This window comes from Frieseomelitta varia, unplaced genomic scaffold (genome assembly GCF_011392965.1).
Source record: "Frieseomelitta varia isolate USP_RPSP 00005682 unplaced genomic scaffold, Fvar_1.2 scaffold_367, whole genome shotgun sequence".
NCBI lineage: Eukaryota > Metazoa > Arthropoda > Insecta > Hymenoptera > Apidae > Frieseomelitta > Frieseomelitta varia.
In genome coordinates, this window is record NW_025110109.1 from 214,736 (window position 1) to 286,824 (window position 72,089).

At 42.0% G+C, this 72,089-nt stretch overlaps 1 long non-coding RNA gene across 1 annotated transcript; it reads left to right on the forward strand.

Annotated features, from left to right (window-relative positions):
* The first annotated feature begins 8,778 nt into the window (after nt 1-8,778).
* Nucleotides 8,779-54,618, forward strand: LOC122530961. The gene is made up of 3 exons (XR_006307153.1): nt 8,779-9,075; nt 47,405-47,544; nt 54,531-54,618. It is a non-coding gene; the product is annotated as an uncharacterized LOC122530961 (long non-coding RNA).
* The last annotated feature ends 17,471 nt before the right edge of the window (nt 54,619-72,089 follow it).

Here is a 72,089-nt window from a genome sequence, read left to right on the forward strand (position 1 = left end):
ATGGGACTCTGTCGCAACGTGTAGGTGACAGGTGGCGAACGATTATTTTTCATCTGTGCGGTTTCTTGACTCGAGACGTTGGACATTTGTCGTTGTTAAAATGGTTAAGTTACGTCGTCTTTGGCGGTGGATCGCGAAGAATATTCGTGGTTTCATTGGTAGAATAATTTTTTCACGTTAAACGTAGTTGGGTCCATGCTCCACAAAGTAGCAATTTGATTTTGGTAGTGGGAGAGGGGGCAATTCGATGAAAATTCAACTTTCTAATCTTTTTCTTTCACGGATGTCGTATTCAAGTCCAGTCAAAAAATTCCCTTTTTGAGTAATAAGAGTTACGTGTCATAGGGATGGGACATCAGGATTTTAGAGATTCTTAGGTGTTGCCAAAAAGAAAAGTTGCGAACTACCAGACTAGACAAATTTATGGAGAACTCGCAATGTACTATCAACGATCGATCGAAAAGAGAAAAAAAGAACCTTCTCTCACACGAGAAAGAGAGAGAGAGAGAGCAAATTCTGAATCCCCTGATTCGCGAAATAGGTTAAACACGCGCGCACGTGTGCGAGCGAGTGAAATTTTTTTTCCCCGCGTGTAACATTCCGCATCGAAAATTCCAACCCCTGAATCGCGCACAATTAAATCTTCTCACTTCAAAACCAATCTCGCGAACGCTTCGATTGATAAAACGATACCCGTCGATGATACAGCGTTTGCTAACGTTGCGGGAACACGCGCGCGCCCGATACACACAAGGAATTAAATACGCGTTACGAGGACTAGAAAGGCTGACGGGAGCGAGGCTTGGCGAGCGATGTGTGGCGATGGTGTATTGGATTTGGCTCGTAGGGGCTTGGTTCTCCGCGGCGACGAGAGAGAGAGAGAAAGAGAGAGAGGAAATCTGACTTCGCGTGGAATTTTTTAATTAGCAAAAGCAAAATCCGATGCCACGACGGCCCTGTTGCCGCTCTCCTGCCTCCTGGATAAAGTCATCGTGCAGCGAGCCGTTGCGCGTTGATCTAATAGGAAACTGGCGCGGATACCATCGTGCTCGGTAATTGTTCCAACCATCGATTTAACGATGCGCACCGCATTTATTATTGATATACTTAGCTCGATCCAAAGCTGATTTGCCCAGGGACCGCGTACGCGCGCTTCAGAGTAGTCTGCTCGCATGTTGCGACAATTTTTGCATCTCGTCTAATGGTTGGATTGGGTGACATAGACTTGGGCAGAAGGGATGTTTCTGACATATAAAAAAGAAAATAAGTTGAGACGAAAGATAATGATTTTTGTCGCTTGAAGTTTGGTTTTTGAAAGAAATCAGTCCGAAGATTTTGATGATTTTGAATTAGGCAGGACAATCGAGAGGAGATTGTTCTAACAAACGTGCAAAAGTAACTGAAAAGTGTGGAATAGAATTTAGGGTATTCTATTTTATTAGACATTATATGAAAAATTCTATTTTGTATTTTGTATTTTACATCCTCATGTATGATTGAGATAGTGACACATGGTTGGGATTGGAATTCAATTTGAACTGTGAAGCTGAAATTTCAGAAATAAGTTTAATTTAAAATCCTATTCTGTTGTAGTATGATTCCACCTGTGAAAATTTATCGAATATACGTTCTTCGTTAAACACTTAAAATTTGATTTTCACGGGACCGAGGGAAGAAATTTTATTCTCACTTATTTATGTTCAAACGAAATAAAGATTCGAAAGATTTATGTATTGAAATTTGGGAAATATTGTTGCGTCTCTTCGACGTACTTTTACACGAGTAATCGCAAAAATACTGTGTACAAGGAATACACGCTGGTGTACGATAGAGGGAGAATGCGAGCAGTATGTAAGTACACACTCCTTTGAAACTTTTCTGAAATAGATGGTTATTATCGTCGTTCGGTTAAGGGAAACGTCTGGACTAAAATTTATATATTAGATATAAAATATAGATCGGCTTTATAGTCCCACCGATTTAGAACCGCGCGCGCCTTTAAAGGAACATGCATCTGTCGTGAAATATATCTTTATTTAAAATGACCAATATTTTGGTACACGCTTTCTGTTACGAAACTATTTATTTTATACGTCGGCCGCGTAAATATCGGATTGTGACGTAAATTTGTTTCGGCATTGTATTTATTATCGTAGACAGATAAATGTAGAATTTAATTGTGATAATTAGACTGGCGCGTCCGTGTGTATTTATATGTATCTTTAAATTTCTCATAAATGCATAAAAATCCGTAGCTTAGTGATTATTATTATTTTTTTCTTTTTCTCTGTACTTTTTCCATTATACTTTTGATCGAACCACTAATAAGTGTTTTTTGAGTGATTATTATGGTTTCACAGATGTTTTACTTCGTACTATTGTAATATTAATTCGGAAATAAATAGTACATTTCGCACGAGTTATGAAAACGTTCTTATTTATTTTACTGTCCATAAGTCATGCGACACTTGGTAAAATCTATTCTGAAAATTAAATTATATCGCGATGAAAATTATATTGTACCATGTTCTGAAAATATTATCTTGTTTTGTTGAGGATTGTGTTTAAGTATAATTAAAAAGCTTTTGTCCATGAGAAACCATAATTTAAAATAACGAAAGATGAGATACAGTCTATAAATTAACTGTAATATACAATCTATAATTAAAGCTTAAGCAATTTATATTTATATATTAATTAATATAAATATAATTATGTGGCAATTTATAAATATAACAGATTGTAGACATTTATGCATTTAGAGGAAATTTGAAGGCTCAATTTGCAACCTGCAGAATATCCAAAGTAGAGTAGATTTATTATCTCATTCTTTGTTTCTTTCTTTTTAATTAAATTCCTAGGTTTCATTTTCGAAATTATACACTCAGAAAAATCTGAATTTCCGTAAATATCTGCGGTTTATTTATTACCGTGTAACTCAGGATAGATGTAAATCATTTTGTGAAATAATTAGGTGAATTTTCGGAATAGCGCGGCCGCCGCGGAACTCCGAAATTGCGATAGGATTACATCATCCCATATAGACGCACTAGATTAAATCAACGAGAAATGCTTATGCCAATGTGTGAAGCGTTCAGTGAATCGCGTATTAGCGCTGATAACCTCTCCCTGCCTCCAAAAAGAAAAAAAAAATTCATTATGAAACAATGTACAGTGTGTAGCATTCATGCATGATCAGAAGAATCAAAGCGTGTTCGTGCATCTAACCATCGTAACATAACATTTTTCTCTCGATAAAGGAACACGTAATTACGCGTATACCTATACACGGCCCATTAACCCATTAAACGGCAAACAATATAATTCATCACGGCCATCGTGATTTCGAGCATGATATTCAATAAGTAAATCAACTTTCCATCTGGTTTCCAGTGTTCCACGAAAAAAAAAAAAAACGTAAAACCTGAACGTTTTTAATGGAAATTTCGCAAAATTGTAGATCTCAGATGATAAAAATGATCTCGGTAATAAAAAAAAAAGAAGAAAAAAAAGTGTCAAACGAACCCTTTTCGTCTTTGCAAATTGATGCAAATTAATAGTAAAGAATTGGAAACGAAACGTCAAGCGTCAGCTTAACTGGTTTAACAAGATAGAATCTTGAAGAAAACCTTTTACCGTGATCCATGGCGCTTTAAACGTTTTTCCGTTTTTTTTTCTTTTTTTTTTTTTTTTTTTTTTTTTTTTTTTTTTCTTTTTTGAAACGCAGCATCAATCAAGTTTCCCAAGATACACGTAATGTATCACACGCCACATATATATATATATATATATCGTATCGTGCGATATATCACGTAATGTATCGCGATAGCATAAACTTTGGAATGTCGGATCACGGGATGTTTCAGCTTCTATCTCTATTTTTCTAAAACCCACCCTGTAGCGATGGTTATGGTGCCTGCTACGAGGAGCAGGAGGAGAAGGGGGAGGGTGACGACACGCGTAATGGGGTTACGACAGTGTTAAAAACCTCCTTTAGCCAGGTTTAATGTCATCTGCTATCGCGATAAAGCTCCCCGTTGCTCGCTTAAATGACTACGACTTATCCGGAATTTGTACCGTTCCTTCAGACGCCTTCCTTCTTCTCTTCTTCCCTTCCTTTTTTTTTTCTTCTTCTTCTTCTTCACTGAAAGCTTTCCCACCACTTTGAAAATTTTATTGACGCTGTAATGAGATACAACTGCAGAATTGGCGCGGGTCAATTATTCATAAACGTTAATAGTCTACGACACGTGGCAATTTTTTACTTGAATATATGTAGAGACGAGGTGAGATCTCGAATGTGTAGAAATCATTCGTTAGAAAAGAAAAAAGCCACATTTCAGATAGTATCAAATTTTACTATTGAAACTTAATACATCGTGAAATTTAATACATCCATTAGAGAAATTTTATACGCCGGATCTGATTAGTTATATCCATACAAATGCACTACACTTTTTTGTAGTCATTGTGTAAAACGGCGCAACTTTCCCCATAATCGGTTACGAGAGTTTCTCTACCATTTAAAAGCTATCGTAACAGAGCAACAATTGTGTTCTTAACTCTGTCCAACGAGACATCCAACGATGCGTCTCGCGATAAATATCAATGAAGGAAAGTATTCGATATCGTTGTTCTGAATCGAAATCTCTCGTCAGTCGAATCTCTCTCGGGTCACAGATAACAAGACAGCGGCGATACGTTGCATTGAGAAACGAAGAACGGTGGTTTCTTAAAGAGGAAAAGAAACAAAAAAAATTATCCGACTCTGAATTACTCCCCCCATTAATTAAATACTAAATCTCGAGTGGACTTTAAAATTGGACCTTAAAATTAACCAAGGTTTGACCCGAGTGATGATCGGCGAGTGACGATCGAAACGGTCGTTTGGTCCGGCGGAAAGATCAACGGAGGAAAACAGTGTGTCGCGGTGTCTGCATACCGGCTGATATAACGGAGCACGGGGGCGCTCTCGCGTCGCGAATCATTCACGCCAGGCGCGCATAAGCACGTAAGTCCATACTTGGACGCGTGCTTTCGTACGAATACGAAGTCCATAATGCGTGTGCGGCTAGGACAGCCGCGCGAGTAAAAGGGGCGAGTGGGGGAGTTTGTATTCACCCCTTCTACATCCGTGGCAACACTGGTGATGGTCCACGGGCGCAGCGATCAATGCCACCGTCGGCCCTCTATGCTTCATCCCCACCGACGTCCGCGTCTCCATGACGACAGCATCCCTACAATCCCCACCGAAACGCTCGCGGGCCGATTGGTGGGGCTCGAAAGCCACGAAAGGGGTGACAAAGCACCCCTATCGTCGCCGCAGCAAGGAATTCCTAGGGTGCGCGGCAGACCGACCAGGGGATTTTGACCCTCTCCCCTCGTCCAATCTCCGCTCCTCTGTCTTTGTCTCTCTCTCTCTCTCTCTTTCTCTCTATTTCACCTCTCCTAACCCCCTTCTCTCGGCAACCGTTGCCGCTCTGTCTTTCGCTAGCCCGTCTCTGTCTCTGCCGCTTTTCTCGACCATGGTCCCACGTCGTTTTCGCATCTCTCTCCGTATGCATCGAGGGTCAGGTAGGTCACTCCAGGTGGCTCGGCCCTGACACGATATCGTCGACACGATTTCTGGATCGTCGATTAGATTATCGCGATCAGCCTGACGAGAATTCGACGTTGGAAGGTCGGCCGCCAGTTTTTTTCCAGTCCGGCTCGCCGTTATCTCTTTCGGTTCAGACCACGGTTGCGCTTTCGCCGCGAGATCTTCTGAATTTGGTTCTAGACAGATGATATCGACTGGCTTGCCATCGCGAATACGATTTACGCTTCTTGCAGCTTGCGCTGGCATGCGTCGTAATGCGAATCCTTGTCGTTTGCGGCCTCGTGCAGTTTCGCAACTCGCCCACCGTCCATGTCTCTATGCCCCGTGCATCATGCAGTTTGGTGGTTCGCCACCGTGAATATTTATGCTCCGTGGTATTTTGGTAACTTGCACCATCGAGTGCATGTTTCAGTGGTCTCGGCAGTTTGCTGAATTTTTATTCTCCTCGGTCTCTTCAGAATTCTCATAATTCTCTTAATTCTCGCCGTGTACCGCGTAAATCGAAAAGAGAAACGTGTGCGGACTGTCCGCGTGTTCCTGCGAATGGAAAATCGGCAAAGGTGGACAGGCAGAGCAACGATAGAGGGGAGGGAAATTCGATCCAGCCTCTAAATCGAGTCACGCGGCCTGTTGGAGATAATGGTATTTATGCGCTTCGAGTGTATGATGTGTGCGGTCCGCCACCCATGGATCACTCGTACACTTTCCGTCTCTTCTCGAGAGAGAAAAAGAGAAGGAAAATTCGCCGCCGTGGGTCTGTCCCGTGAGAACCCACGGGACGAAGATTTCAAAAGTTTCTTACCTGTTATCGGTCGAGATTCTCGGATGATTTAGAAGCAGCTTGTTCCACCTTGGGACATATTTAGATTGATTTGTCGCGCGGCGACAAATCCATCAGTTTGCGAATTAGCATTCGAGGGTTGGTGTGGTGTCTCTTCGTACGGATACGCCGAAAAGGCATCGGGAAGAGATTTCTCCCGAAAGGACATTGAAATTTATGTAGTCGCGCAGGAAGCAGGAGTGAAACAGAGGACACACGGAACGCAAGTCGGGTTATTTTTTTCTGCTATTGTGTTCTTTCGCCTTTATTACGAGACACGCTTTGTGCCTCTCTGGTTTTTGATACGAGTCGTGTACACGACGGTACTACTGTTTTTTCCTTTCTGTGCCCGCGTACCTGCTCGACTGATCTTAACTGAAACGGAGATATTGTTATCCTCCCGCGGTTTTTTAATCGCGTGCGTTTAATCGAAACGAGCTGGTATTAAAGGCTCGTTGAACAAAGAGTGAAGGGTTTTGTTATTTTTAACCTTTACGCGGTTATCTATTCCGCGCTAGTGGAACGCGCGGAATAGAAATTCGGTTTGGTTTGCGTGATTTAAAATACATAGAAATGGCGAAAGAAACACGATGGTAATATCTAGGTAACCTGGCTGTCTATTTTAATTAATATTGCGCAATTTATATATAGGGCGTCGTATTTATCGTTGATCAATTTTTTGAAACTATATAGAGTAATATTAAATGCTCAAAGCAACAAGAAATAGAATTGGACAATTGTTAATTGTTGATTGAAGAGGATTGTAAATGAATGGGTTAATTGAACATCCCGGATGGGAATTTTTAAGCTCCCTAGAATCTGAATTAATCAGCCCCACTTTTCCAACTTGCTCCGCTTGTCCAAATGCAAAATTAACTCTCGCGTAGTATCGTTGGGTTACACGTGATCAGAGCAATTCGCATCACGTTCCCAAAATTTAGCTTTGCATTTTACGTTCTGAGACTCTTACTTTCTTCAGATGAGAACAAAGTGCCGAGCTAAATTAAAAAAAAAAAAAAATACCATTCGTAAGTTTCGTTTTCTTTTCTTTTCTTTTTTTTTTCTTTTTTCTTTTTTTTTTTTTTTTTTNCCATTCGTAAGTTTCGTTTTTTTTTCTTTTCTTTTTTTTTTCTTTTTTTTTTTTTTTTTATTCTGCGCATTCCAATTTGTGCAATTAATCGCTTTTTAACCGTTTTGAATCAACGAAAAATAAAATGTCCAAAAAGTGAGCGGATCATTCTCACGTCTCTATCTGCTTGGCAATTTTCAGGCTATGCCGCTGTTCAGGAGACACGATCGCGCGCACGGAGATTAAACATCCTTGTTTGGAGGAGTGGATTCGCGGGATCGACGAGGATCGTTGCGCTTTTCAATGAACGAACGTGACTCGTGCTGCACCGCGGCCGCGTAAATATTTATCGCGAATAATCCAATCGGTTGCAGCTGGCTGTATCTTGCACCGTGCGTGTAACTTTTCCCTCTCTTTTTCCGCTTTCTCTCTCTCTCTCTCCATCACTCTGACCAGCTCTCTGACCCTGAGGGACATTCTTGGCATGACGCGTCCTATCCTGACGAGGAAACGAGAGGAGAGCCAGACGACGACGGCCAGAGACACGGGTAGAGGAGAGCTTAGGCTGGTGAGCCACGGGGTTTTGAGCACGAAGTTTACACATTGTCATTTGGGACACGGCGCGACAAAGCCGGAGAACAAGGCGCAACAGAGATGGAATACGAGAAGAGAGAGAGAGAGAGAGAGAGAGAGACGCTCGCCGGAGAGATGGGGTGAAGTTAAAACGAGAGGGATTATGGTTCGAATGGAAAGAGCGAAAGCTGCTAAAAGCGTAAGAACAGAAGAAGAGGGACGAAAGCGCAGGAGGGGGCGAAAGGAAAAAGTGAGCGAGAAGGAGTGAAAGAAGAGGGAGAATTTCAGAGGGGGTTGGAGAGAAGAGAGAATGGGAAGAGACAGAGAGGAAAAGAGCGAGAGGGGAGTAAAAGAAGAAGGAAAAGAGGGAGAATTTCAGAGAGGTTTAAATGAAGGGAGAAAAGACGATCGACAGAAAGAGCACGTAAAGAGCAGAGAAGCTCAAGAGAGAGAGAGAGAGAGAGAAAAAGGAGAAGAAGGAAAAGAGGGAGAATTTTAGAGAGGGTTAAACGAAGGGAGAGAGTGCAAGCGGGAAGACAGAAAGAGAGAGAGTGAGAGAAAGAGAGAGAGAGGGTGAAAACGGAGGTCCTTGGTGGACCATACTAGGATCCATCCCCACGTAGCAGCCGTCTTCCGTGCAGGGGTTGCTTCGCTGGAGGGGATACTCAGGGGAAGATTATAGGGGTGGGGGTGCTATATAAGGCCGGCGCAAGGGGGGGAGAGCTCAGTTCGTCCAAGAGAAGCGTATCGGTCACGTCGTTGCGACGATTGTTTCACGAGAATCTCGTGCGAGAGCACGGGACTTGTCTCTCCGCTCTCACACACGCACACGCGCACACACACACACACACATACATACACGGTCGATATACAAGACGACGTGCTTGCCCTGCCACGAGAAAGAGAAGGAGAGAGAGAGAAAGAGAGAGAACAACGAGACAGGACCACGCTAGAGGATTCCAAGGTGTTTTCCGCCGCCAGATTTTCGATGGGAGCGCGCAGTGCGACCAACCGGTAAGTACATGCACACTGCGAAGAACTACGTAGTCTACCGTAACCTTGAAACGTGCTCTCGAACGAACGGAAGCCACACGGCGACGAGGGAATCTCGGAATATATCGGAGTCGAACGTACAGTGAACTGGCCGAGCAGTCCAGTTTTTTTCTTTTTTTTTCACGAGAGATTAACTTCGTTGAATGGGAAATACTCTAGCAATTGTGCGTAGATTGTTGCTGCCTTTGAAAATTCGCACGTCGCGATTCGTAGAAAACAGGACTTTTATTGCAGTAGAGAAGCATTCGGTCGTAAGCGTGATAATTTTATTTTATTTCCTCATTCGCGAGAAATCGATCCGAGTACGAAATTTCATCCATTTCCTGCGAGAGACGAATTATCAAACTTGGACGGGCGTTATAAAAATCGTGCATAGATCGTGCAATAACCTTGGAAATTCTTTACACTCGCGAGCTTCGTCCCGATTCAGTTTGGACGTATAAAATTTCTCTGTTCGCGTAAAGTCGGGAGATCTTGCCACTTCGTTTCAGAAAAAAGAGATAAATCGTCGAATTTCCACTGAGAACTATCGATCGCTCTATCCGATGCAATTTATCCTTCGTACGTTCGTACAATCGCTAAAATTCGCGTATCTATTTCACGTATCCACGTTCGATTCCTCGCGGTGTGATTCGTTCGTTCGAGGCCGAGGTAATCATCGATATCGGGGCACATCGCGATATTTGATCACGAGATTAACGTTATTAGAACTCGTGCGGCAGTTAACCGCGTATCTCTTTTTTTCCTCTTTCTTTTTTTTTTTTTTACTCCAGAAATATCGGTCCTTTTTATTCGAAAAGCGAATTGTATCGTAAACCAGAGCGCGAGAGTCGATGAATATCATTATTACAATTAGCAGCGACGTATCGATTTATAAACGCTAAGCTTGCGGCAATTTGAAACGGCGAACGATAGTCGAACTCGATCGGGACTGATTTTAATTAAATCATTTGTTCGCACGCCGATCCATCTGGTCAGAAATAGTAGGCGTGGGATTAATTTATTAATAGTATCAATAACAGCCGAGCGGACGTGCACGCTCGCTCGGTAGATTCCGACGACATTAAAAGCTACTAATGAGATCCGATATTATATTCGATCGGCGACGAAAATTGGAAAATTCGCATTGAAATTACGCGTTGTCGTCGCTCAACAATTCGCGCGCTCGCGTTCCGTTGAGTCTCGTTGCATTGTTTCGTTTCTGGTTGGAGGAAAAGGTCGGTTAGAATTAGATTATCTCGTTTTAATGTAGCTTTTTCGAACGAAGCCTTGTAAATTACAGGGGCGACACAAGAGTAGACCGTGGATTTTCGCGCAAATTTATATATCCAAGAATTCGATCAACGCTGGAATTTAATTTAATAGAACCGAATGGAATTCGTAATTTTGTAAACTTGAAATTTAAATTTAACATAGATTTCTTAAGTTTTTTTTACAAATCTTGTGGAGATGCAAAATAAAGACATCGTGTCCTCTATGATAGTTTTTCTGATACTGACTCTATGCTTCTAGTTACGTCGTTCCAGTGTCCAAAAGTATATATAAACGCACGAAAGTTCACAGTCTAATTGCCATACAATCATTAAAGAAAGACGAACGCCGTTAACGTGTAATATTTATTGGTCATCGTACGCTACAGTTTATAAAGTACGTGCTTCATAAATTCTATGAATACCAACTGCAACGCTTTGCATCGCTATGATTGCATCGCTAGACTGTGAATTCGCATTTTTTGAGAATGAAGTCAAACAGAACTCCATCCGTGGAAGGGAAGAAATGTATATTTCACGCTCGCTTTCTCCTCCCGTGAAATATTTTGCACTTGAAAATTTCCCGTGAATGTACAGAAATTCGCAGTCCAGTAATTACAGGGAACGAGAGAACGTTCCTTCTTTTTCGTGATCACGGCGTCGTGAACGATTTTAAGGGGGATTTCTTGTCTTGTTGCTCTCGACACGAGCAACCGGACATGTTAAATAACCAACCGATGTTACAACGGTATCAGTCAGAGAGAGGAAAAGTAGGATTAACGGCGCGCGAGTTCCACCCGCGATATAATATTCGCCAGCTGCGACAGGAAGCCGAGTAAATGAATATTTTCACTGAATGAAATTGTCTGGCGGTACGAGCGCCGGTGTCCGTTTTAACGACAGACTTTCGATTCCGTCTCGCTGTTCATATATGTATCTACATATATACATATATATATATATATAGATATTATCCAGAAAACTGGGTCAAACGTCGAAAATACAATAAAACAAATATTTTCTTCGATTCCAGCCGGAAGATCGAACACCATTTCGCGATTACATTTTTTTTTTTTTTTTTTTTTTATATATATATAAAAATAATATCTCATTTATTCTCAAATAATTCGTCCTAATTAAATTAGGACCACTCTGAATTTTCAACATGTTTACATATTTTTAATGAAATTGAGGAGTCTAGACGTAGTTTAATGTATAATGTATATATGGTGTATGTATACAAATTCCATAAGTGTAAAGTACAAATATTATTGCATACGTACATTTTATATAATTTCAACGTGTACTTTTTTTTTTAGTATATTGTTTTTTGTTCTCAATTTTCCGTTTCGTAATAATATGATATCAGTAGGAAATTTATTTTAAAGATCCGCATTTCCTCAATTCGCTCAAAAATTTAAATTTGCTCTAATAGAACACTACTACGTACTAATATTATTAGTATTAACGTGGTATTAACAGTAATGAGATACCACGTGTAATAATACGTAAATTATCAACATGCGTGTGTATAATATTTTAATAGCTAATAGAGCTTTCAATTAAACGTTACGTAATAACGCCTGTAATTATACGTTCCGATTTTATCATTATAAAAACACGTTGAGAATTATGAATTGGCCACTATTAGATCTTTGTACTTCACATACAGAACGTGTCACGAAATTAAATCATCGGACAGTATTTCACAGTATTCCGGAACAAATAATGCACATACATACGACGTTTTGCAACTTTTTCACAAATCGTTAGAAAACAAACGGTTCTCTTCTTTTTTCTTTTTCTTTTTTTTTTTGTTTTTATTTCATGCTCACTCGGAATAGTAATTGGCCATACACTTGAGGAAAATTTTATTTTATTTTAGCCTGTTTGTCAGCCGGCTAACATCATTTACATTTGCATCGAAAATGTCAAACTCGAGCTTTCATTTTTCTTTCGCGCGCCTCTCTCTCTGTCTCTCTCTCTTTCTCTCTCGGACGTCGCTGCTTGCAAATTTCTAGTCGCGTCTCCGCGAGTGTGTAGCTTAACTGAAGTATCCGCTTTGTAGGGTCACGGTGAACCCGCCTTAATCCTGTTAACCTATCAACACATTCAAAGCCTTTTACGCCATACAAAGATATCTTCATTCTCAATCCCATTAAATCCCTCCATCCGGGAGTTTGAGACACGATGCCTTAAATGTCAAAGAGGATCTTTTATGGCGAATATTATACGAGTATTACTCGCGCCGTTCTACGCGCGACTCGCCATAGTTCGTTTTCAATCTATTTACACGACGAATCGTTAACTAACAATTAGAAATAATTCACAGACAGCGGCTGGTCAAACTGGTTTCGATATCATAATTTTTGCTCGTAACGAAGCAACGTTAAGGTCTGGAGTCAGTAGCACAAGTTTTATTTAATAAAATAAATGAAACGATGTCCGTTTGATCGCTCGAGTAATTTATGTTAAATCAAATGTGTGTGAAAATTTTGGACGTTCGATCCCATTTACGGAGATTGGCAATCAAATTGGACGAAATTAAAAATTTCAAGCTCAAGTTAATTCAAATCTCGATTTTTATCGTTGACAATTAACTCGTCTGGTAGATTGAAAAGTTTCCGGTGCTTAATTGTCATTTCGTATTTTCGTATTGTCTGCAGTTGAAATTACGAACGAAATTGAATAAAATTACAAGCTCCTAAATAAAATCACGTCGTTTAAACCGAAATTATCAGTCGATAATTTCCCGTACGGATGATCCGTTATTTAAAAATTAGGTCGCGATGCAAATATTTCGGCTGATTTTGAAAGTAAATCGTAGATACCAGCTTGTAGCTTGTTAATAGATGTTCCACCCTCGCGGTAATTAACTCCCCTGCAGAACTAGACGGCTAATGAAAAAATCGATCTTGGCGTTTTCCGATGCATTGCATAATGTGGTCCCACTGTTTCAATAGCAGCGAGGTTCTTTAGTGTAATAGCGATAAAAAAAAAAGTATTTCCCTCTCTGTGCACCAAAATTAATAAGGAAACGAAACATTGTGTATATTCAACGATCAGAAATTTCTTTTCTCTCTCTTTCTCTCTCTCTCTCTCTCTCTCTCTCTCTCTCACTCTCTTTTTCCGCTCATCTTGGAGGCTCTTTTCATTGAAGTTCTTTTTTCGTACGATGGAAACGGTGAAGAGCGTCCTACCGTTAATTAATACTAATATGACCGTGCCTCATTAACGGTTACATTCATTAAATATTCACACCAGGCAGACAGCTTATATCCAAGCCGCATCGATTCAATCGCATTGTGAAAAGCAGAGGCAGAATGAGAACTTGTCATCTCGTACCTTTCAACGCGCGTTTCCCTTTACCTCCGCCACTGGGATTCAGCCGCATTCACAATAAAACGTGACGCGATCTCAAGGAACGAGCCGCGTTTCGTTTTCCTTCCTGTTGCCCGCGCCGCGGAATGATAAATCTGGACGAGAATTGATCAGGAGAAAGAAAGAGAGAATGGCTTATGTCTCCACTGGGCTGGATATTTATTTTGGAGTATTTTATTTCGCGAGGACGAGAGAAGCGTGAGGTAACGCTTGGTTGGCGCTTGGGATTACGATCGAATTTGAAAATCGAATATTCGGGGATTGAAGAATTTGGGAAAAATTTGAGAATCCAGTAAAATATTTGGGAACTTGAGAATTCGGAAATTTGAGGATTCAAATGTTAGAAATTCGGGAATTAGGAGAGCTCGAACATTCGGAAATTTAGAAATTCGGACATCTGAGAGTTTGCGAAAATTCGATGAGTTGAGAAACTCGAAGGTTTGACAATTTTGAATGTTTGAAAATTTCGATGTCTAGAAAGAAATTTATATACTCGAGAATCGAAAATACTGGAAACTCGAAGCCCGGGGATTTGAAAATTTCAAAATCACTCCTCTTGCTTCTTGCCGCAATTTCGAGGTAACTCTTTAGATTCAAAGCAAGAATAGAAAAGTTGCCATCTGTTCCTGTAGGAAATTTATCTGTTTGCCTGCCGCCAACGCTTTCCAAGAGTTTATACCGCCGTCCATTAATCTCTCTTCTCTCTTTCTCCCTCTTTTTTTTTCTTTTTCCTTTTTCCCCAATAAATATACCGTCCGCTGGCAAAGTTTGACCGAGTCTGATCGAGTCCCCCTCCAGAGAGTATTTCGAAAGGCTGGACAAATTCTTAGGCGGGATTCCGCGAACTCCGGTTGCGAAATTGTTCCGCTCGATGGAGACGAATCCTCGGCGGAGAACTCGAGAACAGTGGCGGCCAACCGATCGATTCCAGTTACCGGTATAAAGTCGAAAGTTTATTTCGAGAGCCACTTCGCGACACCTCTCGCGAGCATTAAATAATATTTCGCGAGCGTGAAGTGGACGTACGGAGCTTGCCCAGCGGATTCAACTCTTGAATTAATATCGTACAGGGAATAATAAATATAAAATCACAAAAGTGTGGTTGGCTCTTTCAAATCTCCTCCCATTAACTTTGCTCCGATTCGTATTCTTTTCAACGTTCAAACTATAATTTCCCTTGACGTGTCCTTTCACCGAATTAATTTCAGCCGCACGGCTCGCGCGTTTCTCTCGATTCGTTTGAAACATTTCACGTGTATCGAGCCACTTCTCGTCCCGTTTCCCGGCGATGCTCCTCTCTTTTGCTCCACTTTTTCCTGGTGAAAAAAAAAAGAAAAAAGACGAAAGTTCCACTCTGACGAAATAAAAATAAAATAAAGCGAGTGGGTATTCTTCGTTTCGAATCATCGAGACTAGATTCGCTCGTACGGTGTACTCTTTGCGTACACATTCCCGCTTACTAGGTATATTTTTATAAAAATTGAGGAAACTAAACGGTTTAATGGATGTTCAATTGAGAAAGTTTGACAAAAAATGAAGTAAATATCAAAAGTGGGAAGCGTTCGAGAATTTTGAAGACTCTTGTGATTAAAATGGGATGAATCGTCGACGAAAAAAAAGGAACAAGTAAATAACAGCATAGAAAGAAAAATACTCGATAGGCGGTAAAAGTTCAGAAAGACGCGCAACGTATAAATTTCCAACGCTGTGAAAAATCATCGGTGCTTAAGAAAGCGAGAACTATATATATATATATCCCAAGACATTTAACGCGGTTTCCATGCAAACGACTCCGCGCCTCGCCGTATTGATTCCGCCGCATCGTCATCGCCGAATGATTTGTTTTATTCCGCCTCCCTGTAATATATACCGAGGCCCTGCGATCGCAGCTAGGAATCGGCGCTTCGTACAGGACGCTTCGCACAATGGCCAGGCCGCTGACAATGGCGTCGTTAGCGATGGCCTCGGGGCTGCTATCCCTCTACCATCACCCTCTCGCGCTATATCTCACCCTCTATACACCTCTCTCTTTCTCCCACCCTTTGTATTTCGTTTTCTCGCTGTTTCTTTCTCTCTGTGTACACGTCACACGGCGTCTTGCTCTCATCCACCCCCCCCCCCTCTCTGTCTCTCTCTCTCACTCACACTCACATTCACTCTCTTTCTCTCCATCAACCTTCATTTTCTTAAACTCCCCACCCCGCTTCTTCCACTCTCTCTCCCCCGCCCCTTTCACTCTACTTACGTATCTACGATTCACCATCCCTTTCTCTCCGCGAAAGCGGGTTTCCCTCCCCCGTTTCTGGCCGCTAGCTTCGTCTCTGTCAGGCCCGCGTGGCAGCGTGAAATGCAAACGTTCAGGTTCAAAGCCGACGAAGAGGAGGCTTAGCGCCGGCGCTAACCGAACACACCCGCCTTCCTTTCGTCTGTACTAGCGAACGGGAGCACCGCTAGCTAGCGAAGATCTGTAATGATCTTTCTACCGGGCCTTGTATCGCTTCGGCAACCACCATTCTCTCACCTGTGTATGTGTGTGTGTGTGTCTCTCTCTCTCTCCTTTCTCTCGCCGTCTTTTTTCTCCAACATTCTTCCTCCCTTTTTTCGGTTTCCCTTCGTTTCTTTTTCTTTTTCTTTTTTTTTTTTTTTGTTTTCGAGGATTTTCAAGGGTTTCGAGAAAACTACTGGGACACACGAGAGGAGACTCTTTCCATCTTTCGTTCGCGGGTTTTATATTCGTGTCAGAGGGCTGGCTCGTGGCTGGTTGGTTCAACATTCGTTAGGGAAGTTTTCATTTAGTCTGTTGGTATTTATGCAAATTCGCGAGAGAATTGGAGGGAAACTTCTTCGACCGAATATTTGCAGCAAATGACGTTTCGTTTATTTTTGCCAGTTTGAGTTTCCAACAATATCCGATCAAATTGGAACGGTGCGAGACTGAGTGAAACTCGATGGAAATCGATCGAATTTTTAAAGAAAAAACTTTTATTATAATATTTACGCGGTACATAAATATAAAACCAACGCTCATAGATAAATGCCGCATCCTCAAATGCGATCTCTTCACGTTTTGGAAGTTGTAAAATTAATCGTAGACAACGTATGGATCTATATACAATTGTAAAACAAGTTGTAGATTCTTCGTTTACTGTATTATTTATAATGAACACCTGTAATATCATCAGCAACAACTCACGACAGATTTGATTCTCAGGAATCAGAAGATTAATTCATTTATCACGTCCGACGTGTGAAATTCGAGACAATACGAAAGTGCAAATGATTTAATTATTAAGATCGCGGATTTACAGTATATTTAAATTGCAGCTCTATGCACCACGGCGAAACGAGCGTAACGAGTCATTCTTAATTTCGAAACCTCTTGCGCTGGATTGACGTGCCACGCACGTCGAGAATCGTTTGTCCCAAATTGCAACATTTTTCTCCGTTTTAAGTATGTTTAAACGTAACCCAGGCAAAACAAATAATAAATTCATTACTTCTTAATAATTTCTATCCAGTGATATCGTGCCGACGAATTATTATAACTCGAAAGAAAAAGACAGCGACGTATTATTGTATACGGTTCGGTCACTCGTTACGGTCCGCGAACCAGTTGCCAGCGCAAAGAGGTTAAGCGCGCGAAGAAGACGGCGGGCAGCTGATTAAAGTCGTTCCTGCGGTTCGGTTCTCGCATTCTTCCCGAGTTCTCGCTAAATTCACACTAATTCGACGAAGAAAAGGCAAACGGCACGAACGCAAATCCTGGCTCGGGTAGCTTAGCGCCGGCGCCATCCGTATCTCTGCGACCGCCAACTACCCTACCGACTGCGAGTATCTTAGCGGTAGGTGATGGGTTCCGAATCAGTATTTTAGTTTCTCGGAGCTCTCTCACAAGCTCACGACTGTACTCTTTCTAGTTCGGTTTCGTAATTTCATTGTTCAACCCTCATCCTTTAATTCTCGTTCCTTGGTGTCAAGATAATGGTTAAAATTTTAATACTTTTAATGAAAGGAGAAGTAGTTAAATTCGCAATAAACAGACTGAACAGGCTGGTCTAGACTTTTATATACATTTTTTAAAGAAATTACATTTTAGTTTTATATACATTTTTTAAAGGAATTACATTTTAGTTTTATATACATTTTTTCAACATTTGATGTTCAATTCTCAAGAAACGTACGTATGTACCTCCAAATGAAAGATCAAAAATTTTCTCGCGTGAAGATTGTTTGATTTCACGGGGGGAACTTAATGAGATACTTCGATCTTTTTTCTTTTTTTTGCATTTAAAGATGTTTCTGCGGTTGATAGAAATAGTTACAGATTCGAAGGGATTCGAGAGAACGGTTCAAGCCCGATTCGCTAATCTTGGCAAGTGACGTCGCGCGATGATCTTATCGCGATTCACGTCGCTCGTGTCCGTGATCGAGCCGAGTAGAACGAGCAAAGAGAAACACAAAAAAGGAAGGAAAGGAATTCCTTCGTCGCGTGGTGGATAGATCGACGTACCTTTTAACGCAGATGACAGGGGAAATCTAGAGAACGACACTGCGGCAGAGAACGGTTTCACACTTAAAAGCCATTACTCGCCGGAACTTTCGCCGGCCTCCCTTTAGTTTTTCTACCCCTCTCTCCCTCTCTCTTTCTCTCCCTTTTTCTTTTTTTTTCTTTTGCTCTCGTTCTTCTTTAACCGTCTCGCTTTCCCGACTTCTCGTTCGCCAACTTCTCGAGCATTAGATGACGAGATGCGATGGACCAATCGACATGGTTTAGTTTCAGTTGCTTTGAGTATGTAGTCTCTCCCTTCTGGGAGGGTTTTCATTCTCCGACGTGAAAAATTGCTGATGGAAAGTAACGTTTTGGAGTTGAAATGGTTAAAAAATTTCGCACATCCGTTGAATGAATTGAATTTTAATGATTGTTCTTTGAGGCATTTGTTGTGTAAAATCGAAAAATAATTGAACGCTTTATGCACGAAATTATTCGAACAATTATCGTAGAAGAACGTTTATAGATGTGTTGTATAAAATATTTTGAAAATTCATTAACACATAAGAGTTACAAAGTATTTAATACAAGCATATATTTTGCAGACATAGGAGAAATGTTCGATAGAATCGTACGTAGGATTTTATACAAGTAATATATTTATAAATATAAACATTTTTAAATTTGTTTCAAATTTGAATGTAATAACAGTCGTGTCTCACTGTATAACAATTTACAAACATATATTATACAATACGTGAATGATACATCCATAAAATGTTTCTATAAATATTCGATAAATGTTCCATAAAATGTTTCTATAAATGTTCTATAAATGTTCGAACACTTTCGTTCCATAAAATGTTTCTATAAATGTTCGAAAAGAATCTTTTCAAATACAAAGGTAAGAGGCCAGTTGTAACTCCCTCATTTAAAATACAGCTCTGAAATTTAAAGTACACGCGCAGGAAAGAATGTCGATTAGTCAAAAATTTCACTTTTGAATTCTCTTCCTACATCAACGCAATTTTACAATGCAATTCCAATCGTCCAGTACTTTGACATAACTGATGTTTCGCTGAACCTCTCTGCTTCTTTGCGCCACTATTTTCTCATAAAAATATGGCACGATAGACGATAAAGAATATTCCTCGTTTTATCCAACCATTTTACTCGATGCCATTAAATTCTCCCTCGTAATTTGGTCAAGACCAGGATAACGGTCAGCGGGTGGCTCTATCCTACTTAGAGGGTTAATTAACCGCAATGGTAACTCGAGAGGTTGGGGGAAAAAAAAAAAAGAAAAGAAGAAGAAAACGGTGGATGAAGGAAAAGGGAAAAAAAGAAAGAAAAGGATTGACCAAATGGAACACCTGTGAAATGATACCATCGCGCTGTATACCGCAGCCTTCACGTTTGACTTGCTTCCTTTTTTCTTTTTTCCTTTTTTTTTTTCTTTTTTTCGTTTCTCTCGCGGTGATTTTTCTCTAAATTCTCGGTCTAGATGAATTTTGACGGTCCTTTAACTCTCACAAGTAACCGCGTTTGATATTATTTGTGCCGGCGATTTTATTTCGACGGCTCGTTGCGTATCATGAAAATTCAACGCTCTCTCTTTCTCTCTCCTCTCTTGCGTTCTTTCGCATGCCGTTTGATATCGATGCAGCCAATTTTTCTTTTCTTTTTTCTTTTTATTTGTCTTCGATGAAATTCTAGAATAAATAGACACGTGAAATCACAAATAAGAAAGATTTTGTAGCGTCGTTGGACGACCAAGTGCATGGAAGTTTGAACATTGCAAAATTTTCTTTTCATCGCTAGATCTATCATTGTCTTGAAGACCGAAGTCTTCTCTTTCTAATGATCCCTTAAATCTTCCTGCACGATTCTTTCCTCGTCGTTTTTATTGAACATCAGGAATAAATTCAAGAAATTCTAACATTTGACTACGATGGTCAAAGTTCGAAAGGAAATTAATATAGCGAGTCATTTCACAGAGAGGAGACTTTAATCTTCAAGATCCGTGGTAGGAATAATCACGAGGAGGAAAGTTTTCGATATTTCCAGAGACGTTTGAATTCTTTACAATTTTCGAGGATAAAAAAGTATCCTTACTTTCCCGCCCGTGCAACGTGATGTGAAAACTTCCTCGAAACAAGAAATGAACTCTAGACCGAGCAGAAAGTAGAAGTTTTAATCTGATAAAATGAGACTAAATGGATTGTTACGTAATTTGCCGACGTGAAGTTACAACAGTTTAGAATATCGACAATTTTTTTCATCGCCGATGAAACTAGTTTCTGCGAACAATTAATAGTAAAAATGAGTTACAAGATTTTCTGCCGCTCCCTCGACTTTACAAGGAATTTCCCCAACGATGTTTAATCGGTTGTTTTGTGAGCAAGAAATGTTCAGTTCCGCAGAAAATAAAAGGGGAGAAAGAAAGAAACGAAGAGAGAGGGAGGTGGAATCGATGGAACATGTAGGAATTGTGCGAGCTCCAGCAAATTATCGCGCAAGGATAACAGAGGGTGTCGTCGTTCGACGCTATCGAGGGGTCGAAGTTTGTCTTTGTAAGAAAAGAATCGAGCCACCAGAAAAGGATCTCTAACAGGATTTTCAGATTACGGTAACACGGTCTTGGTAATTGTTTCCCTGTCTGTGTTCAATTCCAAAGAGGGGGGCCCCTCCTGAAAATGCTATTGGACGGTAGCGGCGGGATCCTTCTTTTCACGTGGGCAAACGTTGAGCAATGGCCACGGTCGTTTCATCGCTCTTTTCCTCTTTGTTCACCCTTTCGGTTAACTGGCTGAAACCCCCGTTCACCCTGTTACGTTTCGTCGTGGGATTTTCAACTGAGATTTTTGTATAATCTACCTGCGTTTGAAGATACAAACGAAGATGAATCAGTTGTACCATCAAATATTATTTACAAACATTATATATCAAAATTTTTCAAGCTGAACGTTGTGTCTTATTCTCTTCGAGATTTTAAAATACCGACGATATGAAAATAATATTCTGGTCTCGGTAATTATACCTTCGGCTTCGATAAAAATCCTTCGGTTTATTTTTGATTTATTTTTAGAAACTTATATATCTCTCGGACCGAACAGCTTCTGAATTGTGTTACGATCTTCGACGATCCAATAACACCAGATTGATTTCTAATTGTTCTGCTGCGATTGCTTTCCACGCTTCGCTACGTACACACGTAGCTCTCAACCGTGCCCAGCCAGAAATATAACATTCGCGTTAACCAGATCTAATCATTTACTCAAACGTCGATTTCATTTCCCTCCGGTGTTACAACCACGCACATTTCACAACGAGGAAGAACAGACACGGCAAATGCCCAAGTTCGAATTGAAAAATCTTGCACGTGACATATACATATATATATATATACACAGGCTGAATTCAGATGGAAAATGTGGAGCATCGAAATCTTAACTATTTCGATAAAACGACGGTATCTGGACAATAATGTTCTCTCCCGGCGGAACGATTTACCGGTGGGGGGAAGCAGAGATTCCACGAGCGATTCGCGGCCAACAAATTGTTTTCCGCACTCGACCGTGCGGCAACCAGCCATCCACCCACTCCCCCACTCTTTCCTACGTGTATCGGGAAAACTCTTTGCGGTTAGTTCGGTCGCGACGTCACTCCCTTTCCTTCTTTTTCTCTTTCTTTCTTTCTTTCTTTCTTTCTTTCTCTCCGCGACTATTTAACCACCCTTTAAGTACCTGGACTCGGCTCTCGCGCTCGTTAACCGCGTTTCGAATTGATCGATCGAACAGGTCTCCCCTCCTCCCCTCAGACGTCTTCGCGTTTCGTCAAGACGGAAAACTCGCAGAGGGATAGTACAGGTTTTCGAAGAAAGGACACGAAATAAAAGAAGAAGAGGGGTAGTAAACGGCATATCGAGATCGAACAAAGAAACCTCGAGGGTCCTCATCCGAGGGAGTATCGGCTGGAAAAGTGGCTGTTTTACGAACACAACGGAATATCACAAGTCGTTGTGGCGCGCGCGCGCGCGAGTGCAAACTCACCGGGATAACGACGAAGGAGAAGAGACGATGAAAGCTCGGACGAAGGAATGGTAACCCGGGGAACAGCGTGCACCGTTTGGTGTAACGTTTCAAAAGAGTTTTGTCGGGATCAAACGATTTCCTACTACTTTCTCTCGTCCACGGCCTAGTACATACGTCTCGCTAGTGATAAAACGAGTATTTTATGGGCTCGATTTTCGAAGCTTGGATAACCCTGGGAAATGAACCGAGAATTAAACACAGTACGTTCGAGGGCCGTTCTTCTCGATCCTGTCTTTTTTCCCTCGGTTCGGATTATTGCCATATTCGGGCTCGTGGGTGAAATAATCCTTGCTCTGAGTTTGTCTTTCTTCCCTTTTCTTTTCGTTTCTTTTCTCCTGAAGAGGAGAGGAACGTTCTGGTATCTTTAACTAGTCGAACGAAATATTTCTCGTGACAGTTTCACGTCTGAATTTATTTGTTTGGACATGTCGGTCTTTTTTTGAAGGAAACATTCGCAGAATTGTTTTTTTAACAGTCGAGTGTTTTCTATTCGAAATTTCTTTTTTTAAACTTTTACTAAACACTACTATTTTGTAGTTTTTTTTTCTTTTTTGTTCTATTGCTGTAATATGTATAATAATCGAAAGAAGGAAATTTGCAACTATCGTCACTTGCTTTTCGTAATCACGCGAAAGATAAATCTTTCAATTTCCCGTTCAATTTCGCGTGTGATGGCAGTTGTTGGCTACGTGAAGCAACGTTCGCAAATCAAACGCGGTTTCCTCTTTATCCCCGAGATTTCGAGCAACCGGCGTAACGAGCAAAACAGAGCGCAATAAAGCAGCGCCGAGTAGCCAGAACTGCGATAGTTTCTCTCGTGGCGGTGCAAATGTTTCTAGGAGAGAGGAAAGTTGAACAGAAAGAGAGAGAGAGAGAGACAGAGAGAAACGGAAGTAGAATCTCTCCGCGTTTTAATCCGGTAATATCGCGGCGGTCTGCTCATCGGGATGACTTTGAAAAGTAACTCGCGCGATGAACGATCAAATTCCACGCATGAAGACGCGTGTATGTATACAGTTTTCATTAAGTATGACGCGTGGATTAAAAGCTGTGGTAGAAAATTTGTTTATTTCAATTTCCATTTATAGTTGCTCACGAAAGTATTCGAACGTCCATTTTGTAAATATATATATATATATATATTACGAATACTTTCGTGAGCAACTATAAATGGAAATTGAAGAAAAATATATATATATAAAGAGAGATAGAAAATTTGTTTATTTCAATTTTCACTCACAGCTGTTCACGAAAATATTCGAACGTTTATTGAAACATTTCGTTCGAATACTTTCGCGAGCAGCTGTAAATGGAGACTGAAGTAAACAAATTTTCCACCAACTTTTCAAATGTAGAACATTCAGACATTTCGTCGTGGAGGTAAACAAATTCTCTGTCAACTCTTTCACGTAAAATATTCGATTGATATTTCGTTGTAGTAATACAATGTAATACAATATAATTTCGTTGTGCTGTCATAATGTGTAATATAATACAAATGAAACGAGAAACCTTCTGTCCGTGGGAAAACGCGACGTTCGAAGAATCGCGCAAGTCTCTCGGTGCATGCTTAAAGAATGATCTTGTGAGTGAATTAAATAAAAAACACTCTTAATTAATTAATATGTTTAATATATTATAAATTGAATGACGTATATAATAACTGTCACATATGAATTCACTTTCTCTCCGATCAATATCACTTCTCATCTGAGGCTCGCAATGAATACTCCTCTGCTCGCTTCTGAAACAAACACGCATCACGCAATTGTCTCACAACACTCACGCGTCCTCACATATACAACATAAAACCAAATCCACAGACCACAGCAAAAAAAAAAAAAAAAAAAAAAAAAAAAAAAAAAAGAAGAAAAAGAAACGGTAAAAACGAAACAGTGAGATGAGAAAAACGAAGAAGGTGAAATTCACAGGAAAGATGAAAGGCCGGGTAAATAGAAAGAGGAAAGTTCGGGTGTTTGGTCAGAAACTCGAAACGAGATGTCGCACGCCAGAGCATTCGGCAAATTTACGCGGCCCATTCGGCCGAGAGGGAGCTTGAAGAAGAAGTGCAGAGGACGCGGGCAGAATTTCTTCGGTGAAGTGCACGCGATACGCTCGACGTAATAACTCTAAATAATAAGACTTGATCCGAGGGACGTGTTTAGAACGCGTCTCCCGCTCTTCGCCGCGGAACCGAACCGAACGTGTACCTTCCACTTCTTCAACTTCTTCTTCTTCTTCTCGAGTCGTCACATTGTGCCCGCGCTCGCGCGCGACAGACGACGAAGCCTTGCACTCTGTTGTGTTCGTAAAACAGCCACTTTCCCCGGAGCTGCTACTCCCTCGAAGGACCCTCGAGGTTTCATTGTTCGATTTCGAAGCACTGCTCCCATTTTCCGTCTCGCCTCTTTTCTCTTTCTCTCTCTTCCTATTTCCCTCCGATCCGCCCGTTTTCATACGTTCGTAACGCGATCACACATAGGTGTGTTGGTGAGGCGAGTAAGTGGACGACTTGAGCGACTATCGATTCGTCCAAGATGCGCGAGGTGAGGTGGACGAAACGTTCGTGTAATGTATTTGGACGAAACTTGCTGTTCACTTGTTGTTAGCTTTATCTTCGTGGTCGAATTCGAGCTTCGGAGCCGAGCTCGCTTGGATATACATAGTTGCGAAATAATCGGATCAATGAAGGTGCGAAGTTCACTGTACAAAATGCGCAGCTAACTTGTCAAAAGCGCGTGATCTCAAGTGAGAGATGAAAAATACATGGGAAGGGTACGATCTTCACGTTTAAACCATTGCGCTGGCCAACTGGTTCGCGCGGACCATAACGAGTGACCGAGCCGTGCACAATAATTCGTCGTTTTCTTTTTCGTTTGAACTCGTCGGTATGATATCGCTTGATAGAAATTATTAATAAGTAATAAACTTATCATTTGCTTCCCCTCACATTTAAGTATACTTGAAACTGAGAAAACGTTGGGACAAAAAATTCTCGACACTCTCTGTGGAGGAAAGCTAATCTTCATTTGATTTCTCGTTTCAAAAACAAATAAGATTCTTCCGTTCGCTCCGAATTTTTCAACGAAAATGTAAGAATAGGCATGAAGCTTAATTTTCGTTTGACTTCTCGGTCGAAGAACGAACTAAAATCGTCAATTAAGCCTTTCTTATTTCGTTCGTTCACACGAAAATGTTCCCGGACGTGTATCGAAACTGTTCCCAGCAATTTTTTCGAACGCGGTTTCGAGTTGCCTCGCACGCAACCACGCAACTTTTCCTCAACCGTTCCTCCCCGCTGTTACTTGCCACGCAGCGTGCGAAACGATTTAATAATTCACTCGTAGCTCGCCGTCACACCGTTGAATCGTCACAGCTAGTGCGGAGGCTCTAGGAAGGCGACAAGTCTGCGAACAGTTAGGCAGCTAACACGACGGAACTCAATTCTTGGAGTTAGTCGGACGAATGGGTGGTAACGAGTTAACCGTGTCGGTCGACTAAGCCGCAACTTAGTGCCGGCACCTTGCGCGTCGACTTTATTCCCTAGCAAACGTCAGGACTCTCTACCTCCCTCTCGTTCGTCGTCTTTCCGTTTCTGTGAAACAACTAGCCCTTTCGATACTAACGACGACTATAGTCATTGAACGTTCGCTGTGTACTAACCGGCGGTTACAGCACAAAGAATTCGCATGGATTCGCAGTTGATAGAATTGATAAATAGTCGATTCTAGAAGGGAAATTGTCAAATGGTTTGAAAACTTTTCTTTTTTTTTTTTCTTACATGTCAGATGTATCAGTTTGGAATTGATATTGTTCGAAAGAAAGACATCCCGATTGCCAATTTTTATCTAAAAAGTTACCCTAAGTTAACCTCGTGCCACGCACGCCCAAAATTGCAATACTTTCGGTTTTAAGTATAGTGGAATATAACCCAGGCAAAACGAATAATAAATTTATTACTTCCTAGTCATTTCTATGCAGTGAATTCAAAAGGAAGGCGAATTATTGTGTGCGGTTTGGTCACTCGTTATGGTCCGCAATCAGTTACTGGCGGAGGTGGCAAGAAGTTAACGAGACAAATATCACAAAAGTGTCACACAAAGACAATTTTATTGAAACTATCAGTCTTTGGGTAAGAGTCCTCTCGTACTAGTAGTACTAGTAAACGAAAAAGCGTAGCAAGAAAATGCGTTGTTTGTTCCGAAAATGACAACGAGAAAATCACCGTTGTTGTCAAATTTGCGACGTAGGTTCATCTATCCCTGTTTTCGAAATATTTCGTACAAAATTATATTATCGAACAATTTTATAAAGTGTTATTATTGTGCCAAGGTGTGACTCCTTCCCGCCAATTCATTAAATCGCGTAGCAATATTTAACCAGCTAGGGGTTGCGCTCCTTATCCGACGAAATGGCGTTCGCGTCGTAGTTGTCCCGTATCATTGGCAGCGTATTTTATCCCGTTTAACGGAGGCACAATGGCGAAAGATGAAGCCGTATCGAAAGGGCTAGTAAGAGTAACTGGCTGCATGGATGACGATTCGAAAATCCGTGTTTCACGCCGGCGAGATACGCGAACGTTAATTGTGAAAATTTCGAACGTAGCCGCGGTATATCATCGTTTGGCGGGACAACGCGCGTCTCTCTCTCTCTCTCTCTCTCTCTCTCTCTCTTTCTCGCGCCTGGTCTTTCGGTTTTTTCATCCGAACGGTGCACCAGCAACCCCGCGCCACGATCGATCTTTGTCACCACCTGCGAGCAAACAGCCGCGCGCACACACGCGTGTGCGTTGGCTCTATAACGTTCGAGCAGGTTTCGCGTGCCTCTGTGTGTGCCCGTGGCAAACACAGGTCCCAGACAATGCAGACGGGACGAAGGATTCATATTTCCCGATGCACGCTGGCCAGAACGCCAACGAACGAACAGAGAATGAAAGAATGAGAGAGAGAGAAAGGGGTGAAAAAAAGAAAGCGGTGGCGCGCGAAAGTCGTTGCGGACTCGTGAAACTTGGGAATATGGAGACGGGGGGTGGCCGTCGATACCGAAGAGACGAGGAGTTAGCAGTTGAGGTTTTCTGGCAGAGTCGAGCAGTGGAATAAAAAAAAAAAAGAAAAAAAGAGAAAAAGAAAAAAAGAAAGAGGACGAAAGATTCCATGGTTGGAGGAGCGTGCAAATATTTTCCCAGTCCTAGAAAAATCGAGCCTCCTCTCTCTATGGGGGCACGCTCTCGTTCACGCTCTCTCGCTGCCTTGCAATCTCGATGTCTCTCTATTTGCTTCGTCCCGCTCGTTTCGCCTTTTCTTTACTTTGTTCTCTCCACCTTTCCACGTGTCCTTTCCAGGCCATTATTCCAACGCGCAGTTCTTTGAACGACTTTCGACTTTCTCCCTATGTCGAACCTATCTTTAAGATCTCTGACTGGAGATTGCCAGGATTTTAGGAAGATTTGTTCCTCCTCCCCCACCCACCGAATTTCGTCGACGATATTCTTCCACTTGTAGAATCGGGATCGATCCGCTTAGCGTTCGCGATTTTTTGTCGTTGTGTGCGATACTTTCGCGAAATGAGTGTTCTCGTGGCAGAAAATATACTTCCAGAAGTATGTAGAGATTTTGCACATTTTCAGATGGTAGATAAATACTAGTAATAATGTGAAAACCATCCAGTTTCCTTTCTTGCTCCTTCATTCGCGCTGTCTCTAAAATTTATTAGAACAAAGAGTAAATGATGCAGCTGCTGGCGCAAAAATTATTACACTCAAATTCCTGTTTGGATATAAAATAAGATCTAAGTTTCTACTTGGATCTCCTTACTCAAGTTCGTCAAACATAAAATTTTCGAAACATCTGCAGTAGCAAAATTATTATCGATCGTGTCGTATCTATTAAATTCGCGAACTTTTGCTTCTCTCTCGTCTCGTCTCGTCTCGACGGAACATTTCTTTGCGCGAACGATTCGTACGATGAAAAATGACGATCCGAAATTCCGTATAATAGAGGAACCTCGGCTGCTCTGCAGATTTTTTCGACCATCTGAATTTATTATTATATGTACGTTCGCGTACGCCTCTGACTCGTGATTTTTCCACGGAATACGATCCATTGTGACGCGCGTCTACGTTCGAGCTTATTTAGAAAGGAATCTTTCACGTGCGATAAGCAGCTTTCCCCTCTGATTCTCGACGAAAGGAACTCGAGGTATTTAAAGCTCGATTTGTCACGAGCGTATGTTTAAAGTGTCGATGGAATCGCAAAGAATAATAATCTCAGACACTGGGTAATTTCTTCGGGTGAGAATCGGAGGAAGGAAAAATCGAGACGAGTGGCAGACGGATCGTTGGAATCAAGTCAGTCGTTTGGAAAACTCGTGCGAGTTGTGTATCTTCTCAGCGATTGTTTAAAGAGAAAAATGTCGGGATTTCTAGCCGAATGAATTTCACTCGCTCGTACGAGACACCGAGACGCGGGGAGAGCTTTCTGCGATTTTGAAAATCTGTTTCTCGTGAGAAATTAGCGTTTAATTAAATTCACTTTTTTGCGTATGAAAAATAAAATGTACATCTGTGTACAGTGAGCACAAAAGTATTTTCACTCTACTAGTACAAATATTTTCACTCTCATTTTTTTTTTTTTTTTTACTAAAAAGTGCCCATCTCGATTCTATATTTTATCTTTGTAACATTAAATTTTTGTAATTATAGATAGACAGAGCTTTATTGTTTTTGTATTGGATTATAAAAGCCACTGCTTTTCATTTTTCATACATACTGCTTCTACATACATTTTACTTAAACCTAATTGCTAACATTCAATAATGGATATAATACTGAATCTTTCAACTTGCTTCTGGCAATAATCTAACTATGAAAATAACTAAGCTGCTTATCACATAATAATTTTGCTCGTTATCAAATAGAATAGAATAAACTAAACAAAAACAGAACAAAAGAAAGACCATATAACATACTAAAATGAAAATGCTCTTATATATATATAAATATAGTTCTTTATCTTTCCATTTTTGTAATTATATGAAAATGACGTACAAATACTTGTACGTACGACTAGTGTATACAATTATTATTTTCACCTACGTCTGATAGCCAAATATTTAAATACAATTGTTCATTGTAATTTCTGAAAACAGATGAACACCATGACGAAAATGGCAAACCTACAACTATCGTAGATCGTAGCTCGATATCATTGAAACGCGACAACAACTATGTTTTCGCGGGTGTTGTACGATGCGTAAAGCCCTTAAGAAACATTCCTCATATATCATCGGGGGAATGACAGAGCCCGTAAAACGCGACGTGACACGACGCCGTTGGAGGATTCATCATTTCGCATAATGCCGCAAATATTCCGTTCTTTCCGCCATTGTGGTGGATCTCGCGATCGGCCTCGGTGAACAAAGACACGGGTGACACGATTAATATCCAAACGTTTCGCGTTCCCACGAGGCAAGCAGAACTTTCTCTCTCTCTCTCTCTCTCTCTCTCTCTCTCTCTCTCTCTCTGCCCGCGCTTATTAATTAATATTGACTTATATATGCGAAGTTTATTTTAATGGCCGCTAGACTCGCCGCTAATGGAAGCGTCTCGTTAACACGTATTTCCAATTGCACTGGCCTCGTTTTCCCTTGATTAAGGACAATCTCGTGCCGCATTAAGGGCAGTCTTAATTTGGCCGCGTTCGGAAACGATAGTTCTCCGATCACGATACGCGCGTCATGATCGTGGCAACACCACGCGCAATACCCAGCTCCTCTTACCAAAATTGAAATTATTGAAATTTTATTAGTTGGAAGAGAGAGAGACGCGTGGTTTTTTTATCGGTAAGAGTAATGAAATTATTAATGAAATTTTACAAGTTATTGATGAAATTTAATTAAGAGAGTCGACTATGTATTATTAATGGAATGTCGAATAGAATTGACCTACTATTACTAGTGAAACTTTGCAAGATGGCTATTTGTCAAATTTTATCAGTTAAAGGAGAGTTTGTGGGAAACGATAGTTTTGTGTAATACGATTGGATCAGTATTATCAGTTAGTTTCGAACTCTCTTAACAAATTTATTATAAAAAAAAATCAAAATTTCCATTATTTAGCTTTTTCTATTCTTTCCACAAATATTCTAAATTTTCCACATATAGAATGAACAACTGTCTGCTTAAATTCTTCTGCTTTTACACCTGTAAAGTATCTCACGAGAGTATTCGAACATTCCTCGCAACTTTCTGAACGTATGTACATGTGAACACGTGTCGTACGAACATATTATTAGCCCCAATAACTTTTGAATCTTTCCAAAACCGTGCTAATAGAGTTCAACAAAATGTTACATAATATAATACAAATAATACACGAGTAATTCGAGTACTGTACAACCATGAACGATTCCTTGTTTGTCTGACTCAGTGGCAGGCTGTGACTGACGTATTCTACTTGGATTCGTCGGCCCAGGAGGGATTTTTCCTTGTACATTTTCATCTTGTTTCGCTACTCTGTCTTTCGCGTAACGCAGCAACGACCGTCTCACCGTCGGGGGAAGGCTTCCGTTTCCGCGACCGAGCCTGACGACGAGGCACGCGCGGTTAATTAAAGCCCTGGTCCCAGAGTTAATTAGCGAGACGTCGATACCGCGTAATTAGCGATTATTACCGTCGAAATCTCGCGGAAAGAGAATGCGGCGAGAAGGCGGCGACCCGGTTAGACGTGCAGGGCGAGTTTTAATTAATTCGATTCGCCGCGAGACTCCGCGAGATCGCGCGTTAGGCTCGGTCGTTGCGCGACCTGGGTCAACGCCGTCGGATGTATGTACAGTGACTCTTATTAATATTCGGACACCCGTGCTGTTCAAAATATTGTTGCGGACTTCGATTGTTTGTTATAGCAAGACTGGATTAATTTTTTGAATAATACATTAGAGCATTCATTGTAGTTTATAGTAACATAAATTTTATTTGTTCATTGCGCGCAATTTTCTTAATATCAAACAATAAACCGAATCATGTCGAAGTGTAAGGTGGCACGAATATTCGGACATTTGAAGAACTATAATATTTGAACGTGGAAATTGTTAACATAGACAATGTACAACATCGCTCGGGCTACATTTTCACGAAGGTGGAAGGAGACGATCGAAGAGGGTAAGAAAGATCATTGATTATTCCGTGATCATTCCTCTTCACTCGTTAGAAAGTTTTTATATTAGAAAAATTAAACATTCGAAGTGTAAAGCGTGTAGTTGCTGAAGGTATATCGATGATTGATTCGTGGTCCTTTCATTGACGTTTGAAGGTAGTAAAAACATCGTGCCAGAAGAGTCAATACTTCGAGTATATACAGTTCAAATAATTTCACTGCTCTTGTATTATATATTTTTTGACAAGCTTGCTTTCGAAGAGAAGGGAAACGAAGCACGAACGTCACAATTAACTCTCGCCTTCGATTTCTATGTATCCTTCGCGAGAGGTGACACAGATTTAAAAAAAAAAAAAGAAAAAAACTAAAGAAAAGAAGAAAGAAAGGAAACAACGTGGAGTATACATCGCGACCAATCGACATCATCGTTGTCTTTGATGGGATTTCATCGGATGTTAATGAGCGGCAGTGGCACCGGATCGCGGAATATCCAGCCTTGGTTACTCGTTCGATGGGCTACTAACGATCCACGTTGCAGACTTAATTATTTGAATCGGATCAGCGATGCTTCCCCCGCTGATCAAAAGCGATTCTCGATGACGGCACTGAAAAATCCTTGCCTGTTTCCGCTATCTGGCCTCGATTGGCATTGATAATTGAAAAGATATCTTTGAAGGAGCATCGTGTTTATTGAATAACAGATGAAAGGTGGTATTTTTTTCCTCTCCTTCCCCCTCCTCCTTCCCTCCATCCTCTCTGTCTTATTTTTTTCTCTCTTCGGGAACGATAGGTGTAATTGGTTACGGGGGAAATTAGGCGAAGCACTGATTGAACACGTAGAATCTGTTTGTTCTAATTGTCCTTTCTTCTTGTTGGAATAGAAGTACCGAGACGGAATGATAGTTGACACGCGAGAAAAGAAGAATTCAAATCGAGTTCCTTCTCGTCGTTTGTCGAAGGATTTGTCTTTTGTCGTTTGTCCTGCGCTTCAGAAACGTAGAGAGACGTGGAAGATCGGTATCTGCGATTTTTCGGAGTAAAAATCTCCGAGTTGTGGTCGTTCTATCGTCGGATCTCGTTCTTGAACGAATCGTTGGACATTTGGAATATTTCGCGTTATATGAGACAGTGTTTTCTTGTATTATCTATTATGAAAATTTGTAACTCAGCGCGCTATAAAAAGATTTTACAAGTGTAAAACCTTTTGCAGAGATGAAAGTTGATATTACAGTATGGAAATTCACGATAATCAAAATGATCGACGGTGAGATCGACTCGTTTCATTTGTTGCTCGAATTTACAGACGAAGGTAATATAATTCAAACGCCGTGGCAGTTATGTATATTCGAGAGAAATAGTTCGAGTTTTTTCGAATTCGTCGTGCCGTGTCAATCGATTATTAGAAAACGAAAATGGAATTTCGAACGATGAAAAGCCCGTCGGTTTCGGTTTTTGCGAAACGGGCAGCTGGATCGGGAATGGGATCGCGTGGAATGCGGGACACGCGGAAAAACGTGTAATTAATTTGAGGGACGTCTGGGCAAACTCCAATCAAAGTGTGCAAATATTAGAAAGCATATCGCGGCACCCCGCCTCTCCCACGCGCCACGGCTAGCTCCCAGCCAATTACTGCCCCATGCTTGATACGACGATCGCACGCGCGGATAACAGAAACTCCAACCTTGTTATTATCGCGACTGGCCGGCATTTTTCTGATCAAATGGACTTGCAAGGGGGAGGGACCTTCCAAACTCTTGCCCGAATAAAATAGCCCGAGAGCGTGTAGGTCGGGCCTAATCCCCACGGTATTATCCTCGTAAACGTGTATTTTTTAATTCGTCAAATCGAACGTTTCAGATTGAAATTTTATGCGACGTCGATCAAATTGAAAAAAAAAAAAAAAAAAATACGGAGCGTGTAATCAGTTTGACGTTTTAACGAAGACTGATTGACACTGAGTAGACACTGAGCAGTTGGTAATTCTTTTTCTGGAAATTTTTTATGAAGCTTATAGTTGGAATTTATTTACAATTGTAATAAATCCGATAGATCTCGATATTAGAGTGTATTATATTAAATCCAAGAATTATCGTATCATGAATCTTCCGGATCGGACAGATTGTATGGTAGCAAATATAAATAACAGTATGTTATTACGCGTGTCGTAAACACTACAGAAATAAAATGACTTTATTTATTAGACACACGTTCCCGTGTGCATTCTGTGCATTCCATGGAGTTTCACGACTTTCGATTCCCCGTAAAACGCATAAACATCGGTAGTCCAGTTAGAGATACATTAGAGTAGTGAAAAATGGCGGTAGAGTTGAAACACACGAGTTAAAAATAAAAAAGAAAAGTGCATCGAGAAGCTTTTAGGCGGGCTATCATAAGTCAGATTACCACTGTGGCCGGCAATAAAATTCAGACAGCATGGCGCCGACCTTTGGGACGCATATTTCGTATTTATAGAGCAGAGCATGCTTTCTCTAAGTCGATACTTATCACTTAAAAAAGCGTCTAGAAATAACTTCTACTCCGCGTCATCTCTACTTATAACTACTCTGACTCGATGCTAGTCGTTCCTGAATTCCATTTTCCACTCCAATATCCTCAACTCTCTTCTCCGTGTGTTCAAAGGAAAAATTTGAAAGAAAAATTTTTTTTCCCCCGGTAAAAAAAACAGGTATTCAAACTTGATCGATTTTCATCAATTGAAACACACAGAGAAGTCAGTTCGGTGATATTCGAAATTTAACTCGGCCGTTCCGAATTGAATTAAGAAATCAGCAATAAGAAGAAATTGACGAAAAGTAGGGTCGATCGATTTTATTTCTGGAGGACTACTGCGTTTATACAGCACATTTTCCAAATTTCAACGACAAAACTTGTCGACTTTTGGCGAAAGTTATTCCGAAAAAAGTGTCCGCACGTTAATATAATAACTACGGCCGGGACGTATTAATGGGGAACGGCTAAACGGAGCGATTTTCGTAATTGGAAATTTAATCTGCACCCGCGGAAGCGGCGCGCGTTTATTCCGGTGGGCGTTCGCGCGCTTGACCATTTTCTAAAGCGGTAAAGGAAATTGTTTTCCCGTCAACGGGGCAAAACCGGCCGCGTAATATTACGCGTGGTCACGCTCACAGCATCCCAAGAGCGTGCACGACATATTTTATTACTTATTCAACCGCTGTGCATATACCACAGCTGCGCAAAAGTCCCTCGGGCGGTGAGGGGCGGGAGGGGTGGACGGTGCGGCAACACGCAAGTACATATCGATGTCACGGTAATTTATAAATCTCCATCACGCGTCACGTTAGAAGATTAACCGGCGAGGTGTTGAACAATTTTTTTTTCAGTCTCGAGAAAACTAGCCCACATTTCCTCCTTTCGTCGCTTTCGCTTTTCCCCTGCCTCGTGGGAAATTGTTCTGATACTTTTTGCCCGGTCAGCGCGTACGATGAAATCACGATATCGCTGCTGTTTATAAGTGGACTGTGGATTTTTACGCGTTCATGGAAATTTCGAGGTGCAAAAATGCGCGGAACGCGTGCAGAAATATTTATTATGACAGGCTTAGCGGGTGGGATAAATTTTTATTTAAATTCCACGTTTTTTTTTTGTTTTTTTTTTTTTTTAGTTGTGTTTATAAAATTGCCTACAGTTTGCGAAAAATTTACATACTTTAAATTTGCCGGGATGTGTCCGCACGGTGTATTTCACGGTGGGTTTTTCCAAAATCGCGCGCACATCCGAGATTTATTAATAGACGAATCAGTGTTCTTCTGTAGCAGTTTATAAATTTGTATAACACACTAGAAAGCGTACGTTCGTTGTTTAAATATCAGCTGATGCTATTATGCTTTGTACTTTATACTACACTGCTTACATCCATTCCAAATTTATAAGAAAATGCAGAGACAGAGCTACTACGATTTCTTCATTTACTTCGGTCTTTTTTAAAATAATTTTCCTCCCTGTAGACAGTCGTCGTCCAGTCATTAAATCGAGCACGCGAATACACGTAACTTTCAAGTTACGGTCACGAGCAGGTAAGAGTCAAAGTATATTTACACATTTTCGAGGAAAATAGAAATTATCGTGACATTCAACTTCTCCCTCTACAATTCCTTCCCACCTCTCGCCAAACTCGTGCCTCTGTGCCCTTCGGCTGTCCCCAGTCTTCTCTCGCTCTCCGGTCGACGTAGCAGAAGCAGCCGCATTCTCGCGAGAAATTAATTTGGCCCTATTAAAATGATCACTTCTGGATTTAAGTTACGATCTTTCGCCCCCTCTCTCTCCCTCCCTCCCTTTTCGTCTTGCTCACCGGCGCTCATCGTCGTTCCGGCCGTTTCCATCCAGGAGAATGGAGGGCGCGCAGAGAAGAGAGAATATATATATATATATATATATCCCTCTCGGCTTTCTCGGTGTCATTCATCGTGCCAGCGGCTCCGTGACGTTTCAGGAGCGCGCGATTGCCGGCTGGAGGCTCTGTTGGAGGGTGGCCCGAGGTGGTGACGCTGTTATACGAGCTGGAAGCTCTCACGCGCCACGAGGCCGCCCTCCCCGACACCGAGAGGTTTTAGCTGCCGTATAAACGGACGAGAGGCGCATTCGCCGGCTGATGCGCGGGATAAAGGTCGCCCGGTATATAAGCTGCAAAGTGTATAACCGCGAAAACCGTCAACGGCCGCGTGAAATAAAGGATAATGTACGGCGACTGGCTGGTTCGTTCGTTGGAACGGGACACCGGGTAATTGTGACCGAATGCACGGACCTTTCCGCGGCCTCCTCTTCAACTTTGTTTTGATCAAAGGAGATCCTCCGTCTTTTTACCCTGGGAGAACAAATGGACGCAACTACCCGCGGTCCTTGAGCCCTCGCGATTTTGCTCGCGGATTTCAGTGATATCAAACGTCAAATGCCTCGTTGCAAAAACTTCTTTGCTCCTTTGCATCAATTTCTAAGTCTAAAGGACGGATTGAGGAGAAGCTTCTAATATTTCTCGGCAATATTAACCTCTTGCGCTAGAAACACGTTCCAATGTTGTAATATTCTCTCGGTTTTTAGATATTATTCGAGTAAAACGAAAATTTATTACCTCTCGCTAATTTCGATCCAGTGATATCATGACCGACGAGTCGAAAAAAAAAGCGACGAATTATTCGGTCGCTCGTTATGGTCCGCAGTCAGTTGCCAGCGCAAGTGGTTAATCAAGTACGCTCTTGACATCTCGAAAGTTTTTCCTTCCAAATACACAAATGCATGCACGAGAGTAGAGAGAGAGAGAGAGAGAGAATTTTGGAGATGTAGAACTATAACGTGTGTGTCAAGGTGGAAGAGAGAGAAGGGTCGAGTTCCAGAGGGGCCGCAGCTAGAGCGCAAGGCTGCGCGAGGAGGAGCGGAGAGGATGGTTAAACCTCGGAGGTTAGCGGTTGCAGAGAGGCCAGGAGGCAAAGGGGATGTGCAGGACGCGGGGCATAGATTATGAGATGGGTGACATTCTCTGACATTTTAGTAATGTCGCCACCACCTAACCCGCCTCTCCGCCGGTGCTGGTATTTGGTACCCAAGGGGCATGCGGGCATAGTTCGCCATGGCGTCCGCTACAATTCGCCTGGCAAGTTTCTCCGGCTAATTACCATATAGTATCTTGCGGCACCACGGTCCGAGGGCTGGTTTAATAGAGATTTCGGACAGTCCGGGCAGTCAGTCACTTTTGAATTGCGACTAGCATCCCCCCCATTCTTTGGAGATATTGGATCGAGCATCTTCGCGAGTTGCTTCGAATATTTCTTAATTTTATTTCGTTTTCGCGCGTCGATTTCACCTGGTCAAAATGGTCAAAATGGTCAAAATGACCAACTGATTGGTCGTAAGAGACACGAAACAGTGTACTTTTGAAATATATAAATGAAAGCTTGTGTATCCTGTTGTGTTACAAAGATCTGTTTCTTTTATTTTAATGTGTCGCTAATTGAAATTTTATGCCCCAGTTGTCGGTAATTCTAATAACGAAGACGTCGTACACATTTTTGCTCTGAACGATAGAAAATTAGGAGACAAAGAGGTGAAGACAGTCTTTGAGAGATGGAAAAGAGATTGTTGGAAATATTTCTGAATTTCTACTGATCGATGTTATTCTAAAATTGTACAGTATTCGAATATTTATTGGAACTTTTTGTTAACACATTGTGTGTTGTATGAAAATTTTTCGAAATTTTCTTAACGCTGTGAGTCAATTGTCGAATATTTTCATTGTATGAGGACATTGGTTTCATCTATTTTTTTAAAATTACATACGAACCATATTTCGTATAATTTCAAATGACTCATCAGCATAGTTTCTCAACAGCTTGTAATAATTATTTCGTACAACATAGAAACGTTGTGTTCAGTGTACAAACAAATTAAGCACTTATAACGTGACTACTAGAGAATTCGTGTGAATTTAGTTCATTCGTTGATAAAAGACACCCGCGAATATAACCATTTATCTTTCCGTCACATTAATACTGTATCAATTTGACACCGAATGAAGTACGAGAGTTAAAAAGATCGCGCGGATCGCTTTAACGAACTCTCGCGGAGGAAATGGAGCAGACCAGTAAAGGATGGTACAAATTCCTCTTTTTCCCTTTCGACGAGAGAGACAGCGAGCAGCATCGAGCGTTTCTGCGTCTCGGAACGTCGATAAATCCGTCAAAGTGTCGTTGAATTTAAAGAGCGTATCGAATCAAATAGACCGATGCAATAATATCCAGAGGAGAGAAAGGGAAAGAGAGAGGGAGAGAGAAACGAGGCAATTTCCACGACGCGACAGTCTATAAGAAAGAAACGTTACTGCGAAAACGGAAGAACAATATCTTGACGCTCGGTGTGCTCTTTCAACCGACCTTTCACCGCTCGTTGTCCATTGTCGTCGAGCTGATACGACGACACAGCTTGGAATTGTGCGACAAGACACGTGAAAAGTCACTCAAAAACATATATACTCGCGGGGAGGCAAAAAAGGAGAAAAAGACACACACACACACACGCGCGCATGCACACACCGAGTGAAAAAGTGCGACGAGAAGAGAGCGGGGAAAAAATGGAAAGAAAGAAAGAAGCGAGAGGGCGCAGGAGCGAGAGAACGAATAAAAAAAAAAAAAGGAAAGAGACGATAGACAGAAAAGCAAAAGCTTTCCGGCGAGCGCATATAAATGCATGGAGTTGCGCCAGGCTGCACTTGGCGGAATACTATTAATTTCATATTCATTCCTTCTTTCCACGCTCCGTTTCCTCGGCTCGCGATCGCCGACTCGTTAACGTTTCCTCTCCAAAGCGTTTTCTCGCCAACGCAGCGACGAAATCTCAGACTCTGTCTCTCTTTCTCTGAAAATTTCAAGCCCCCTTTCTCGCGCCACGGTTACATTGTGATGCAACGTATGCAAATACGTCACCGCACCGGTTCAACGCTCGTCGACCGACGAGCAATGAAAAGTCCGAAGCTCCCCACTGGAGGTTTTTGCAATCGTATCGACGATTAAGGATCGAACAGTTTCGAGCTTCGGTTTCTTAAATACATGTGTTTTATAATACAATCTTTCCTTCGTATTGGGAGTAGTTGTCAGAATGTCCAAAGTGCAAATGCTAGGGATAAAGTAATTGTTTTCTTTAAATTTAACTTGTTACAACGTAACCTTCATTCCAGTCAAATATATTGACACTTTATCGTGCTTATTGTTAAATTATATTATTGACGAAAATTGACTCTTGAATAAAATAGAATTAACTCTATTAACTCTATAAAATTTTGCGACGTTACTTACGAGTAGCCGTAATATTTAACATTTTGGAGATTCTTCGTTGCGTAAAATATTATTTTATTCTCGCGCACTTGTCAAGCAAGTGCGTTAACTTCTGCAAAAGGAACAATTTTTATATAAAAATATAAAAACTGAAACTAAACTCTCTTCTAGTATAATAATAATATATTTTATAATATAAAAACTGTCACTCGCAGAAGATTAGACAAAACACACTCTGACGATTCCAGAAATGAAATTGTATCCCGATTCCAAGACACGAAACATTCTCGCGATTATGCAGAGGTTGTGCAACGATTGTGCTCGAAGTTCCTTTTAAAAATGTCCAAAGATGAAACGGCGACAAGCCAAGATCGGTCGAACGGTTAATGATCGACGTCTCCGAAGTGGAACGTCTCCCGTTCCCGTTCAGACGGCGGTTTTAATATATATCCGAGCGAAGCTTAACGCGCACCTTAAGGGCGTAGACTCCGGTATTCCTGTCGTGAAAGCTCCGAACCATTTGGCTCTCTTAAGCCAGTCGTAATATACGAGAAGGTAACGGACGAGAGGAACGGTGCGCCGAGCGAAAGAAGACCGAATGGAAAGAGAGGGCCGAGACGTTCCCCGGCCTTCGTAAGTAGTTTTATTAAGGGGTTCCTTTCGGAAAACCGTGCACGATGGTTGAATATACATCGGGCGAGATATATGTGATATCGATTACCGTTTGGGGTTCCCGATATTACGCTCGTACCCCTTCGCACCCCTGCTTCGCTCCACCCCTTCTCTGCTTCTCTTTCTACATAGTACTAGATGATACTCTGCATATCTCTCTCTCTCTCTCTCTCTCTCTCTCTCTCTGGGCACTGTCGCATATTTCTCAGTCTCCTGTCCTCGTCCGTGTGCTTCTCCCCTCGCATAGACACGCGGTGCATACATACATACATGCATGCATACGTGCATACATACGCATACGTATGTATATAGGTAGTCGCATGCTCGTACGCATAGGCGCGGTGCTCGTACATAGGGAAATTGTATGTACGTAGGGAACACGACGGTAGCCCTACCCCTCCCACAGCCCGCGAAATAACTTTGGAGTGGCGTATCTACACATAGCGAGAGCGTTATGCACGTGGCGGTGAAAGAGTCCCGGGCTACGTTATATATTTTGACCCCTTAAATAACCAGAGGAGGCAGGCAACACCGGGGTGTCGTCGTTTGTACGACACGCGCTACGCCAAATTGAATATAGTTGAACATCGGGAAATATTTGTGCCTCGAGTCTCGCGCTGGTCTTAACCGTCCAGGCCGCGATCCTCGGTCATTTCAATTTTTTTTCTTTTTTTTGGGTTTGGAGATGGCTTTTAAATTCAAATGAAAATCTCGCGTGTGTGACATTTTAGAATTGAAACTTGAAAGATTTATATATTTGGTGTATTTCGTTGAATTCATTTCGTATTCTATACGAAGTAAAATTCTTTTATCTTTCAAACATTCTGCTCGTAACTTTGATCCACGGGAAAGTAATCATTCTGTCGCACTGTTTCTCAATTCTTTTGAAATTCAAGCTCCGTTGAAGAATCGTCGAGTACCTTCCAAATCTGTCGCCCTTTTCTCTACATTCCATACATTTTCATAGTGAAACGTAGAAAAAGAGGGCGCGTCAAAATAGCGTGTTGCCGCGAAAGGAAAATACCAAGTAGGATAAATTTGAGTCCGTTTTACTCATTCACAAGCTTCAACCCCGTTTCATCCACCCGGGCTGGAGCAGCGAAACAGGAAAGGGAAGAAGACGATTGTCATCTCAATTTTTCATAGTACGCGCGAGACATTCAGACATTCGGCCGGTGCCGAATTTCCAATATAAACCACTTTGCCTGTGTCGTACAGCCACCGTAAAATAACGTTGAAATTCGTGGCTGTACCTACCCTACACCAACGAATCGGGCGTATCGCGCGCACGTGACCTGACGTATATATATATAAGGGGCTTCGACGTTCGCTTTTGACCCTTTAAATAATCAAAGAAGGCACGAACGCGTGTGTTCAGTTCAATAGGACGGCGAGCCGATTTGATAACACCGGGTGTAATTGTACTTTCGGATGCGAGGGGGGGCGGAGTGACAAGAGTCAATTTTGAAAAGAACATTATTAACTATTTCAACGTGTCAAATATACAGAGTCGCATAACTCTACCATTTTAGTTTCATGGTTACGTTTAAACAATTCCCCCACTGTCTCCCAATTAAACTTTCAATCCTTTTCGGCACATTCTCTTTATTTAAAGCTGTGGAAATTCTTCTTAAATCTGTCTAGTTATTGTTATTAGTGCAATTTGAAAATGAAAATGATCAGAAACTTTTCAAACTTGTCTACGATGTTCAGAAAATTTAGTATTAATTCCTTTCAATGAAACGCCAGTCTTCTGATACTTAGGTCTCATGACTCAAGATCGTGAAAAACTAAAAGAATCTCTCGTTCATCCACCGAGTGCCCGATAATTAATCTGTCAGTGGATCAAACGTTATACGTTCGAACAAATAAATTTTTAATTCGTAACAATTGCGAACGTTGATGAACGCTCGACTCGAGCATAGTTTCGGAGGAACGGAGATTGGTTAATTAAAATTTGTCGAAGCTCCATCAATCGCGGAGACGCGGCGACGAGGACGTCCATGGAGAACAGAGTGCAGCGAATCGAATCGAACGCACAACTGCGTGTCTGTTTTTCGGCGAAAAAGTTTCAAGTTTGAAAATGAAAAGTTCTCGCCGATCGCGAGAAAGTTGAAGATTCGCTCCCGTTTTGATAAATGGCCTCGTTTCCTGTGTAAACGTGTTCGCCTAGAGTTTTCTAGCGGTTGCCGAACGAAATGTGTCAGGGATTGAGGGGAAGAAGCTTCTTCGCTCGTCCGCTGTTACGTGGCGGAGCGTTTTCGGTGGCTCTCGAAAAATAACTCCTGTAAATTATGTAGGTTCTGGAGGAACGTTCCGGAGCACGATATATTTTTACCCTTTAAATAAGTGAAGAAGCCAGACGGAGCGCGGTTCTTTGCTATCAAATACTGCCGTCTCGTTGAATAATACACTCGTCCTCCAGAAAGCAGAGACTCCCTCCTCCTACCGAAACCGTAATCTCCTTCCGCGATACACAATTAAATTTCCCTCCTCGGGCAAATATATTTTTCACCGCTCGTTTCGCCCTCCCCTCCGAGTAAGAAGTCGCCGAAGAATTTATATGTATGAGCACGAAGTCACCTAGTTCGGTCTCGTCCGGTTTTCCTTCTTGTTCGAACGATCGTCCGCGCGGCGCGAGATAACGCGCGCAGTGACGTACATACGTAGGAGGCGAGCTCCTCCAGCCTGGCAGATTTCAAGTCTTACAATTCTACTAATGTTCTTAACGAATTCGCTAATTCCACTTGACCTGTCTCGAAGATTAAATCTGACGAGGATATGAGAGGAAAATCGGGAAGAACGGCTTTGAGAGACTTTTGATTTTCAGATACTGCGAGCTCTCGTACCTTCGCGAAACGCAGAGCGGAGTGTTCATTAGGAAGTTGTTCTGCTGTTCCCGGACGAGAGTGAAGCAGTATTGTGGAAAAGTTTGGAGCGATCGTTGATTTTTCGTTCGATAACCAGCGCAGATACATAAACCCTCTGTTACATACGGAATGGGAACTTTAATTATTTAGTCGTAGATATAAAATATTCATCTCGTAATATAAACTTTAAATATCAGGTGATTGTAATAATTTAATTTTACTCTGCGTCTCTGCATTCTACGTGCAATAAAATTAGATTAAATTATAAACTATCACTCGAAAACACAGCGTTTTAAATTGCTCTTGTCAAAGAGCGGTATAATTAAAAATTAATTACATCGGTATTACACACGTCTGCCAAAGTGAATTTAAAATGCTAAATTGAATAATTCGTTTGAAAATGAAGTAACTTATTTCATTCAAAAGACAGGCCACTTTCGACTTTGCGTCATCTTAACCGCCAAAGTAAAGCGGATTTTATTTATAAGATTAACAAGAATAACACTCTGACAAACACAAACTTTCGTGCAGATATAAATATCGACGAGAAAGAAGAAAAATCTGTCCAAGCGTGTGTGGCGAAAAAAAAAAAGAAAAAAGCAACCATGCAGCCTGTAAAGAATCGGCCAGTCGAAGGGAGAGAAAAACTCTCGGGGCGTATCGCGCGCGTATATACGCGTACTAACTACGCCATTGTCTACGAAGCTACTTGTCGCTGATGTGAGTCGAGCCGATAGACGTCTCGGATCTTCTCCATATCAATCCATCGTGTCTGCACCGCCTGGCGCTTTCCAGTTTTCCATTAGAATGGCGAACAGGAACTTGAAAGTCTGGCGGATTCGAGTCTCCCCCTCCTCTCTTTATTTTTTCCTCTCTCTCTCTCTCTCTCTCTCTCTCTCTCTCTCTCTCTCTCTTTTTTTCACGGCAGTCTTACAGCACGGCTTGCGTTTAAAATCAATGTTCAATGCACATACGGCTTCCTTTGCTTTGTCCGGATAGCGCAGAGATGGATGTACACGTAGGAAGGGGATCCGAAAGGCACACATACGTGCACGTTGGTCTCGTACTCCCGATTTAGTATGAGTACGTGCGAGTCATACAGGGTTCGCCTGTACTCGTTCTTTGAGGGATATTCGGACGAGAGTATGTGTGCATACAGGGTGGTGTCCCCCCGTACGTACGTACGGTGATTTTCTACCGGGAGGGGGAAAAGTAAATTGAAGGAAAGGAATCAAATCTTTTCTCGTTCGACGCTTCGTTTCCGGGTGAGTCGCGTTTGAAAATTTGTCGGAATTTTTGGACGACCCTGCATTGAATACGGATGAATAATTGAGACTGTGAAATTTCGAATCTGAAATTTGGCGGATAGGATAATATTGTCGACTCTAATCTGGTGTCATTCGACGTTAGAAATTTCAAATTACAAGCATCGATAAATCTGATATTTTTGGCTTGATTTTGTTAACAGCCTCTGTGAAATAAAGTAAAACAGTTCAACACTTAGCAATTTCGCGATCATTTGTGTCGCTCGAAGATTAATAGCGCTGATCTGATAAAAACTAAAGAATTTTATATTTTACATCCTCTCGTTTCTCATTTAGTAAAATTCAATTAAATTAAATTAAAAAGTCCAAAATCAACGTCCAGTGACGCCAGTTACCAATCAAAGTCAAATGAACGTGGGTGTCATTCGACATTAGAAATTTCAAATTACAAGTATCAATAAATCTGATATTTTTGGCTTTGTGATATTTTGTTAACAGCCTCTGTGAAATAAAATAAAACAGTTGAACACTTAGTAATTTCGCTATCACTTGTTTCGCTCGAAGATCAATAGCGCTGATCTGATAAAAATTAAAGAATTTTATATTTCACATTCTCTCGTTTCTCATTCGGTAAAATTAAATTAAATTAAATTAAATTAAAAAGTCCAAAATCGACGTCCAGTGACGCCAGTTAGCGATCAAAGTCAAATGAACGTGGGTGTCATTCGACGTTAGAAATTTCAAATTACAAGTATCGATAAATCTGATATTTTTGGCTTGGTTTTGTTAACAGCCTCTGTGAAATAAAATAAAACAGTTGAACACTTAGCAATTTCGCGATCATTTGTGTCGCTCAAGAAGATCAATAGCGCTGATCTGATAAAAATTAAGGAATTATATATTTATACATCCTCTCGTTTCTCATTCCAAAAATCGACGTCCAGTGACGCCAGTTAGCTATCAAAGGCAAATGAACGCGAAATGCAAAGTACACCCTGTACATTGTGAACATGCACGTAGCTGCAGGGTTGCAGCTCGCAACGACGTTGAGGAATCGAGGGTGAGTCTTTAAAGCGACGTACGGAGGAACGGAAAACCAATTACAGATGCGAACGGGACATGCCCCGCAATTGAATCTCTCGATTAAATTTTTTTGTTGCGCGTGGGAACGATCTCGCGTCGCTTTGTATCTTGCGCGCTGATCACTGATGGGGATCAAGCGAGAGGAACGTGCTCGCGGAGGTCGGTGGTCTGATCTATTTCGCCACCCTTCTCGCCACGCTTCTCTCGAAGAAAATATCAGTGTGCACGCGTTACCTGCGTATCGTTATGAATTAACCTGAATAAGGCCTCGTTTGCCTTGACGTGCACCGCTGCAACGAGCTTTCCTACGGCTTCTTATTTGTCGGAGGATTTTCCAATGCCACGACGATGTGGATCTTCTGGAAAAGTCAACATTTTTGATTTATTAGTCAATTATTTATTTGAATCAGATTTCAAGTCAGTGGCTGATGAAATAAACTCATTGACGTTGGTTGATGCTTATTCGAACCTGAACTCGCATTAACTTGAAACGATAAAGCCATTAGTAGAGAGGAAAATCGATGGATTTCTTACGTGTACTCCAATTAGCGAAGTTTCACTGTACTTCAGTTTAAGATCTTTTCAATAATTTCTTGTCTATCGATAAATTTTCCTAATATAGATAATGATTGCTAGAAAGAGATTATCAATTAATTGTCCAGTCAAAAATTTGGCAACTGATTGTTATAAATAAATTTCTTTTATCATGGTTGGTACTTGTTCAACATTTGATATGTATATATATATATATATATATATATATATTTTTTAATGGTGTACAGATGAAACACAATATTGAAACAACAAATACGTGCGGAATAAAATTTTCGAAACGCGAATGTTTACGTTACGCGACGTTATGGTGCGGTTAAGTACTCTTCAGCCGCGGGCAATCTTCTTATTTTACCATGGAAAATCACGGGCGAAATTTATATCGTGCTCGGGTAGATTTATCGCGGGGAACTAACTGCAATGCGACAAAAAATGAAAATAGTGTGGAGAAAAAGGAAATAAGAACCAGCGGTTCGTGTATATAAAATATCTAAAGTAGAGCACACGTAATATCCCGTAGACGAGGAACATCTCTATTCTTTATTCACGTTCACATGAATCTTTGAGAAATTCGCAAAAATATTCCCTTTTAGCGGCGATGCAACATTTATCTTTCACTGTATGTTCTACTTTATTAAAGACAGCTTATAATTATCAAAATCTCCTCGACACGTGGCATGATATCACATTAATTTCCTGTTGATAAAATGATCGATAATTTGTTAATTGAATTACATTCTATCAGAAAACGTTGAATGAAACTGTTGTTTGCAACAACTTGCAAACGACGAGTCCCTATGCGAGCTGCTCGTCGATACTCGGATAGCGATAATTGATGGTTTCGAGTAAGCTTTTACCGAGTGACTCCGGAGAGTATTCCGGTTATCCATCGCGCGAAGAAATAAGTTCAAGGTGGCTGCATTCTTGCAACTTTGCCGCAATATTCGTGTAGTCTAGTTAGAAAGCGTACGCGATAGCGTGAAGTTTAACAATGCGGTTACACGTGCTGCCTCGAGACACAGCCGCTCCCTCCACTTTGCAGACTCGATGCAACATTATAAAGGCCAACTTTCCAGGCAACACCGGCTATTAACTTCCCCCAAGATTTCCTTCATCGCCTCCTTTGCAACCATGTGCGTTTACTTGCCCGCGTAGTTTTCTGCCGTTGCGGCTGCTCGCCCGTTAAAGGCAAACAGAATTAAAAGGAATTGACGCGTTTGTTTGGGAAACACATTCGAAATTATTTATTGAAAGTTCCAGCTACCTAGTTGTTCATCATTCACGCGGACGCTGTTACATCTTGTTGCAAGTATGCTCGAAATTATCGGATTTATCCTGGCCGGAATATTTTGTCAATTTTTGCCACGAAAGCTTCTATTTTATTTCCCAAATACTCGGATTTATCGAATTTTTCAGCAAACGTGGAATAAACTATTACGTGTTTCGTTACCTCTTTATGGGGAAAGCTTCTATGTGTATCAGTGTCTGGCAAATACTAGAAATCACCGGATTTCCCAGCAAGCACAAATTCTCCCACGTTGTTACTTTATACGAATATTCCGAATTTTTCAACAAACTTTTGCCCGAGTCCTACTTCTGTTTAAATATACTGAAATATATTTTTGTTTGAACCCGTTCTTTCTATTACCAAGCTACGTAACGACGCATTTCTCCTCGTTTTCAGAAATCCCGCGTGCAATCAGACGTAAGGGCAACGAGCAACGCAATTATGTCTCCCTGGGCTTCCTCATCAACACGATCGGCGGACACTGGCATCGTTTACACTTGAACGGCTTCGAAGCTTCATCCATCGCCACGAATTGCGTAAGTCTCGTTCAGTTTTTTTCTCTTTTCAGCTGAAAGACTGATCTACCAACGCGCTACTACGAGGCGAATGCTATGTATGTTGTCTACGAACAAGAGCTTTAAAACCCTCGTTTTTCTTTCGTCTCTTTCTCTCTCTCACTCTCGAGCTTCTTTGTTCCCTCGCCACCTACTTGTCTTCGTTGTTCTTTTTTTTTTTTTTTTTTTTTTTTTAAGAAGGAAAAATATTCTCTGAAACGGAGAGAGACCTGGATAGGCGCGTTGTCGTCGCATGAAAATTTACTTTAACGAGCACGAAAGACTTTTGTGCTTTTCATCGAGCTCACCGAGGCGAGGGGCGGGGAAAAGAAGAAGGGAAATTCGATCGAGCCGGTCTTCAATGTATTCAAACGATCTCAAGTATTTACGGGCGTTTCTTGTTGGCCACGGGGCATCGTGATCCCTATACACTTCGCGCCTACTACTACCACCACCTCGTCCCTCGGTGAATACGAAATTTATTAAATTTTTTTTCTCTTCTTTCTCTCTCGCGCTAAATCTCGAATGGATTCGCGATAACCGATCGAGAGATTAAAAAGGAAAGAAAGAGCTCGACGAGCTTGCTATGGAAAATTGACTCGATGGGGCGAGATGGATTTTCCATTCGCTGTCTTTTATGAATCTTAAAGACGAAGGTGTGCGTAGTACTGTCGCTCGAAAACACGTGAACACGGAATATCATTATCGTTGAATCTTCGTCAGTGACAGTAATCCAATTCAGTGAGTATATTTCACATTTGTTCAAACAAATTTCGAGAAATCGAGCAGATTTTTTGAAAGTGTAAATTTCATAATTCGAATCAACAGTCAACAATCCATCGTATCGATAGATCACAATATTCGACTCACTCCCATTTCTGATAAAATTTCAAAATAATGTAATACATTGCGCTTACATATACGTGCATTATATCGTACGCTTGTATATACTTGTTGCTTGTGTACAGTTGAAAGTACTTCGCACGTTCCAACCAGCGGCAATAGGAGTCAAAAATATTCGTGTACCGCCTGAATTTTATTCCGGCGGTAAAAAGGAGGAATATTTTATTCAAGGGAAATTGCTCGCTCGCAAAGTTTGAAAAGATTCATTAAAAGTTTCGCCGAGCGCCTTCTCCGAGAAAATATCCGCGTACTTTTGAACCACAGTGTACATTTGCCTGCGTGTCTACGCCACGTAGATCTCTCCCGCGTTGGTATCACCCGCCACCACCCCGTTGCCGCAAGTCTCGTTTCGTCGCGCGTCAACTGGTTGCTTATTCGCGAGATTGGAATCGCGATACTTATCCCATCCCGGGAGTTGGAAATCGCATAAAACGACGCGTTGCGAAGCAAACATAACAGAGAATGATCTCGTTCGCGAGATTATCCGCGAGGGGGGGAATATATTTGTACCGCTCGCGTGTACAACGCGAATTTTCGATCATCGTTCTTTCTCCTCTTTTTTGTTCGCTCGCGACAGGCCTCTTACGCGCGCGATCGGGCTAAAAGGGGTCGAAAATCCTCTCGTGAGGACGCATTTCCGGGGAAACTTGCCGATCGCCGCGGGCTCGAGGAGTACTCTATCGCGCGCGCAGCAGCCTTCTTCAACCCCCTTCTTCGCTCCCACACAACTTCCACCTTTTCTCGTCTCCTTGTTCCGGGTTCTTTCTCCCCTTCTTTTCTTCTTGCCGTTTAGTCTCTCTCTCTCTCTCTCTCTCTCTCTCTCTCTCTCTCTCTCTCGCTCATCTCGTCGCCCGCGACAGATTCCATCAGCGTTCCACTCGGTTCAGCCCGCGGCGTCGCCGCTCTCTCGTTTGCCAACGAAACAGGCTAAAACGGTCAGACAAGCCTACACTTTCTGGCTTGCGCGACGACAAAATGAGCCACGGGGAGGGTGGGAAATTCGGCGAGGGAACGCCAGTTGCAGTTGAAATTTTATAAAAATCTACCATCTGATTTTCCACTTGTTGGTGTCCAAATCGATGGCGATTAGGAATGAAAATGACAAGTGATGGTCAGATGTTTGTAAATTATTTACCTTTTCATTATATTAATTCGTTAATTCTTTGCGTCGATTCGTTGCCAAACGAGCGAAACGAAACTAGTTCAATTGGCAAATTGACGATAAATAAAGAAAATTTTCAATCACGCTTATTCTCATTTCAGTTTCCCATTTTTAATAGCTTTATAATAGAAAAGGATTTTGTTCAAGGCTTTTGTGAGCACAGGATAGGACGTTGTGGAATTTTTCTACAACAAAGTTCGAAGATTGACCATTTCTCGTTGACGATCCTTTAATTTCGCGGTTTGGTGTACATTGTATATTCTCGTTATGTGTGGGAAAACGCATTTCGCGTCGCGTTGGAATCCACGAAAATCGACAGACAAATGGGGAGAAGAATCGAGGATATCAGGGTGGGGTAAGATCGAAGTAATTAAAAAGAACGACGTTAAAACTTCGCTCCTCTCGCCGGCCGCCGCGCCACCAATTATCCTGGCTCTTTATCATCGTCATTACGCGCGATGATTATTATTATCATCATGCAGCGTCTTTAGTTTCCTTTTAACTCCCCTTACGCGACGACGGATCCGCATGAAAAGATGCTCGATCCTCGTCAGTCCGTTGAAAAGCGAGGAACGAATGGGAAAAAGTGTGTACGCATGAGGGATGAAGAGAGAGAGAGAGAGAGAGAGAGAGAGAGAGAGAGAAAGAGAAAGAGAAAAGAATCACAGATGGGAAGAAAATATTGTGAAAGAGGAATGGAGAGGGTAGAAAATATTATCTGGCAGTGGTGGCGGCGTCCTTCGACCGCCTCTTTGTCGCGTTCGAGAAGAAAACGCAAATTGGCGAACTTTGGCGAAACTCCTGTACAATAGGATCGCAGCCGTGGCAACAATGAGCCTTGTATCGGCCTTCTAGCCTTTCTCTCTCTCTCTCTCTCTCTCTTTCTTCTGTCGTCTGTGTATCGACTAGCCTCGTGTCACTCTTTGTGCCCTTTAGCTTTGAAAACGCGAAGGAAAAAGTTGCATTCACTCTCATTGTCGGAACGCCTTCAGGGGTGCTGCTGGACTTTCGAGGCCTTTTCGATGGACATTGTGCCGAGCTAACGAGAAGGAACCTTTCGCCCATTCTTCCCTCTGTTACCGAAAGGAGAGGCGATCGAATATCGTCGAAATATCCAAGTGTGACGTTTCTAGAGTGTAGATCCTATCGCTCAGCTTCAAATCCCTCTTGAACCAAAATTAGTAGAGTTGCAATCAATATTCCAAGCGTTCGGTTGGACCCAGCCAGCAGCAAGAGCTCTGTTTCGAACTAGTCTTTCTCGACGAAAAAAGGATGAAAAAATTCGCTCTGTTCCGCGAAACGAAAGTCAAACAGCGGCCGAGCGGTTCGTTAATGGACGAAACACCGCGGGGAAAAGTTGGCTGTTTGTCCGAGGCATTCGACCGCGAAAATACGATTGAACGTGCACCGGGTTGGAGAGGATTGCGGTATGGAAGTTGACGAATAATTAAAGCGCGCCCTATCGAAATTACTTAGCGCGATCTCTACCGAACGCTTTCTTTTTTCCTCTTCTTCTTCTTCTTCTTCTTTTTCCCCCGCCGAGTGAATTGAACCACGGTTCGTTTGACTCTCCTCTCTCCGCCGGGGTCATCGTCGAGCATTGTCGACGACGAAATCAAGAAGAAGAACGTAAAACTCGTCGCGAAGAAAAACGAAGAAGTGAAAAAGGGGAAAGTTGAGGAGGTGGGAGGGAGCTGCCTTCTAAGAGCATTACCTTCGCATTTAAACGATAATTGCTCATTCGCCGGCAGTTCGTTATAAGATGAAAGAGTCGTGACTTTGCACGTAGCGGGGCGCAACCCGCGGAAAGGAATGCGACGCCTCGACGTAAGCGCTGACAATATTCACGGTAATCCAATTGAAATTAATTCTCCAGCGAAGGCTCTTTGTTTCCGTCTCTGTCTTCTCTCTCTCTCTCTCTCTCTCTCTCTCTCTCTCTGAATAAAGTCTCATAACCTCTCCGAGTTGAAGAAGGGGCTGTGGAACCGGAAGTGACGTGAAATATCGCCCGACGGCGTAATCGAGCGCGCCGGAGCAACGGATCTCTTCGAGGTTTCTCTACTTGTTACCGTGACCCTCTCAGGGTTAATCATGCGATCAAATCGAGACAGTAATTCGACTCCTCTCCGTGAGGACACAACTGCCCTTCATTGGTACTTTCTCTCTCTCTTTCTCTCTCTCTCTCTTTCTCTCTTTTCACCTTCTTAATTATCCTTCGTTAAACGATATTACGAGTGCATTTAAAGGGTGGCTCTTAACGGTTGCGACAATTTCAATTTTGTCGAGCGAACAGAGACAAAGGTGTACATTCCGAAAGGATAATGTAGCGTCGTTTGAATTAGCGGGATGTTTTGAGCGAGATTGAGTGTTGTCTTGCAGCTGCAACGGATTTCTCGATAAACACGCAGCGATTTCTGCTTCTCGTTCTTTGAGAAACTCTCGTTTATACAAAGAATGAGATGCCCGATCAATGTCAGAATTAGTTGCGATTAGAATTCATTGGCAAGTTTGCGTTCACTCGATTGTCGTACGAATTATTTCATTACAGTTCCTCGTGATTCGAACAGTGAAAGAAGAATAACAATTTTCTCATGTCTCCGTTGTTATAATATCTTGAGAATCGAATTGCCCAGTTCAATTAAAATTCAAACAACCCTATGGTTTTCTTTCTCTTGAAATTCAAAGTCGAGACGTTAAATCTCGGCCGGCTCGAGAACAATCCCCGCACCGGATTCAATTTAAATCAGGGTCGAACGATTCGGAGCAACGCAACAAACAACCTGCTAATTTGCTGGGGAAAATTTGCGGACGAGGCCACTGTGATTCGGGAATCATCGGGGCTACGAGTTGGCAATCGGAAATTCGACGCGGCGGTTCACGGCGTACGTGAACGCGTGTCGCCCACACGCAACTCTGTACGATAACAATCGTACTCACGTGGCGTGCGCGTCGCGTGAACGAAGCATAAGGCGTGTAAACGCCGCCTTCCTCATTAGAATGCCAAACATTCGACCGCAAAGCGACTTCCTAACCTTCCTAATTCGGCGCTTTCGCGTCTTCTGTCATTCTCTGTCCACTCGATCGATTAATCTAACACTCCAATCCGTCACACGTGTTTCCACCCATCTCGTTCAAATTTTTAATATTCTCTTCTCTTTTTTTCTTTTTCTTTTTCATTTTTCTTTCTTTCAGTTCAAATTTCAATTTTTTACATTTTCAACGCAGTACGACACGGGCACGGATTTTTTTTAAATCGCCTGAAACTACGTGCGGGTATTTTTGCCAAAATTGATATTGACTTCCGTTTAGGACAGAGACCTCCATTTATTTCGATTATCATCGTTCTAATTATTATAAATTTGATTTATACGTGAAATGTGAATTTGGGTATGCGTTAAAGGCGGGTTTGTTTTAATGCTAAAATCCTGTGGAATTTTTTGAAATTTGGTCGGCAAAGGCAGATGGAATAAATCGTGATTTGGTCGGCACGCGATGGCAGGAAACATCGAGACCGTCGAACGGAATCATCACCACATTTTTAAAATTCTATTACCCGGCTTTTTCCCTAAAAAGAAAAAAAAGTGAGCAGGAATTTCGGCCAGAGAGATGATTAATAGAGAGATTAGACGTCGAATAAATCGTAGTTTGGTCGGCGCTCGGTTGCGCGAAATCGCGATTCGATAAATCAAAACCACCGACGTTGCCGAGATCGTACTCGCGTTTGGAAAATTCTGTTAATCGATCTGTTTTTTTTTTTTTTTTTTTTTTTTTTTTTTTTGTAAATTAGCGACGCGAAGTTGCGACCCGCTAAATCAAAATCGTCGACCGATGTTGAAGTCATCTGCACGTTTGGAAAATTCGATTCTCATTTTGTTTCTTTTTTTTTTCCAACCATTGGACACCATAACGATTCATTGAATCAAACTCATTACACAGCTAAAAATCAACTCTGTGCATGTTCGAAAAATTCTGTCGATCGAATTTTTTTTGGAAATTCCAGATTAGGTGGCAAATAAATCGTGGTTTCGCTGGTACGCTGTGACGCGCGATTTCACTAAATCAAAATCGTCGACGCCGGTGAAATTATCTGCCGCCCGTGAATCTCCGTCAATAGGCTTTTGAAAAATAAGAAATATGCTTGCGCCGAGATATTTCTTTCCACGAAGAGATATAGAAAGAGAGAGAGAGAGAGAGAAAGTCATCGTAAATTTGTCGATATTTTAACCGACTCTGCTTCCAGGGGATTTCGTCTAGCCATCCTCGTTCCCCCTTTCTTCCCCTCTATCCCTTTTCATTCATCCACCACCACTCTTAATACAGTCGTATGATTTATTGAAAACTGAAAAATCTCTCTCTCTCTCTCTCTCTCTCTCTTTCTCTTTCTTTCTCTGTTGTCCGATTAAAAAGTTCGCCCATTACCGCGCGTCGTGGTGGCCTAGGCTCATTCAAAGCTCCATTCAAAGATGTCGCATTGTCGCGAGGGGGTTTCGATGCCTTGGAAAAAGTCGCGGCGAGAGCTTTGCCACACAACAATGTGTCGTGACCGCGCGCCAGAGGCCTAGGCTCTCGTTGGAGAGCGACCGGCATTTACCACCGCGATAGAATAATAATGGGCCGTTTATGCGACGGCTAATACGCCACCCATCGGTGGGCGCAGACCGATGGAATTCGCGGATCATTGAGAACCGCTGCGGGCTAAGCTGTCACAAAGCTGTGCCACCTCCGATGCTGCTATAATAAACCGCGATAGAACGCGGCGAATAAATGCGAGAGCAACGGCCTGGCCTCTGGAAAACGCTCGACCTATCGCGCATAATCGCGCGCGACGCTGAAGAAAAGTTCTCCATCCCTTTCCTTCCTGGCTGCCCTTTCTTTCTTTATTTCTTTCTCTTTTTTTTTCCAGTAACGCGGCAGTGGATAGTGGACGTGTTAAGAGGCCTCGGGGAAAATTAATTGCCATCGGATCGATGCTTGAATTATTTTAGTTTAGGGACTAAAGGGCGGGGGGGGGGGGGCTGTTTCATTGTGCGAATTTGGAAGAGAGGGGACTGCCTTGAAGTTTCTAAAGAATTCGAATACACGTGTGCCTGAGACATTGATTTAACCAGTTTCTCGCATGTTTGAAAGTTATCGATTTTGAGAATTTTGTAGGACGGCGGGTTGATAATGAGTCGATCGAAGGGTGAAATGAGAAATGGAAGCGTAAATCAGGAAGTCTTTTATTAATATCCAGATACATAGAGACCATTAGATACATCGAGAGATGCTGTAATTTTAAAATGAAGATTTTGTTACACTGTCAGACGCAAGTTCGAGATCAAAATTAATTGTTTATTCGTGGAATAAACTCATCTTCCAATGAATTTAAATGATTTGCATAGGAAATATGTCTTTAAATTCAGGAATCTTGAATACCTTCAAACACAGATATATTCCATATGATTACTTTCTAACGAGTCAAAGTAGTTTGTTTATGAAACTCAACGTTTAACAAGTAATCTTACATTTGTCACATGTTCGAGTTTAGAAATAAATGAAAAGGAACATTTGTCATTATTAATATTGTTCCCTTGCAATGAACGAGTGTATTTGAAATAAATAATTTAAAAGTCCAAAATTAATCGTGCACTCGTGTAACGAAATTCAGTTGATCAGGTTGACTTCTATTGGAGAAAAGTCATCTCCCTTCGGCTTCATTGTCTTTTCCCTTTTCTCTTCTCGTGTGTATTTTCTGGGTGCCAGGATGACACCACGTGCAAGTAATGAATTAATAACGCGGCAGTGAGAAGCGTTTCCGAACAAAGAGATAAAGAATGAAAGTCATAGAGGTACCATGCCACGGTTAATTTGCCGTTTCCTCTGGCCAGAGCGTCGTATTCAGTCTCGTTGCAGCATCCCCAATGACACCTCGAGAGATCTTCCTTTTCCGATCGGCGGTTCTAAAAAATTCCAGAGTTTCATTCTTCGTGAAAGCGTCAAAGACATCTATCGACTCCATTACAGAGAGAGACTCGAAGTAATACTTGGGAAACAGCTTACAGTGCATCAATTTTTATGAATCAAGGGACAAAGACGAGATGTGGGTCGTTTCCTGGTCGCGAAAAAAGGTAGAAACAAAAATGAAAAAGAATGACGGGGCTGAAAGAAACAACTTGCACATCAAGTATCTTTAAACTTTCAGAATATTCTAATTCGTCCCTTTTGCAGATATCTCGTTAACCCCTTGCGCTGGCAACTGGTTCGCGGACCATAACGAGTGACCAGGCGGTACACAATAATTCGTCGCTTTCTTTTTAAACTCGTCGGTATATCACTGGATAGAAATGACCGAGAAGTAATAAATTTATTATTTGTTTTGGGTTATGCTTGAATATACATAAAACTGAGAAAATATTGCAATTTTGCAAACAAAAGATTCTCGACGTGCGTGGCACGTCATTCCAGCGCAAGAGGTTCAGACAGCGAAATTCCCAAGGACAAATACGAAAACTCATGCAAACAACAAGATGGCTCGAGGGCGAAGGGGGCAGAGCTTGTGCGCCGTTTTCCATTGGACTTCCATGGGGTTGCATCGCTGAAATAACGATTTCCGTCCCGTGATTTCGGCGGCTAGGTTACTGCAGTTCGCAGTACAAAGTTCTCCTCGGAAAAGAGGTGAGAGAGACGGCGGAGGCGGTTGGTAGCCGGGGGAGGTAGACGTTCGGAATCTGAACGGCCGGTGGGAAGTTCCGAAACGCCGGATGGAAATGCCTCGGTCGGATTAGCCCCTACTAGGCCGATTGTTCGCCAGGACGGTGTCGGCCCGCCTAATGTGCACTGCACTCGTGCCGCGAAGGGGGATTTCCTGTCTGCGCGCGCGTTCCTACGCGCTCTGGCCACCTATATAATCCTGGTCTGCCCCTTCGGGGATCGGCCGACGTTACGACCCTGCTGCACGTCCGAGAACGTGACCGTACAATTAAGCGGTCGACTCGAATGGAATTAAGTTCGGAAAGTAGGATGCGTTTAATGGAGGAGGCCCCCCGATGATACGCGCCCGATCCTAACACGCGTTCACCCCGTGTCTTTTATTATTATTCTTTTCTTATCCTTTCGTGCCACGGTCAGTCTGTTTTTTTTTTTTTTTTCTTTCTTTGTTGCGGGATGTCCTTGCACGAAAGGACCATTAGGATTCTGTTTGTGAGGCAAGATGTGGAATAAAGTTTTCGATTGTGAGTTGAGTTTCGGGGAGTTTTACGAGAAGAACTTTTTGCCGAAAATTATATATTCGAGATTAATGACGTTGATAATGTTGAAAGTTTGTTAATTAATCGGTGAAATTCGAGTGTCCTTTCGTCGAAACTTTTTTTAAATTTCCGAGCTATCAGATCTTGATTTGGGATCGTCGTGCGTCGGGTTTTCGCACCTTCTGCTGACACCCCGGCGTCGTAGTCCTTTTCTGCCTGCCTCAAGTTCCTTCGTCTAATTGTGTTTTATAAGGGACGTAGGGGGAAGCCTGTTTTAATTAGTCAAACTCGGGAGAACTTTTACGAGAGCCTTATCTCGTTATTCCGGGGATTCCAGAGAAGATCGTAGTCAGGGTAATACTCAGGGTGGAAGGTAAATGTTTCGTATATTTTAGCCTCGAAGGTTCGTTAAATTATAGAAAACTGTGTCAAAAGAACACAGTTTCCTTTATTTTGTTATTTTACCGCATGTGTATTTGTAAATGTATTTGTACGAACATTCTTCTTCGAAAGAGGAAAACTTTCTTCTTCATATGTACATGTAACAAGAAATTGCGTAACTTTACGTTTGCATAACGCAAAGTAAATATAATATATGTTCCGATGTTAGACTTTAAGGGGTTAATATAAATCGGTGAAACACGTCGTCATCGAATATCATCCTCTCCCTCTCAGTGCAACGTTGAAGAATCACGGAGAAAAAGGGAGCGAGACGCGAATGCATCCCGCGAATTATGCAATTGCAACGTTAATGTCCGCGGTCTCTGAAATTGTCCTCCCTCCCTCTCTCTTTCTCTCCCGAGGTTTCACGGCGAATCGACCGCACGGTTATTGCTTTATCGCGTATTCCATTTTGCGGCGCGGCTGTGTTGGAACGTCGCGCACGCAGTTATGCATTCGGAACGCATTAACGCGCCCTCGTAGACATTTTTATCTGCTCGTGTGTGGCTGGTTGTTTTTCAGTATATGGCAGATATATCACTGGCGACAACGACAACGACAGCGACAACAACGACGACGACGACGACGACAACGATGAAGATGACGATGACGATGACGAAGACCAGGCCCGTGAAGTACGTAGAAAGCCGTGGTATAGGTCGGTTCAAAGGCAAACCTCGCAGCGAATCTCGCCACTTCGAAACACTGTGCACCGCTCCTTTCTCTGTCCCTTGGTTTCTATCACCCCATTCCCCTTCTCTTCTTCTCTGTCCTCTTTCACGATGTTTTCCGGCCGCCTCTCTTCTCTCCCATTTCTCTCGCTCTTATCCACTTTTCTCCGCTGTGCGTCCCTCTCTTGCTCCCGATGGCCCCTCCACGTAGTTCGTACGTACTCTCGCTCTTTCTCTCTGCTTAAAGCCCTGTACACACATTGCAGCGTGTACATGCGGTGTGTGCACGGGACTCTAAAAAAAGGCGGCCGGGGCCATTCGATGGCAGCTGTTCCACATTTGAAGGATGGATATTCTTCGGGCTTTGTCGTCACGACAAAAGACCCTCTTTCACAAAAGGCCGAGCCGAGCCGAGCTTTCCGCGCGCGAGTTCTCTTTCTTTCTCTGTCTCTCGGAGAGCGTGGCACAAGCATTCAGGGGTCTAAGTTCCATATGCGCTACAGGCACGACCCACCACCTCTTCTCTCTCTCTCTCTCTCTCTCGCGTCTCTTTTACCTATTTTTCTCTCTTTCCAATCTTTCTCTCGGACCCGTTCTCCATCCCCTTTTTTGCTGGTGTGTTACGGCTCGACGAGCGACAGTTCATCTCCGCAGAGACGCGGAGGGCTTACGAAAACTCGCCCCCTCACGGTAATTAGACGCCCGCTATTACCCTGTCACCCCCTCCCCCTCTCTGCCGCTCATCTCGCGAGGGAAAAAGCTGATAATCCAGTTAGTGTTTCTCTATGCACGCGTTACGCCAGAGTTAATGATAATTCCGTTCGACGCGGCTGGTTAGGTCGTTAACGAAAGTATTTTTCAACGAGAAACCGGGTTTCTGGGCCACAGCGTGGCCATCCTGCGCGTCACCACTCTTTCATCGTTTCGCGTCACGTACGCGTTACGTTACCAACTTCCTGACCACTGGGCAACGAAATTTATCGATGAAAGTTGTTTCGTCGTTCTTTTTTTTTTTTTTTGGAATTTCTCTCTTCAAACGCATCGACAACTTAAAGATATTGGCTCTTCTTGATGTCGACTCTGTTTCTTAAATTTTACTTTCAAAAATATCGGACGGTCAATGAGAAACGAGAAAAAAAAAAAAAAAGCGGAGAGACGTACATTCTACAGGTATTTCGTTCACGTACGTACGAGCAATGTCGTGCTCGGTTGCATCGTGTTTCACACGGCAGATATCCTCTCTTACCTCGGATTCTTTTCACGAAGGAACGCGGAGTCGTTCACACCATCGATTCCCCAGTCCCCATGACCGATAAAGAAGAATCGTAGAGCGGCGGCTCTGTCGAGTGAGACCCTTCGGAAATGCCAAGCATCGGCTAGTAACCCTAACCGAACTAGTTTCCTTTTGATTCGAACGGAAACTGCTGTCTCCCCGGAACCAGTGTGTGTCCGTGCACACCATTGCCAGAGAGAAAAACAGAGAGAGAGAGAGAGAGAGAGAAGTTGCTCGTGAAATGACGAACAGTCTGTTCTGTGGTGACTAATGAATTTGCTACGAGCTCTTCTTGCTCGACGACCCCGTTTGACCCTAGCAGCTTTGAAGTTACGAGACGGCGGCACACGAATCTACCAGCGTGCCACGCAACAACCAGTCTCCCTCTCGTACCCACTCTCTTGTGACTCACTAATGATTAAGTCCGTCAGCCGGGCCATGATTTCGCGATGGAATTTCGTTGACAGATTTAAACCGCCGATTAAACTCTCCCGAGGTTCCCTCCTTTCTTTTCTGCCCGATTCTACGTACAATAATGGGAAAAACGTCCACGTGAGTTCGCGGATCCTTTTTCTAAACATGAATTTGAACGTTGTCAGGATATTTTTTAAAGAGTTACTAGATAGATTTACTTTTATCCACTCTGCACGTGGATGCATGTGTGAAGGTAATGAGAGAGGAATTGGCATCGTTTCCGTAGAAACGGAATTTAAATTGCAATATAAATAAAAATAAAAGTTTACATAGAATGTAAAAATTAAAATTCAATAACTTACACGTGGCTCGAAGAGCAGAATCTTCTTTCTAAAATTGATCGTGACACACATGATTGCACATTTTGTGAAAAATAAGCACGTAAACGGTAAACTGTGTAATCTTTATCCTCTCGAACTAAGTCAAGATATTTGTATAATAATTCCCCGAACAATTGAACGAGCGTTTCTTGCAAGTTGAAGAGAATCGATGCAAAAGTGTATTAAATAGAGTTCTCGGGCTTCATTAAGCTAAAGTCATCCGTAAATTAGAAATAAGCACCGGGGTTTCTCTTCGCGTGACTGGAATCGAAGGTTTTCGATCGTGAGCACGGCTCGGCTGGATGCGTGAGCTAAATTAATAATTCCGGATCGTGCGATCGAAACGATCGTCCGAGCAGCTGCGCCGCCTGTCCCTAAATAAGTTTCAGCTTATTCGAACAAAAGAGGAACAATCCGAATTTATTTAATCCCACTTGGCCGCATCGTTCGTCAAACTAATAATTAGTTGCTTTGTGGCACGCTGTTAGCTTTCGTAATAAATTATGTTAGATTGTGGTTACAGCGTGTTACGAAACGTTGAAGAAATTAAAGTAACTGCACTCCAGTTTGTAAAAAATCTAACAGAAACGAAGCGGTATTTAGCAGATGAAATAAATTTCTATTTATATTCCGTTCCTTTAGTTCACGTTCGTAATGTGAATTTGCATAGAGAGCCAACATAGAGCAAAGAAACGGATTTTAATGTATTTTACGTGCGTCGCATAAAACACTGTGGAATCTCGTGAACTCTAGAATGAGATTCAAGCGTTGTGATTAAATTGGCAAAGTTTGAAGTAAATGTACAAAATATTTAACTCGAGTAGATAATGTATAACATTATCGCGGAACTCATAAATGTATTTAAAGTTATTCGTTACATTAATAACAATTCCCAATACGTAATCTCCCAGTGGGATTATTCTCAATGATTTATTCATGCTACATTCTACACAATACTTCCGCTCAATGTTTTGCGATGTGTTCAAGTTCCAGAAAGATGACGAGTTCTTTGAGCAAGTGAATATTCTTTTCCTTTTATTCCGTATTATTTTAGAACGTGAAAGCTGTAATTAATTATATTTCGCAAAGAAAAACTTGTTTCATTTAAAAAGCAAAGGAGTCATTCCATAATGTCACATTTTGTCATATTTATTTATGAATGACGGTGTTATCTGTGGTTTCCTGAAATTTCATTCTCGAAAATATCTTTACATCAAATATTCGTAAAATAGGAATCGATGTTACTTACTATACTCTGATAACTTTTTACTAAATATGCACTTGTTTTTCGCGAGAGTATTTACAATAATCATATATTGATATTGAATGAAATTATTTGTAAAGCTTTTCACGAACCTAATGGTAAAGAATCTAAATGGTTTCATCTACTAAATAGTGCTTCGCTTCAAATATTTCTGTATGGTTTTGAAATTCGAATAGGCGAATGTTTCCCAACAATCTCGTATCTCGTCGCAGTGCCGGTAGAAAAATTTGAAAAACCTCTTCAATGCAATGCGTTCGTGAAAGTATTTCTGCGAACAAATGTTCAAACAGTGTCGCGAGCGCCGTCTCGCATTCGATCATTCCTACGTACATATATATTCGTCGTAACGTTAGTTCGTCAGAGAGTACGCATCGACCGTAACCAAAAAAAAAAAAAAAAAAATGCCGTGATACGGTTCAATTTTCCTCCTGCCTATACAGACCCGCGGATGATAAAATTCAAGACGCTCCGGCTGATATTCGCCGAGCACGGGGAGAGTGACTGCGAGAGAGAGAGAGGGAGAGAGAAAGCATTGGAATACCGGGTCTACGCGAGGTGATCGATCGCCTATTGAAAATTATGAAAAAAACCCCCTGATTCCGGCGAGTATTCGAGGCGGTATCGATTCCCCGCTGCACACGTACGACTAACGACTCGGTATCGGAAGAATTTCATTTAAATCGGGCTCGATTGAATTGAAATTTTTCCATCTCCCCCCTCCACTCCCCCCGGGCTCCTCCACCCCCGTACAAACGCCGCCCGCAACAATTCAAAATATGAAATATGGCATCGAAATCCCGGCCCTCGAGATCAATTTTTTTCGGCTGCTACGGTATCCTCCTCCGTGAACGCAAATTTTTCATCCCCTTCCCGATATTCACCGGGAATAAAAAGGAAAGAAAGAGAGCGAGAGAGAGAGAAAGAGAGCGCGCCGACGGACGGGTGTCGGCAGAACGAGAGACGCTTTTTTTGTCCAAGGGGGTTGCAATGGTGGGAGAATCGAATGCATCCGCCACGTCTCCTGGAGGACGTCATCGGCGAAGATCGCCTCGGATGTCTCCGCGATGTCGCTCGATAAGTTTCGGGGCATCTCGGCTACGCTCGCTGCGAGTTGGCGGCTAGACTCGGTGCTCGGGGGGGGGGGGGGGCGGCCGAGGAGGGACCGATCCGCGATTCGATTCAGTTCTCGTACGTCCGCGCAACAGTTTGGTTGTCCCCTCAATCATGTGTAACAGTCGGCCTTTCTAATCAGGAGGAGTTTGTGTCGGTGTTGGTAGCGAGATAAGCCAAGTCTCCCCCCGAATTCGAAGATAAAGAACTCCGATGGATTTTCCACGCTCGATCCATTCGCCGTGGTTGCTCGCCAACTACTGGGGAGGATAATTAGTCGAAGGATACACAGCTGCGTCCAAGGTAACGTAACCCGCTAACGTTTCGTCAGGGTCGATTAATTTCGCGTCTCGCGTCTTAATTGCACCTTCGCTTTATCGATTCATCGCGTTCGCCTGAGACAGAGACGAGAGGTCTCGTTTGTTCGCGCGTTAGGCGTGTGATGGTCGCGGATGGATGATGCGTGCTCCAGTAGCACGTCGAAGCAATTGAATACGACTGAGCAAAGTATAATACTTTGGTACAGAGGAGACACTTTCATTGATTCGAGGAGTTTCGTATGAACCTGTTTGCAATTTTGATACAATTTCCGGGGTTGGTACTTTGATTGCGTGCGTTTTGTGCAATTTCGTGCAACCTCGGATTTTTTTATAGACGTGCAAAAATCCACAATCTGGTAATTTATTGCATTGCTGGGTTAAACAATTGTCTGTACAGGCTCAATTCTGTTGGTAAAAATTCTGAATTCGCATAAACGTTCTCGGTTCACAGTCATGATCGTATCGGTCCATGATAAAGATAAAATACAGTAGCTTTGTTGGTTTGATATTTGAACAGATTTTTCGGAATGAATTGTTTTTACAATGTTGTTTCGGAGCTGAATTTTTCTTTTTCACTGCTACGCGATAATGCAACGGATGATTCGTATACTCTATCTGTGAGTCACTAACGATAACTAAAATATCATTCTGTTTTTTCATTCACTTTTTAACACAGTAAAATTCATTGTTACTTCGAATATTGTAACGTTTCAGTTCGTCTACTCGGATCTTACGAATACATATTAGTGCAACTGAATATGAAAATCATAGAATAGTTTCGCGAATTTTAAAATTCGTCTTTTTGACAGCAGTTCCAAGATAACACTCGTCGTAATATTAGCAGCGTAATAGATACCAAAATATCTGAATATTTTTAACATAATTCGTAGCTTCTACCTTATCTAGCAAACAAAAGTGTAATGTAATCATAAGGTAGAAGTCAGAAGTCAGAAAATCAGGAAAGAACGAGAGAGAATATGTATACCGTTTCGCTCGTGAGAACGACAGTTTGTCAAAAATATACAAAATTCGCCCGTGTATAACCTAATATCTCCGTGCATTTGTCGAGCGTAGAAAAAAAAGCACCGAGGGGAAATTCTCGCGGTGCTGTTAAACGTCTAATAAAGCGTCGCATATTTCCATGGTGCATGCATAACGAAGCATTTTTAATGCATACATTAAAAAAGCAATCCACCGAAAATCGAATGGCGGCACGTTGAACTTTGAACGAGGAGAGGACGACACCCCCGCGAAAGGAAGAAAGAAAAACAAAAATAGAGAGAAAGAGAGAAAACGGCACACACGCTCCTGGCACGCTCTGGTTCCCATAAAGTTTCGCTCCCCACGTGGTGTTAAGCCTCCTCTCCTGTATCTGTGACCGGTCGGTTCGCGTCGCGTCGTCGTTCGTTCGTTCGTTCGTCCATGTGTTACGACGATACGAGAGAGACCGCGATGACCTAACCAGACTGTCAATTAAAATGCCACCGTACGCCACTTAAACTGTTCTAAATTTCAACCATTAAGCACCGTGCATGTCTCCGGCTGTTGTTATTCGCGGCCTATAACCCCGCGATACGAAGAAACCTAAGGTAATAACGCCGGAGAAAGGAACGCGTCTTCCCCCATTAATCGGGAGAGACGCTCGAACAGAAGAAACCAGGCACTCGTCGCTTGTGGTGGGTTCCTGCGATTAAAATCAATTTAGTCAACGACGGATTACCCGACGGACTAACCCGTGCAATTGTTAATCTCGTTACGCGCTGCCACGCGTCCCACATCGTATTGCGTAATAACGTGTCTTCCGCGCTCGCGTTCTCTCTCCTCTCACCTCTCGTCGTCGAGACGCTTGCCAAAATCGTGACACGCCGTGGTACAGAGAGCAAGAGTTTACCTGTTAACTTCTTGCCTCACTTCCAGTGTGTCAAGCTTGTCAGAGACACTGTAACTTTTCTTGTTTCAGTTGAACCGGAGATAAACGTAAAAGAGAAACTGCGAGTTGCAAAGATGTGGTAATTAAATTGATTGCATTGTTTATTTGCATGTTTATTTTGAGAAAATTCACTCGATATTTTTTTAGTAATTTTTCTCTTATATTACAATTATTTGTAATTTTTATTTTATTTATCTTACTCTATTGTTTCACTGTTGCTTATTTTACTTTTTATTTTTACTTTATTCAAACAGATAACAGATGTCTAAATTATCGCGTGTTTTGTTTCTTTGGCAAGGACGATATCGGTGAATTTGAACAACGAAATTATTAAAAAAAAAAAGAAAAGAAAATATCCCCAACTGCCGCATCGTTGTAATTTAATTCAGCTTCACAGGGTTGCGTTCACCCTCTGTTTAACGAACGTATTCATCATCCTTTAATTTCAACTACGCGGTTAGCAAGTAAAGAGTGCTGAAAGAATTCAATTTGAATAGTATAACGGACGAATTTTGTGACGGTGGCTGCGACTTTGGTGACAGAGAGAGAAAAAAAAAAACGGGAGAGAGAGCCAAGAAGCACGTTCGTGTCTGTTCATTGTCAAGAAAGCTTACACGAAACAGAAAAAAAAGGCTCTCTGCTTTCGAGTGGCATCCGATGAATAGGCTACCACCCGTTGGTGGCCGCGCAGAATCATCCGGCTTATGTTCTTCTTTCGTGTCGAACTGTGGACCAGAGGAGAGCAAGGGACGCGTACTATGCATGCACAAGTACGACAAGAGTCATTCGTGTTCGCACGCTCGCCAACTCGCAAGGGAAATTCGGCAACCGGAAGAATAAAAAAAAATTTGGAACTTTGCACAAATGTAAGTTCACGTAATGATATTAACTAGACCGTAGGTTTTTACAAACCTAATTAAACAAATAGAATTTAAATGGAAACTCACTTTGTCCCCTGAACGTTGCACTTTAAGCTTCCTACAAACGTACGAAAATTCACAGTTTCCTTTCCTGCTAAAAAAAAAAAGAAAAAAAAAAAAAAACGACCCTAGGAGTGAAAACACCACTCCATTAAGGAGTTCTTGACTTTTCATGTTATCGCGAATATTTACGAAGCTGTAAAATTTTAATTAAAACGGCTTGCAACTTTTTAATCAAAGTCTTCCCTCCGTATCGCCATCTGTATACAGTTTCGCGAGTTATTTGAAATAACGTGAAACGCCGAAATTCCTTTTGGAAATTCGTCAAGGAAAATATGAAATTTTCTTAAATCTTCCTCGAGAACAGGGATCGCAGCGCAGACCGTATTTGATACGGCGGTAGCTAGAAACGAGAAAGAAGCCGCATTACTCTCGGGTGCGCGTTATAGGGACGTACTCATTAGTAAATGAGCCCTGGGCAATCGAGTGGCGGGGTCTCAGGTGTTATCTCTCCTGGCGAACGAACGAACGAACGAACGAACACCAGTACAACCGCCACCTTCGCGTCCCACCATGTATATAAATAGCGCTGCGCTAGGGTGACGGAGAGGGGAAAAGCCAGTTCGTTCTCCGTGGCATAATGCCTTTTGTTAATTATTACAGCAGCCACACTTAGGGGCTTAAAATTCGCCATAAATAATCACTGAGACAATACCACCTCCCCCCTACCACCCAATGGACACACCAGTGGTCCCCTCCCCTCTTGCTCTCTTGCTCTCTTTCGTCGGTATCGAAGCACCAACACACCTTTTCCACGTCGGCGTCCTAGTCGTCGTCGTCGTCGTCGTCGTCGTCGTCGACCCTTTCTCTGCTCATTCTCCATCCCCACCAGACGCTCATTGCACCCTTACGCCCCCGTTTTTCGACTCCCTTTCACAGCCTTTCCTTTCTCTCGTTTTGCTCGCTCCGTTTCCTGTTCGTCGTTTCCTGTCGATATCCTCCGGCAAAATCCGGCGAAAAAAAAAGAGAGAAAAAGGGGGGAAAAAAGAGGAAAGAAAGATACGCGCGAGATATTCGGGACGGTGTAGGCGGGCGGTACCGGAGGGGGGTCGATAGGGGTGGAAGCGCGAAAAACGACGCCGCGAGAGACTACGGCAATTTAGCTCGGGCGATGTAGCCAGAGCCGGGAATTAATCGGCGCGGATCGAGCGGTGTCGTCCCTTCGAGCGCGTCGTTACGATTTTCTTTTAAAACCAAACTCGTGAAACGCTAATGATATCGTGCCTTCCGCTCTCTTTTCTACGGTGAAATCGATCGTACGTACACAGCTGGAGGTGACGATAGTTTCGCGGTTGAAAGGTCGCTGAACGATCGAGATACGGTGAGAAAACGTTGTTTAGATTGCAACGAGGAAGGATAGTTTCGTTAGGTTTCCATTTATCACAGCAGAATTTAATATATTTGAATCTGTTGATTTAGGTGCGCCAAGTTTCACGTCAGCGTTTCGCGAAACGTTCCGATTTTAGGAAATAAACTTTCTGATAAACGAGGATGTCATAATTACGACTTTGACTTCGTAATCAAATCGTAGTTTTTGCCAATCACGGTAACGATGATCACAGGCTACTAAATTCTAAAATATAATAAATAGTTTCTAAATTACATTTTGCTGAATGAAATTCCAAAATATTGCGCAAAATTTCCCTCGAACTATGGCGAGCGAACTGCTATGAATTTTAGATTAGAAACGCGGTGGTGGAAGGCAATTCTTTTTAATCATAACTCGCCCGGCGAGTGAGAAGAAAAGATCGGTACGAGGGATTTTAATTTTTCGAATGTACTCGCCTCCAAGGAATCCCAAAGCATTTTCCATCAACGTAATTTTCCTCGCAATGTAACTCTCTCCGCTCTCTTTCTCTCTCTCTTTCTCTCGCGTTCCTTCGCTGCCTCTCGGCTTTTAAATTATCCGCCTCTTTAAGCACGCCTCCGCCGGCATTGCGAACGTAAAACGAGAATATAATTGGAGAGCAACAACCTATTAACATTCCCAATGACGAACGATATCGCGGCGCCAACGCGAAATCAAAAGCGGACGCGCGAGCGTAGAGTACTCGCCGAAGGAGTTTCCTTTTAAATCGATCTCGGGATACAGCGTTTCTGGTAACGTTGATGGGAACCTCTGGTCAATTAGCAACGGAGAAAGGAGAAGCTGTACAGGGTTGGGCTAGACTCTCTGTCTCAGTATTTCTGATAGTATAATTAACCCTTCGTAACCTGAATTTCTTCGCGAGTATGACGGAATCTGCGTGTGACTCGAAAGTTTCGAAAAATTGTAAATTATTTCGAAATTTACTCTAACGTGTGAAGTATAACTAGTTTCATCGTGATGGAAAAGTATTCTCCACTCGACAAGAGTATATTTCTATTATATTCGATCGGACATGACGATATTTGAAAAGTAATTACCGTGGTCAAGTCAAAGATTCGACTTTATCGTCACCCGGAGCCAACGAATTTCCATTAGCGACGATTTTTCATCGTCAGATCTTTCAATGAGAACCAACACGGATCGGTATTACCTTGGCAAGGGGAAGCGAGCGCGTGCAAGAAGATAGATACTTACTTGGAACCTTACTTGTTTTTATTCGGCGATTTAGGTTCGGTTTCTATATCGTAAAAAACCGGCCGGCGGTTTAGGTTCGGTTTCTATATCGTAAAAAACCGGCCGGTCGATCGGGCCTGCACCGATTCGCGAACCAAAGAAAGGAGGAAACGATAGCAGGACTCCTCCTTTCTCTCTCTTTCTCTTGGTTGACGTTGAATTTATGACCATCGCTAAGCACAGAAACTCTCCCTATCTTTTTATCGGCGGCGAAATCCTGCCAAGTGATTTTCACCGGGGAGATCGCCCCGGGGAAAGTGGATGGAACGCGCGCGGAATTAATTGAAACGGAAAGCGTCAAATTACCTGCACACGAGCGCTGGGTGATTCGTTACAAAACCTTGAAGAAAAATCGAATTCTTCTCTCTCTCTCTCTCTCTCTCTCTCTCTCTTTTCTTTCTTTAACGCTGGCTTTTTCCCCGCGATGACGCTCACTCATTAAATCGGCGATCGGTAATTTAAAACGAAGCGGGAGAGACTCGCTTGCGTGTATAGACAGATAATGGGAGGGAATTTTTAGTCAGTTTATCGGCTCCTCGGTGAATCCTGTCGTTGCGATTTTCGAGATGTCGATCAGATATCGATCGACTCTCATGGATTTTTTTTTTATCGGTCCCTGAGTTATTAATCTCGAGTGAGCTGAAATGCAATGCGTTTCTAAAATGATTGTGGGTTAGCAGAGTGAGCAAGTTGAAAGAACGGAAAATTGGGTTAATAGATCGTCCAATTGGAAAATCGTCGATATTACGCAGAAAATAAGTGAAAAACGAGGCAAATATCTTACCGTTGGAAGAAAGAATTTCGTGAGTTTTTCGAAGATCAACGAGGAACCCAATCAGTTATGGTTATCAATTAAAACAGCCGCTGCAGAAACGGGTTCTATGAAAAATAACCGAAAAATACTGCCTCAACTTCGTGGTCCGTTAATATTCGTGGTGATAGACTTTCGAACTTTCGTTCGTTCTTTCCCTTTTCGCGAATTTAATTTGAATATTGATGCTGCATCCTTGTTGCTGCATTTCTTCGATAAATATTAGAATCGTCTACGATTGAAATATAAAACTTGTAGTTGAGAAAATGTTAAAATGTAAATAACAGGAAAAATTCTTATCTAAATTAATCTGTTTGTGAAAAAATGCCACGCTTGTTTCTTTTTTATACAAGATACTACTCTTGATAATTCCAGTGTTAAACTCGTGTTTCAAAGAACGTCGTGCCAGTTTCATTTATTTGAACCAAATTTTAGTCAATACCCTTGCTGTTTCACTAAACCCAGACTTCTCAATACATGAAAGAAAATTCACTAGTAGAAAGGGGAATCAAACTATTTGTTGACAAGTTCTCATAAACGATTAATCAAACTTTGAAGCGTAAAAAAGTATACTTCCACCTTGAATTCCAAGAAAAAGAAACATCAACGTCAGAAAAAAAAAGAACAGTCTCTCTTTCTCTCTCTCTCTCTCTCTAACTTAACTCTCGCGTCACATCAGTATATGTATAATAATTCCATATATTGTCCTCTATACTATATCCACAGCATGTGCCACATAATGATCCTTATTAACGCGATATTAGAACACGTATCTGGCGAGTTGCACGCGTCGCGATTAGCGGATAGACCTGGCTCGTCCCTGGTTGTCCTCTCTTTCTCTCTCTCTCTCTCTCTCTCTCTCTCTCTCTCTCTCTCTCTCACACACTCTCTCTCTCTTGCTCTGCCGCGGTGTCTCGCAACAAAATGCCTTTTGTCGGCCGTTGTAGTGGCAAACATGCATTTAACTTGGCGAGCTTCGTTGCATCGAAACCTCGCGACAGAGCGAGAGGGAAACGGCGGAGGCGCGGCAGACGACGGCGTGGGGGAGGGAAGTGGATGGACGACAAGGGTCAGCTGATAGCGGACAATTATCTCTCAGTTTAACCCGAGCGATCCGAGCCTCTGGCCGCGATGTTGTAAAACATTATTGTACGCAGTCGGTTGACCGTCCTGGGAAATCAGCACTGTAAAATATCCTCGAGCCGATGTTCGAGGAAACGCCGGTGTTAGCGGTTAATTCGTGAAACTTTCCGCTGCTCGCGGATCGGTCGGTGACAGTTGCAAAGTGGTGCATATGGAGAAACTAGCGACAACCCATCGGCCCATTCAAGCAGCTCAATCACGTACTGAACTCTCGTTGAAGATGAAAGTCGAGTGAAGAATATCGGAGCCACGAGAGGAAATTCTCAGATGATTTGCTCAACATTTTTTCCTTCTTTGCTTCTCTGTCAGATTCTGTAATTTCGTAAAATTCGACTTTAACAACGCGAACGATATATCTGCATGGGACAACGACGGTATGTAAAACACTACTGCTTGGTGGTTCAGTGTTTTAAAACCGTTTCCAGTCGGATGGACACTTCCTCGCCCGAAAGTTTCGAAATCTAATTTGAATGTTGTGTTGCGTGGTGAATGACACGGTAAGGCGATACGAACGAACGATGGAATATAAATTGCTCGGTGTGTATGTGTCTGTATATTTTTAGTCGAGCGTTGTTTTATCGGTGCAACTGCCTTTTGCGGTATTGTGTCATCGGTTGTATTAGATTCCGCGACGTGGCATTGCGCGCCATTACCTATATCCCCCTGTGTTTTCCGCTGCGAATTGCAAGCTGTCAATGATAAGGTCCCGTGGTTTTCGTCGAAGGGAAAAGATATCGCGTAACGTGTCGAAGGCGTTCTCGCATCATCTCGCTGCTGCGCTCTTCGAGGAATTGCATTCATAAATCTTATTATTTTCGATATTGATGTCAGACATTGATACGTTGCGAGAGTTAAAGTGCAGTCCATTAAAAACGTGGACGCTTTCTCGAACGTCTAAATTTGATTTAGAGCAATGGATTTAGCTGTTTAGTTGAGAATACATTGTGGGAAACGTGGAAGTTTGTTTGAAACATTAATATCGCGTCATAGCATTAGTTTAAAGTTAGACAGTTCGTTACTTAATAAAATGAAATTGTATATTTAACGAGTGATACGAAACGTGTGTTAAAATAAACTGAATGCAGTGGATACTTGTCATTATATTAGAACCCGGAACGTTTCTCTCTTTAGAATTATTTTTCTATCACCGTTTCCTCGATTAAGATATCTGCAATTAGCATATGTCGATTGCGAATCGAAGGCCGACATATTTATCCACGGTATCGTGCAGCTGGCGTTGTTCTTATTTCGTTAGTATCCTCATTTCTTGGTAGTAGATTGTTCAAAATAGTTCAGTACAGCTTGGAGATTGAGCTATTGTTAGAAAATTATTCTAACCTATTGTTGGAGTAGTATTCTTGGAAGATCTTATTTTAGACTGTACTCCGTACGTTCAATTTGTCATTTCTCGTGGAAATTTTATAGATCTACAGCAATTGTTAAAAAAAAAAAAATATGTAATATTTCTTACATTGTGAATTTTTCCACATTCCTTCCTCTTTAATATATATTTTATATTTTAGTTGTCGGTAGTTCTGCCATTAAATGTAATCAAACGATGCAAAATTGGCAATTAACTCTCGGATAGCAAATAATTTTACACTGTTTTCACGTACAATTTTTATATTAAATTTTCTTTTATTGAATGTTGCCAATATTTCATTGAATATTTTATTGAAATGTTTTGTTTTTATTCTAGTATATAATAATTCAAAAAAAAAAGAGGATACATGTTTATAGATATTTTTGCTATGTTCTCATCAACCAACATTTATTTCACAATTGTAGTTACGTAATTATTCCGCTTCTATACTCAAATAAATCCCATTGCTGCGAATCGGAGGGTTGATAATACTCTGATAAAACGTCGTTCCTAATGTCACTGAGAGGTTAAATA